Source organism: Hordeum vulgare, chromosome 7H (genome assembly GCF_904849725.1).
Source record: "Hordeum vulgare subsp. vulgare chromosome 7H, MorexV3_pseudomolecules_assembly, whole genome shotgun sequence".
NCBI lineage: Eukaryota > Viridiplantae > Streptophyta > Magnoliopsida > Poales > Poaceae > Hordeum > Hordeum vulgare.
This window is the reverse complement of record NC_058524.1, coordinates 324,553,167-324,625,255: the sequence shown is the minus strand read 5'-3', so window position 1 is coordinate 324,625,255 and position 72,089 is coordinate 324,553,167.

Genomic DNA, 72,089 nt, shown 5'->3' with positions numbered 1-72,089 from the left:
CAGGAGTGTTTGAACAACCCAATAGAGCAAGGCAAGCCATGATACCCATGTTATGTAGTATTTCCATAGCATTGCATATTTTCATACATTATGCTCATCTATTTGCTATAGGATAAATTCATAGTAAATGATTCAAAATAATTAGTTGCTCGTTGTTATAAACCACTATATTGGAATGACTTAGTGGGTGATCTAGAGTCACATGTCCGGGCTTAACCGTGCACCCACATTTGACGGTATGGGACGGTCGTGACTTGGGCTGATAGTGTGCTCTTTCACTGGTACCTTCAAAGAGGGAGGGTTATGCACGCGCGCTACCCTTATCAGGTAGGCGGTGATAACCTTGTGAGCCAAGTTGAGTTGTTTTGGGCCCGTTCCCATTTGGGACAGTTTAGTTTGGCCACGACGGTGGCATGTGTCATGAGGACACATGAGCCACCCAGGGAAGGACTGCGGGGAGGATGAATGTCGGTGGTACGATGGGAGAGTCACGGATCATGCAGGTTTCCTTGGAGCAATGTTTGTCCACCCGAATGGGATCACGAGGTCAGTGCTCCATGATGTGGGTAAAGTGTGCAACCTCTGCAGAGTGTCAAATCTATTCGAATAGACGCGTCCACGGTATTGGACAACCCGTCCAGACCTAAGTAGGTGGTCAACCATATCATTGTTAGTAATGATGGAAGAACACTTCGCATGATAGTAAATGCTCGATGAGTATTCTGGGTGTTGTGAGACAACCCAGATAAGAGTAAGTTGTTAACTGGTACAGTTAGTAATATTGCTTTAATAGTTGCCATACGGATTGCCATGCTATTGTTTGATGCATTACTTTGTTGTTGTGAGATTGCGAGTACATTCAAAGTACTCACCTGGCGTATCATGCCACATGCAAGAGAAGCCGAGGACGGAGGTCCTGATGGTCCGTACTAGGATGTGTCCGCATCAGTGTCCCCGTGGATTGAGTTGCCGCTATGTTCTGCTACGTCGTACAAGTACTTAGTAGTTTCGAGGCCCCTCTATGTTTCATAAATAATGTATATACTGTCGCATCACCGAGGGTGGCTTTGGCCTCGCTATCTTTGTAAGATATGTACTTGTAACCGTATGTTATCAACAAAGTCAGTTCAGTTCTGTTCCAAGTTGTTGTGTGTTTCCAGAAGACATGATCTTTGGGCTGGAAACACTGGCAATTCAGTTCTCTGAGATGGGGTGCCACAATCCTTGGTATCAAAGCCATGCTGACTGTAGGACACCCTAGTTAGCCCGCGTTAGCACGACAAGTAGTATAGGGTCTTGGGTATGTATTTGCTTGCTGCATTTCGATTTATGAATATGATTGGTGCATGGCATGCATCATGATTGGTACTTGCTGAGTCTGTGTACGAGTACCATGCAGAGGCTTACCTGGTTGCAAGCTTGGACATTGGTAGCTACTCTCTCTCTACTAACGACGGAACGGCTTCTATTTTGGGTTTGGCAATCCAGTTTGCCATGATGGAGGCTCTCAATGAGTTGCGCTTCCACGAAGTCGAGATGCACACTCATCCAGCTTTTTTCCACTATCCCACCCCGGCGCCTTCGTTAGGGCGAGTCAATTTTGCTCCTGTTGACCCAGCATGTGACCGTGCGACTGTTGTGCTGTCTCGCTACCTGAATGCCAGCTATCGTACCATTGTATCCCTGGCTCAGGAGTTGCACCATGTCAAGACGGCACTTGTTGCTGCGACTGCAGTGCCACCTTCACCTTCACGTTCACCTATCCCTCCACCTATATATCCACCAGTTCCACCCCCACCTGGATTTGATATTCCTTCTAGCTCTTTAGTGCCTCCTGGCTCTTTTTCTGGCAGCCGCCGTGAGACTCCCTATGAGTGGGCCTCACTCCTAGCCACTCCTGGTGCTCCGATGTTGAGGCGTCGTGCTCCTTCTTCCTTGGAAAGAGGACCGTCCTAGCAGCGTTGTCGTGTTTCCTTTGATCCGGAGGCTGAGATCCATATCATCACTTCCGACTCCGACTCAGGATCAGGTGACGAGGAGTCTTCAGGCTATCAGTGTTCGTGCCATCCGCACCACTAGAGTAGAGGTTGGAGTTGCTGATCATGCATCTTTGCATATGGCAACTGCCGTATGAGTAGTCTAGTCACGATATTCCCCAACTAGCTTGCCATGAATAATGTTGGGTCATCTTTTATAATTATGTTGTTTGCTTATTCGCTTTTCTCGTATACACTCTTTCGTTGTTTGTTGACTATGCTTCCCTTATGCATGTTGCCCATCGATTCGGTATTTTGCAATGGGAACGAATTTAGGATGAAGAGACGTTGTAGCCAAGGCGGCAATGGAACCCCCATCCGTCGATCCGCCAGACAAGCAGGACAACAACCAGAAGACATACCACCTCCACCGCCCCAAGCACCGACTACTGGTTAGATTATGAGGATGTTTGAGGAAAAGAGGAACTAGGATCTTATGGAAGTCCTGAGAAGCATGCAGGCTATGGTGGGTCAGAACCACAACCAGAATGGGACACGTTCCAAGTTGTCTGCTTCGAGCGCACTAAGCCACCCAACTTTGGTCATGCTCTGGATCCTATAGAAGCTGACGATTGGCCGAGGACCATTGAAAAGAAGCTAGAGATAGCCCGTTGTGATGAAACAAATAAGGTTCCTTTTGCCACTCACTACTTAGAAGGGCCAGCAGCTATATGGTGGGATAACACAATGGCAACATGGCCTGTGGAGAAGAGATTAGTTGGGAAAATTTCAAGGAGGCATTCCGCAAATATCATATACCTACTAGCATAATGAAGGTGAAGCAATGAGAATTCCTTGCTCTTACACAAGGAAGTATGTCAGTAGCCGAGTATCTGAACAAGTTCAACAATCTGGCACGATATTCTACCCACGATGTATCCACTGAGGAAAGGAAGATAAACCGGTTCCTAGGAGGACTGAATCACACTCTCCGTTGTCAGCTCTCTATGCTGGATTTTACGGACTTTCATACCCTAGTGAACAAGGCTTTCATAGCCGAACGGGAGCATAAGACCGGGTATGATGACCACAAGAGGAACTTTGAACAAAACAAGGACAACAAGGAATAGATTCCACAGAAGCAACGTCCATGGCAGTCAGGTCCATTTGCATACAAGACTACCTGGAGCAATGGCAACAACAACAATAAGACAGTGAGCCAAAACAAAACCTTCAGCAAACAGCCAGTCCTAGAGGATTGCCGCCGCAACAACACTTACTTCACTTGCGGCCAAAGTGGACACTGCTCCAAGCAGTGCCCCGCCAAGAACGGGAAGCCATCCTATGACGTCAAGCCTGTCACACCCTATTTTTGCTACCACTTTCTATGTAATGCAAAAATCTGAGCTTGTTAAAACTTTTTACAAAACTAATGATGTTAGTGCCATGCTTGTCATTGAATGACTTGTGTGATGATCATGTGATGATACAACCCCATTTGACAATAGTAAAACCCTACTTTGAGTTGCACTACTTTCCCTTGATGGCAAGATTGGTTTCTACGCAAAGTTGGTGATCTGAGTTTAACTTATTTGACTATTTCAAAACCACAAGATAATTATTTTCCTAATTAAATTACATGTCCATTTCTGAGGCCAGAATTGGTATTCCTACTTGGAAAAATACTTTTCTGCCTTAGAAAAAACTGATTAAATTTGGAGATGATTAGAATGACATATATTTTCCATGCATAAGATATTAAACCCCTATTTATATTCCAATTGTTTGAGTAAAACGCTGAAAACCATTTATGTCTGTTTTGACCTTTTGAATTATTTGCAAAGGAAATATTCTCAATAAAATCCTAGAAAATTCCAGTGGTATCCCTAAGCCATATTTGGTGTCCACATAAAGTATCACGTTCATCCAAGGTGATTAAGGACCCCAAATAATGCAAAAACTCTTTTTGTCCAGATTGGAGTTAGAGCAACTGTACATAGCAAAGTTTGTCCTATGATGCTGAAACTTTCCAGGAGTGCCTAATACCTCAAATGAGGTTTCCACACCAGAAATGGGATTTGTGTGACTTAGTTTGCCCAGACTCTCTTTGGAAGGGACAGATCTGGTCAAATAGTGGTGTTTTCAAGTTTACCTAGCTAAACTTGTCCAATGGAGCTCAAACTTGGTGAAAACCCATGTTTTAGCACCAAACCAAAACTTTATAAGTTGCAGCACCAGTGGTGTGGTGCAACCCCCTCAAACCACTGTCGGGCACCTTCTGACAGATGGGAAAAAGCCCTCTTACCATAGCTAAACCCAACCCCTTTGCTCCAAACTCATAGATTAGGTGGCCAGTATCAATGCCCAACCCTAGTCAACTAGCCCCTCACTGGTTCAAAGTGGAAATGCCAAAAAACCCAATCTAAGCTTCAGTTGAAAGCTGACATCACCAATATTCCTTGTCTCCCTTGACCAGCCAAAGCTCCCACGAGACCCAAATGGCTAGCCTCACTCCCACAAGTGACAGGACATGCTAGACATGTCCAAAGTGCCTCAGAGCGCACCAACAGGCTGTGGCATGCCAAAACTGTGCTCTGGGTGCGCTATAGGAAGCCACTGAGGTTGGAGCGACGCTCTTGGCCAGTTCTAGCCTCCCCTGAGGTGTCCAACATCTTCCCTGACAACACCTCTGCGTCGAGCAAACATCAGGGCCCTTCCTCTCCCGTGCTAGATCTCGTGCGACGCGTGCCAGCGCGCACCGGAACCAACCAAGGTTGCGCGACCACGGATGCTCGACTCCTCTTTCTCTCTCTGTGTGTTGCACATGGTTCTGGCAATCCAAAACCACGTCCTGAGACCGTGGTTTCGACCCCAGCTACTCCCTGCACCCGCATGTGCGCCACGGTGAGTCACCGGCGCTCCCGAATCGGCTCACCATCGTGGGCTTATTTATAGCCCTCGCCCTTGCTCCTGCACCCCTCAGGCAGCTTCACAACGACCACTAGCACTTCCCTAGCCACCCGAGCAAACCAGCAGAGCTCCGGTGCTCGAGATCAAGCAAGGCCTCTCCGCCGTGGAGCCCCGGTCGATCTCCGGCTACACGACGGCTCATGCGTCCCTCGACACACCAAACTGATCCCCTCGACCCCAGGAAGCTTTCTCCCAACTTCCCCGAGCATTTCCGTGCCCCTAGCTAACTCCTCGACCACCTCCCGAAACTCCTCCGACGCGGCCTCCTCGTCGTCGGCGAACCCTTGCCCCTCGTCGTTGTTCTGACCACCAGCAGGTAGGCGGCGTCATGCCAAGCCCATTTCTGTCCTCGTTTAGGCTTGAGAACGTCGGCAGCCTCGCTGGCGTGCTCCTCGTCCTCTCTGGACAGAGGTAGGAGACGACCCCGACAAGTGTGCCCCACGTGTTGATGGCCCAGCTCCCTCCCCCGCGCTGCTCGCAGCCCCTGACCGCAGGGCCCCGCATATCAATTTCAAACCTAACGGCGTGCGCGCCTGGGCAGGCTGTAGGCTGGCCTCGGGCCGGCCCAGTTCCAGGCCCAGCCAGGCCAGGAACTTAGCACGTTTTTCTTTTATTTTTTAATGTCTGATTTCTAAGATTTTTATAAAAACATTTAACTAGTGTAAAAATATAATTTTTCCACTGTTATTCTTCTAAAAATATGTAGTATTTAATAAGATCTTCAGATGAATTTTTCAAACAACTATTCTGTTTTGCAATAATAAAAAGGACTAAATTGGAATAGTTTTGCTTTTGGTTGGTTGATTTAAAAAATGTTCCTTCATTGGAAACAGAGGCAAATATTTTTCAAAATAACAACTTAGATCTATGAGTAATAAAGAACATTTTTAAAATAGCTTTGTTATCTGTTTTTGAGTGAGCTATTTCTTATTTATTCTCTTGACGACGATAGAAAATCCGTGTGACGAGGGAATCATAGCGGAAGACCTCAAAGACCCCGGATACCTAGCTAACCAAGGCAAGCAGCCCTTTGACCATAACTGAGCATATGTTATATTGCATGTTAAGATAGAAAGTATTTCCGTTGCATATGATCATAAGTGCTGGTAAATCACTAAGGTGATGAAGTGGGACAAGATAGGCATGGATTTTGTTGTCGGCTTACCAAGGTCTAGCAGAGGCCATGACTCTATATGGGTCATTGTCGACCATCTGACCAAGGTGGCCAATTTCATTCCAGTCAACACCACTTATGATCGGAACAAGCATGCTAGTCTCTATATTGATCGTATTGTAAGCCTTCATGGAGTTCCCAAGGAGATTGTATCTCACCGAGGCACGCAGTTCACCTCAAGATTTTGGAAGAAGTTGCAAGAAGCCCACGGAACCAAGCTCTCTTTCAGCACCGCTTTCCACCCGCAAACGGGCGGACAAACAGAAAGAGTGAATCAGATACTCGAAGATATGCTCCGCGCTTGCGTCTTGGCACATGGTGCCTAATTTGAAGACTATCTGCCGTTCGCTGAGTTTTCATACAACAATAGCTACCAATCCAGTCTCCAAATGATCCCATTTGAAGTGTTGTACGGACGAAAGTGAGGCACCCTGCTCAATTGGTCCGAAACTGGTGAAGGGCTGATTTTTGCGCCAGAAGTTTTGCACAAGGCAGAAGAGAAGGTGCAACTTGTCCGAGAAAATCTAAAGGCAGCCAAGTCGCGACAAAAGAGCTATGCGGATTCTCGCCGTAGGGATGTGGAGTTCATTCCCGGAGACCAGGTGTACCTCCGTGTCACACCTCTCAAGGCAACCAAGCATTTCCACGTTAAAGGGAACTAGCTCCAAGGTTCATTTGACCTTTTAAGATCACGACAAGGCGTGGAGAAGTTGCTTATCAGTTGGATCTACCTCCGGAACTTTCGAGTGTGCACAACGTCTTCTACGTGTCACAACTTCGGAAGTGTCTTCAAGTGCCAAACCGTTTCGATCCCTACAAGAACATTGACCACCAGGCCATTGACCTTCAGCCAGATCTCACCTATCGCGAGAAGCCGATCCGCATTCTGGATGTAGCAGAGTATTGCACCAAAAGTCGCACCATCAAGTATTTCAAGGTTTAGTGGAGCAACCACACCGAAGCCGAAGCAACATGGGAGCGTGAAGACTATCTCTAGTCTGAGTTTCGAGACCTTTTTAGTACCTAGCTTAGAATCTCGGGGACGCGATTCTTGTAAGGGGGATAGGTCTGTCACACCCTGTTTTTGCTACCACTTTCTGTGTAATGCAAAAATGTGAGCTTGTTAAAACTTTTTTCAAAACTAATGATGTGAGTGCCATGCTTTTCATTGAATGATTTGTGTGATGATCATGTGATGATAAAACCCCATTTCACAATATTGAATTATTTTCAAAACCTTCTTCTTGTTTCTGATCAGGGTAAAACCATACTTTGAATTGCACTACTTGCCCTTGATGGCAAGATTGGTTTCTACCCAAAGATGGTGATATGATTTTAACTTATTTTAGTATTTCAAAACCAGAAGATAATTATTTTTAGAATTATTTTCCTAATTAAATTTCATGTCCATTTCTGAGGCCACAATTGGTATTCCTACTTGGAAAAATACTTTTCTACCTTAGAAAAATCTGATTAAATTTGGAGATGATCACAAGGACATATATTTTCCATGCATAAGACTTTAAACCCCTGTTTATATTAAAATTATTTGAGTAAAATCGTGAAAACCATTTCTGTCTATTTTGACCTTTTGAAATATTTCCAAAGGAAATATTCTCAATAAAATCCTAGAAAATTCCAGTGGTATCCCTAAGCCATATTTGGTGTCCACATAAAGTATCACTTTGATCCAAGGTGATTATGGGCCCCAAATAACTCAAACACCCCTTCTATCATGATTGGAATTAGAGCAACTCTACATAGCAAAATTTGTCCTATGATGTTGAAACTTTGCAGTAGTGCCTAATACCTCAAATGAGGGTTCCACACCAAAAATGGGATTTGTGGGAGTTAGTTTGCACACACTCTCTTTGGAAGGGACATATCTGGTCAAATAGTGGTGTTCTCAATTTTACAAAGCTAAACTTGTCCAATGGAGCTCAAACTTGGTGAAAACCCATGTTTTACCACCAAACCGAAACCTTTTAAGTTGTAGCACCAGTGGTGGGGGTGCAACCCCCTCAAACCACTATCGAGCACCTTCTCACAGATGGGAAAAAGCCCTCTTAGCCACTGCTAAACCTAACTCCTTTGCTCCAAACTCATAGATTAGGTGGCCAGTATCAATGCCCAACCCTAGTCAACTGGCCGCTCACTGTTTTAAAGTGGAAATGCCAAAAACCTCAATCTAAGCTTCGGTTCAAAGCTGACAGCACCAGTAGTCCTTGTCTCACTTGACCCGCCGAAGCTCCCACGAGACCCAAACGACTAGCCTCACTCCCAGCCAGTGTGAGGACATGCTAGACACGTCCAAAGTGCCTCAGAGCGCACCAGCATGCCGTGGCATGCCAAAACTGCACTCTGGGCGTGCTACTGGAAGACACCGAGGTGGGGGGATGCTCTCGGCCAGTTCCAGCCTCCCCCGAGGTGTCCAACATCTTCCCCGACAACCCCTCTGCGTCGAGTAACCATCAGGGCCCCTCCTCTCCCGCGCTAGAGCTCGTGCGACGCATGCCCACGTGCACCAGAACCGGCCAAGGTTGCGCGGCCACGGATGCTCAAATCCTCTCTCTCTCCCTCTCTTGTAGATGGTTCTGGCAGTCCGAAACCACGTTCTGAGACCCCAGTTTCAACCCTAGCTCCTCCCTGCACCCCCATGCGTGCCATGGTGAGTCACCGGCGCTCCCGAATCGGCTCACCATCACGGGCCTATTTATAGCCCTCCCCCTCGCTCCTGCACCACTCGGACAACTTCACCACGACCACTAGCACCTCCCTAGCCAGCCCACCAAACGAGCAGAGCCCCGGTGCTCGAGATCAACTGAGGCCCCTCCGCCTCGGAGCTGTGGTCGATCTCCGGCTACACGATGGCTCCTACGTCCCTCGACCCACCAAACTGATCCCCTCGACCCCAGGAAGCTTTCCCCAACTTCCCCGAGCATTTCCTTGCCCCTAAGTGCCTCCTTGACCACCTCCTAAACTCCTCGGCCGAGGCCTCCTCATCGCCTATGAACCCTTGTCTCGACGTCATTGTTCCGACCACCAGCAGGTAGGCGGTGTCATGCCGAGCCCATTTATGTCCTCGTTGGGGCTTGAGAACGTCGGTAGCCTTGCCGGCGTGCTCCTCCTCCACTCTAGCCAGAGGTAGGAGACGACCCCAACAGGTGTGCCCCAACTGTCGGTGGCCGAGCTATCTCCCCTGCACTACCCGCAGCCGCTGACCGTAGGGCCCCGCACGTCAGGTTCAAACCTGACGGCGCACGTGCCTGGGCAGACTGTTGGCTAGCCTCTGGCCGACCCACTTCCAGGCCGAGCCAGGCCAGGGACTTAGCCCATTTTTATTTTATTTTTTAAAATCTGATTTCTAAGATTTTTATAAAAACATTTAACTAGTGTAAAAATATAATTTTTCCACTGTTATTCTTCTAAAAATATGTAGTATTTAATAAGACCTTGAGATCAATTTTTCAAACAACTATTCTGTTTTGCAATAATAAAAAGGACTAAATTGGAATAGTTTTTGCTTCTGTTTGGTTGATTTTAAAAATGTTCCTTCATTGGAAACAGAGGCAAATATTTTTCAAAATAACTACTTAGATATATCAGTAATAAAGAAAAAATTTAACATAACTTTGTGATCTGTTTTTGAGTGAGCTATTTCTTATTTATTCTCTTGACGACGATAGAAAATCCGTGTGACGAGGGAATCGGAGCGAAAGACCTCGAAGACCCTGGATACCTAGCTGACCAAGGCAAGCAGCCGTTTGACCATGACTGAGCATATGTTATATTTCATGTTAAGATAGCAAGTATTTCCGATGCATATGACCATAAGTGTCGGTAAATCACTATGGTGAAATGGCTCCTTCGGAGCACATGCATTGAGCTTGATCCTACCCCTTTTTAGGATCATGCTATTATCATGTTGACCAGTAATGCTAGAATAATTAGCATGAGCATGTTGTTGGTATAAAACAAAGATATATGAAAACCCCGTTGGGTGCCACTAATGCCCGAGGGTGATGATGAGTTAGGTGGCCACTTTTTGTGAAGTGGTGCACTGGGTATTTTGAGTGAGTATGGTTTCAGAAATGGGATTAGATTTTTGATGTGTCGACCGTCCCAACCTTACCAGTACGACCACGTTACCCCTTATGGGACGGGGCGATGTTGATCACTTTGCTCGGTGCTAGCAAAGAGCCACATTACTAGTGGCGGGAGTGATGTGTGGTCACTCTCGTGATGGGGTCGTGCCAGGTAGGACGACTATGCCATTTTATGAGTTTCAAGCACACCGTTGGTCCCCGCATGGTTGATACTGTCCAGAGTCGGTGCTCGTAAGACGTACAACATGTGGGCTGGGTTCCAATCGAGTGGACCTCTTTGTCTAGTATCGTGAGGGGAAAGGCATTGATCGGGTACTTACCTCAGGTATGTTATATACCGCGAGTCGTGGATGACACGGAAGTTTCCTGGATCTCGTGGGTCCAGCGAACTACCTCTGCAGACTGTAAACTATTCGAATAGCCGTGTCCACGGTAAAGGACAGTTGGGTAATCCTGCGTAAACTACGTCCATTCGTTAACTTGATGCATATTCATGGTCATTCCACCAAAGATGCATGTTATTGTTATCCTTCACTTTCAATGTTCATATCATGGGCTGTTTGCGAGTACATTCCAAAGTACTCATTGGCTTTCCATTGGTTATATTATTGACCAGACATGGAAGTACTGGAGTTTGGAGATGAGTCCGTCTTCGGAGACTCCCCTGCGAACTAGGACGCTTCCTAGTCAGAATGCATGTCGGTGTAGGCTTGATGGCATGGGCACCCGCTTAGCCCCTATGATTTCGACTATTAGTTGTATCAGTATGAACTTCACCATTCGGTCATGTGATGTAATAATTCTGTACTCGGATGTAAGACTCTTATTATTCAATATCTGTGTGTTCGGTGAGCATTGATCTCTTGGATCACTGAGCAAGATCATTCGGTGATCTCGACTTGTAAGTTGGGGTCCCCTCAAAGCCGCAGGTCAACACCATTGGACGTCGCCCTAACGCCAACTTTAGCCAAGGACGCGTCTATCATGTCTCCCTCGAGGAAGCCTGCGAATCTCTAGAAGTCGTCCTCGGTATGTTCTCTATTAACGACACACCCACAGTAATATTATTTGATTATGGGGCTTCCCACTTGTTTATTTCATGGAGTTTTGCCACCTTGCACAAGTTCTCTCCTTCAATTTTGAATAAGATCATGGTAGTACAATCCCCTGGCTCCCTGCTCACAACAAATCTCATATACATAGATCTAGAAATTTTGATACATGGAGTTAAGTTTCCAGCTGCACTCATTGCTATTGAATACTCGGGCTTGGATGTAATACTCGGGATGGACTGATTGACACCCCATGAGGTGTGCATTAACTGTTCTACAAGAACCGTGACACTGGTTAACCCAGCAGGACAAACAGTTAAATTTCTGTCCCACAAGATGATGTCAAGGAAAGGAATGGAATACCAGGCTAACGTCACGGATATGAACTTGATTCTGGTGGTATGCGAATTTCCGGATGTATTCCTCGAGGAATCAGAAGGAATGCCACTCGACTGGGAATTGGAGTTTGCAATCGAAGTAGTTTCCGGTACTACCCCAATCTACAAAAATACTACCGTATGCGAAGTCCGGAATTGGTAGAGCTAAAGAAACAGTTGGACGAATTGTTCTAGAAAGGATATATTCGTACAAGCATCTCACCATGGGGATCACCCGTACTATTTGTCAAGAAGAAGGATGGAAGTTTGCGAATGTGCGTAGACTATCACCAACTCAATGAGGTCACTATCAAAAATCAAGTACCCGCTCCCTCGAATTGATGATTTATTCGACCAGTTGAATGGAGCACGGGTATTCTCCAAGATTGACCTCAGAACTAGGTATCATCAGCTGAAAATCAGAACAGAAGATATACCAAAGACAGCATTCACCACCTGCTATGGCATGTATGAGTTCACGGTCATGTCATTCAGATTAACAAATGCTCCATCCTATTTCATGAGCATGATGAACAAGGTTTTTATGGATTTCTTGGAAAAATTTGTGGTGGTGTTCATTGATGATATCCTGATTTATTACAAGGATGAAGAAGAGCACAAGCAACACCTCCATGCTATATTGGAAAGGTTGAGAACCCACCGGTTGTATGCCAAGTTCAGCAAATGAGAATTTTGGCTTGAAGCCTACACCGACAGGCATTCTGACTCCGAAGCATCCTAGTTCGCAGGGGTGTCTCGAAGACTTACTTATCTCCAAACTCCGGTCCTTCCATGTCTGGTCAATAACATAACCAGTGGCAAGCCAATGAGTACTTTGTATGTACTTGCAAACAGCCCATGATATAATCAACGAAAGTGAAGGATAACAATATCTTGCATTTCTAGTGTAACTCATCTGGGTGGAATGACCATGAATATGCATCAAGTTAAAGAATTATTCTTGAATAATAGGTTACAGATATCAATATATCTGCCGAGGTTCAGATTTTCCAAGTCACCGAACTTAGTCATATCATTCCTATCATAGCAACACCTTTCTCATCACCACACACACGCACACACAACTCACACACACTTGGTTGATGCGGAAATACCGGGACGTAGTTTAAGCAGGATTACCCAACTGTCGTTGACCGTGGACACGGCTATTCGAATAGTGTGCGTGAGGTAGTACGCTGGACCCACGAGATCCGGGAAACATCCATGTCATCCACGACTCGCGGTATATCACATACCCGAGGTAAGTACCCGATCAATGCCTTTCCCCTGACGATAATAGACAAAGAGGTCCACTCGATTGGTACCCAGCCCACATGTTGTACGTCCTACGAGCACCAACTCTGGACTGTACCAACCATGCGGGGACCAACAGTGTGCCTGGAACTCATAAAAATGGCATAGTCGTCCTACCCGGCACGACCCCATCACAACCACACATCACTCCCGCCACTAGTAATGTGGCTCTTTGCTAGCACCTACCAGAGTAATTAACATAGCCCCGTCCCATAAGGCGTAGCGTGGTCGTACTGGTAAGGTTAGGATGGTGGACACATCATAAATCTAATCCCATTTCTGAAACCTTACTCACACAAATACCGGGTGCATCACTTCACCAAAAGTGACCACCTAGCTCATCATCACCCTCGGGCATTAGTGGCACCCGATGGGGTTTTCATAAACTCTTTCTTTATGACAACATCATGCTCATGATAATACTAGTGCTATCTTTACTTGTCAACATGGTATTAGCATGACCCTCAAGGGGTAGAGTCAAGCTCAATGCAAAACACTCCGGAGGAGCCTTCGGTAAAATCATATCAAATGATTACCGACACTTATGATCATATGCAATGGGAATACTTGCTATCTTAACATGCAAAGTAACATATGCTTAGTCATGGTCAAAGGGTGGCTTGCCTTGGTCAGCTAAGTATCCGGGGTCTTCGAGGTTTTCCGCTCCGATTCCCTCGTCACACGGATTTTCTATCGTTGGTAAAACAATAAATAAGAAATGGCTCACACAGAAACAGATCACAAAGTCATTTTAGAAATGTACCCTATTACTAATAGATCTAAGATATCATTGAAAAAATATTTGCCTTAGAGGGATCAACTGGTTACCATGGTAATCTTAGAGGGATCAACTGCCAATCCACTTGCTGTCATGGTATGACCCAGGAATCCAACTTCGTTTAGCCAAAACTGACCTTTGCTGAACTTGGCATACAGTTGGTGCTCTCGAAGCTTTTCCAATTCTAACCTCAAGTCTTGCTCATGCTCTTCTTCACACTTGGAAAACATTAATATGTCGTCAATGAATACGACGACAAACTTTTCCACATATTCCATGAAGACCTTATTCATAAGGTACATGAAGTAAGCTGGGGCATTCGTCAATCCAAAGGACATGACAGTGCATTCGTATAGACCGTACCGGGCACAAATGTCGTCTTCGGGATGTCTTCGGGTCGAATCTTTAGTTCGTAATATCCATATCGGAGGTCGATCTTGGATAATACCAACAGCACCATTTAGCTCGTCGAACAAGTCTTCAATCTTGGGGAGTGGATACTTGTTCTTGATCGTGATCTCATTGAGAGAACGTTAATCGACGCAAAGTCGGATTGTCCCATCCTTTTTGGACACGAAGAGAATAGGTGATCCCCAAGGTGACGCACTCGGACGAATAAACCCTTTCCTGAGTTGCTTATCCAGTTGCTTCTTCAACTCTGCTAGCTCTTCGGAGCCCATCTTGTAAGGCTTCTTATAGATAGGCCTTGACCCGGGCATGAGTTCGATGATGAACTCGATGTCTCGGTCAGGAGGCATCCCCGGTAGCTAATCAGGAAAGACATCCGGGTATTCACAGACTATTGGCACTCGCTCGAGTCCTTCCTCTGATAGGCTGTTAACTCGTGACACTCGAGTGGATACTCGCTCACAGACATACTTGACTTTGACCCCTTGGTCACTTCTCATGGTAATGGCCCTGTTAGCACAGTCCAAGATACTCTGATGCTTGGCCAACCAGTCCATATCGAGGATTACTTCTAGGCCTTGAGACTTAAGCACAATGTGAAGTAGACCCGGGGGCCATTGTGTTCACTAGAGGCTTCTCTCATGATAGCAAATATTACGGTGGGTGAACGAATTAGTGTCGAGCAATTGATAGAACCGCGCAAAGTCATGACGATATATAAGGCAATGATCATACATATAGGCATCACGTCTGAGACAAGTAGAGCGATACTTTCTGCATCTACTACCATTACTCCACACATCAACCGCTATCCAGCATGCATCTACTGTATTGAGTTCATAACGAACAGAGTAACGCCTTAAGCAATATGACATGTTGTAGAGGGATAAATTCATGTAATAGATATAAACCCCATCTGTTTACCCTTGTTGGCAACAACACAATGCGTGACTCGCTACCCCTTCTATCACTCGGTGAGGTCACCACACGGTATGATCCCAAAACCAAGCACTTCTCCCATTGCAAGGATTATAGAGCAAGTTGGCCAAACGAAACCCACAACTCAAAGAGAATTACAAGGATATGGAATCATACAAATAAGAGATCAGAGGAAACTGAAATAAGATTCATAGATAATCTGATCATAAATCCACAATTCATCGGATCTCTACAAACACACCGCAAATGAAGATTGCATCGGATAGATATCCATGAAGATCATGGAGAACTTTGTATTGAAGATCCAAGAGAGAGAAGAATCCATCTAGATATGGACCCGAATGTCTGTGGTGAACTTCTCACGCATCATCGGAGAGGCAATGGTGTTGATGAAGAAGCCCTCCGTGTCCGAATCCCCCCTCCGGGAAGGCACCAGAGCGTGCCCCAGATGGGATCTTGCGGAGAGAGAAGCTTGCGGGGGCGGAAAAGTATTTCCGTGGCTCGCTCTCGTGGTTTCAAATTTTTAGGGAATCTATAGGCGGAAGAGGTAGGGCAAAGGAGCCACGGGGGGCCCACAAGCCTGCTAGGCGCCCCCAAGTCGCGGCTAGGGGGCTTGTGGCCTCCCCCGAGACCCTTTTCCTTGGTTCTCAAGTTCCTTGCGTATCTTTTGTTCCGGAAAAAATCTTTCCGGAGGTTTTTTTCCGTTTGGACTCTGTTTAATATTCTCCCCTGAAAAAGGTCGAAAACACGGAAAAACAGGAACTGGCACTTGGCACTGAGTTAATAGGTTAGTCCCAAAAAATATATAAAATTCATACAAAACATCCAAAGTTTACGAGATAATAGCATTGAACGATCAAAAATTATAGATACGTTGGAGACGTATTAGTGACCACACGGCTGGACCAAGCGTTTTAAGTGGAGGTTCCCTCGCTTCTTCCCACGTCCCTTCACAGGAGGCGTACTCCTCAGAGCACACCGTCAACATCGCGAGCCCAACTGCGCGTGTGAGCTGCTGGGCTGACCAAACTGGTTATCCGTCGAACAGTGCGCTGTATAGCCCATTTCGGTAATTCTTTTTTTACTTTATTTCTTTTATAGAGAGAGACTATATAATTCATAAATAATTCATTTCAACTCCAAGTTTGATGATTAAAATTCCTATAGATTCCTAAAATAACGTGCTATCCAAATATGTGCATTGCACATTTTTTTAGTGACATTTTCTGTTGTGTTAATATTCAAATCCAATTTTGAATACTTCAAACCCCCTCTTTGCTAATTCCTAGAGAGTCCAAATAAAGTTGAAATGGAGTGACTCAAATTTCGAGAGACTTCAAAAATAATAACATATATTTCTAGCCTTAGTTATCATTTTTATCATGCATAAATTGTGTTAGACAAAATACACACACCCATTTCCATATAATTCATCTTATAAAATCTATAGGGATATCATCCCAACTCCAAATCCAAAGAAAACGCTTACAGAAGTCTTCTAAAATCATGCCCTATAACATGAATGCCCCCGCTAATTTTTCATAAGATATTTTTCTGATGACTTCTTGTTGGTCCTATAATCGCTCCATTTCCACCGTTCAAAAATCTCCGGTGATCCAAATCCATTAGAGCAAACATTAGGTATTTTTCATAGGACCAGAGGCGTCCTAGAAAAATAAAGTTCCTATTTATAGAGTACTTTATTTTTCTACTTGTTGTGTGGATTATCATTGTTATTTTCGACAAAAGTTGACGAGTTAGACGAAGTGCTGGGAGTTGGACTAGAAGCTCGTTTAGTCATCAAGGACTTCGCTAAAACAGGAAAGTTGCCCTTTGACCATGACTATGAAACTAATTTTATGCATCTCATATGGAACTTTGTTTCATTGCATCTGAATCATGTTGAACCGGTGACCATATTGGTGAGTTGTCTCTAATGTTTTCTCGTTGATAGTTGCACTAAGCATGACCCTACCTTCCTATGAGGTTTGTGAGGGTGGTAAGTACTTAGGATGCTAAGGTAGTTTCTATGCAAGTGGTATTTCAAAGACTATTTAGAAAACCCTGTCGTGTACCACTGATGCCTGAGCGAAATGGTGTTGAGTTAGGTAACCACTTGAAAAAGAAGTGGCATACCAAGGCAAGTGGCGTGTGTGATTTTGAAAATAGATTAGATTTATGATTTGCTGACTGTCCCAACTTACATCTGCGACGATGATACCCCTTTATGGGACGGGGATTTGTTGTCTACTTTGGTTAGTGCTAGCAAAGAGCCCGCGTTACTAGTGGCGGGAGTGGCGTGTTCACTCTCAATACGGGGTCGTCCTTTTAGGGATAGCATGGGCTGTTTTTACAGACATCAGGCACATCGTTGCGTGCCCTCACTACTAGGGAAAATCTTACTAGTAGTGCCGACTTGTGGGTTAGGAGTAGTGTGGTTGCCCGCACTACTACTATGGCGCTACAGCTAACTTTTAGCAATAGCGTGTTTCTTACCCTGTGCTACTTCTACTTACACGTACCAGTAGCTCGCCTCTACCCATCGCTACTTCTAGTTTTCTGTAGCGCGTCCCTCGGAATGACGCTACTGGTAAGGCAAAAATGCTGGTAATCTAAAGCATTGAAACTATATGAAAAAAGGAATGTCTCATCATCATTATCAAAGTGGTACAACATAGTCTCATCATATCATCATTATCAAATAATGTTGATCTCGTCATCTCAAAATAACGATACAAGTTAATTGTCAAATGTTTCTTATCCCAAACATGTTTCATTATCTATCTAAACTATGACATGTGAAATAAGAACGATCACGATGACCAAAAGCAGGATTATGTAGTAGTTTTTGCAGCACGGATTCTGAATACTCTATTGCACTATGAATCTCAAGTAACTAGATTGGGCTTCCATTCTTATATCAAACCCTTTCCGGCTTTTGCCCGAGAAGCTATACACTTGGTCCGGACACTATGGCCGCTCATCATACACACTTGGAACATGCCCTACATACACGGCATACCGCTTCCTTGCAATGGTTGATCTATATACCTACCAAAGAAGCACATATATCATCAAACAAAATCAACGATAATATGTAGCATAAGATACATCAGCCTGCGGAGAGAAACTGTTCTGAAATAGAAGCAACGCACAGTAAACATAGTTAACAAAATTCATCGTACCGAAACTAACTAACTATAGTGCGGCACCATTTACATCTAACAGTATCATCGTACTCAAACATTCAAAGGTTCGTCATACAGATAGTAACAACTAACTAAACAGACACATTGTCTTCAATAAGTGCACTCTTCCCATCTGTTCATATCCGGGAGGGCGCAGCCAAGCTTAGTGAAAGTTGTCATGTCCTGGCTTTGTAGGGTTATGCTGGTTCGGACGTCTGCTCACGATATTGGGCCACTATAGAACATCCCATTCTCTTTGAGGACACCTTTCATGATGATGGACACAATTTCCTGCTGGATTGAGTAGAAATCATTTCTAAGTCGATTATCCAACATGGCTCCAAAGGCTTCGACCCATTTGTGGATATGGTTATTGGATGAATATTTCATGCAAAGTGATTGCACATCCCTTCTGTACTCCATCATTAGATGCATGACATAGAATCCATTTTATCACTTCTTGTTGGTTGCTGGATGCACCATAAGTCAGTCTTATGGCCGAAACACAACCTGGCCTTTTTTTTTGACTTGGATGTAGCCACCACGCATGTTGAATCCTGGGAGAGTTTTGTCTAGAACATACTTTATGTGTTTGTAATCTTTCTTCTCTATGTTCTTCGATGGGTCCAAATATAGAGCGCAGAAGAAATGCAGGTAAAGAATAATCAGAACGGCACGACACCCCCCGCTACACATAATACACGATCAAGTTCACCTCCATGCGTGCAAAGTAATCATTGAGATGCACGAAAGGATGTATGTGTTGTAGTGGCTATCCACGGATGACTTACCCGGGATGATAAGGTAGGAGAATCGTGTGTTTGTCCTTATCGATGAGCAAGAACTCTTCGATGTACTCCCTCGCATATTGGCGGTTGGCATGTTGGTTGACAAGAAGTCCTCATGCTTGTAGTATGGTTCTAAAACCGCAAGACCTGTGATTTGCTCTCTCCTGACGATTTAGTTCATGTTCAGGGCATAAAGGCGGACGAACATAAAATCGAGTCTCCTTATTTTAGAATCTGGAAGATGTAATCAAATTGCATGAAGAAGAGGTTCGCGGGGCATGTGCGGTATAAAGTGGGTATCCTCGATCATCCGAGGCGAGGAGGCTTCTCTCTGTCGACAACACATTGTCATGGTGTCTCATGAGATCCCTTGTTATGGCAGCTAGCGCATCCGCCGGTACCATTGGCTTTCCTGCAACATGGATTAATGGTGCATGTTTTATCGATACACTATCAACCCTGGTCTGCAGAGGAGGATGACTGCTAGAAGCAACATTGGCGGCTTTATTGCATTTTCTTGACGGTATCTTCCTCTTCTTCTTCTTGGTGGGCTCAGTTGCTGGTGGGTCTATGTTACCCTCCCTGAGCAGCACTCCTAGTGTTGTCAGGCTCAGCTTTGAATGCATTTGCCTAATAAGTAGTTGAGCTTGGGTGGAACCGGCATCAGGAGGCATGTCGTGCGAGGATTCATATCATTGACTCATTGTTCTGCACTCCCGAGGATGTTCTGGCTCTGTTACACCATGCATCTCATATTCATATCATTGACTCATTGTTAATTAGTTGTCAAAGGTGGTGTTGAGATACTGGAGAGTGGCATCCTCCTCCATGTCATGATCCATATCGACTTCCATTAGGCCGATGACATCATCCGCCAGAACGATTGGCCCTCCTTCCTCGTGTCTCTTGATATCACCCACTAGCACAGATGATGGTTGTAGTTGTTTAGGTGGGGTTGTCGTCATACCTTCCTGAAGTCACATTGGTGTGCTCCCGGCCACCTCGACACGAAGAAGATTCTTCGACCACAGGATCGGCCAATTTTTGCATTGCCCAAGATGCGTGGGCGTCTCATCATCCTCCCCACCGGTTTGTATGGGACGAGGAAACCCCTCGTATCCCGCTTTCACACTCACCACAAAGACCCTTAAGGCCTTATTTGGCATCTGTCGGTGGTGGAACAATCGATCATTGGGCTTCACAATAGTACCCTTCCCCACATCCACCAACCCGCCCTTCATGTGGTAAAGGAGGGTGCACAGACTGAAGTCGACCTACGAAGGCATGTACGTGTGTGGCATTAGAGATCCAAAAAGAACGGGAACTGAAGATTGCTGTGAGGGCATCGATCTCAGCCAATGTCGATGGTCCGACATTCAAGCCAGAGATAGAGCTAGGACTGCTGTGAGAGATGGGTGCTGGAGCAGGTGCAGGTGCGGTTGCCAGAGCAGGTACGAGTGTGGGTGCGGTGTTCATTGAGTTGCTCTGGGTGAAGCTGGGTACGGGAAAATTAGTTTTTGTCGCGTTTGGATTTTTTTGCATCCAGTTCGCCACACTTGGAATCAAACTTGTAAAGGCAGCTTTTATATCATTTCTATTGCAGCTAACACTTCCCGGATTGCCTCATCTTTTGTATCAACTCTTGTTTTGTTGATCGCCCGCGCCACCTTCCCATTGATAGTCACTTGGCTGAACTTCTTTCTTTCTCTTTTGGCCTCGGGGTTCTGGTTATAATAGTACTTCCATGTGGCGCCGTCTCCAGCGCCGTTCACACATCCATATTGCGGCTGCTGGCCCGTCGGGGGTCGCATCATTATGTTCATGGCCCGGTTGAAAGGAGTGTCCCACTTGTACTTCACCGACGACAGAGTTGATGAGTCGCTTTCTGAAAGTGCGTTATATCGACTAGAGGGGGGGTGAATAGGCAAGTTTTAAAATTTCATCGCTGAGGAATTTCTTGTGAGGGAATTCCTCAATGATGAATTAAGTGCAACGGAAATAGCACAGGATCAGATCTGCAAAAACTACTATAGCAGATTACTAAGTGAAGATTGTGAGAATCAGTTTGCACAGTGAGCAGGTATAAAAAACGCGGGTGAGGATTTGCTCGAGTGAAGAATTTGAGGTTGAGAAAATTCAGAGAAAGCCTTCGTACAAATTCTTCAAACAACATAGATGAAATTCTTCAACATACAATTTTGAGGAAATGAAAGAGTTGAAGAAATAGAACCCGTATCACGATGAAGACATTTGTTGATGACCCAGTTCCAACTGTTGTGACAGTCGTACGGTTGGTTTGCAGCGGCTTGGTATTGAAACCAAAGGACACACAGTCCCGGGACACACGGTCCCTACCGTATTCTCATTGAGCTAAGGACACACAATCCTCGCCCAACACTCGTGGTAAGTCTGCAGGGCAGACTTCCAAACCCTCACAAACTCGGTCACCCGGCGATCCACAATTGACTGCTGGATGCTCTAGACAATGACGCCTAACTCTTTGGAGGATGCATAGTCCTCAAAGGTAAAAGGCTTTGGTTCCACACAGGAACAAATTCTTCAGTGATGCTCAATCACTTGGTTTTGGTTTTTGGTTTTATGTTTGGGGTATTTCCTCACTTGATGATTTACTTTTGAAGACTTTGAGGAATTTGGGTTGCTCTAAATGACAGGTGTCAGTTTCTCTCGGAGCAGCCAACCAGTTAGTGGTTGTGGGGCGGCTATTTATAACCTGGGAGCATCCCGACATGATTTGACATAAATGCCCTTAAATAATGTGACCGTTGGTGTGGATAAGATTAGTGAGGTGGCGCATGTCGCGGCAAAGGTCAAAACTTTCAACTATGAAAGTCCTCATGTTTCTCTTATTCCTCATTGATGCTTTCGTAGGTCTAGGCTTGGGTTGAGCATCATGAGGAAATTCATTCTGTAGTATTACTTCGACCCCCTTTAATAGTATGGTGCTCCAATGATTTAAGAATAAAGAAAATGAAATAGATAGAGAAATCTTCACGCTTGAAAGACTTCACACAGTTTTTCTTCAAGAACCACCGAATTCCTCATCTTCAATATCTTCATGAGAATATCAATTTCATCACAATTTCTTCATGATCAAAGTCTTCAGGGTGAGACGAAAATATTCAGCCGAAGACATACATTTTTAGGGGTCGATATTCATCGTATAACTCAAACTCCTCAGCGGCTTATAGAGCCTGTGTACACTTACAAACACATTAGGTCCTTAACCGATAAGTCTTCAAACCACCAAAATCACTAAGGGCACTAGATTCACTTACAATCTCCCCCTGTTTGGTGGTTCATGACAATTAGGTTGATGACATGGGGATAAAAATATGAAGTGTAAATACTGAGTTTGAGGAATTTGAAATCAATATACCGAGAGACTCCCCCTGAGATGTGCATATTTTGAGAATTTGCTTTGTACAACTGATGCACATTGATGATTTATATCATGGAGATCTCCCCATGTATCTTGTAAATCATGCATACATTTGACATATGATATGAGGAATTTGAAAATGCATGATGAAAGATGGTGTCTGACTCATTTCAGCATGCCTGCATTAATATACTTTGAGGAATAAGCATGCGAGGAAAAACGTTCAAAAGAGTCACAACACCATCGGGCTTAAGTTACAACTCATTACATCAAAACACTTCAGAGGAACCAAGAGTTTGTAACTTAATAAAGTTTATAAGCCCCAAAATAGATTTTGCTCGAAGACTAACGCTCAGATTTCTCCCCCTTTGTCATCAAGTGACAAAAAGGGACAAAACTAAGGACTAACTCCCTTTGAACAAATTCACTTCTTGGCTGATGAAGAGGCGTGAGGATTCTTGGAGTAATGCGGAATGAAGAAAAAGAAGTATCCTCCAAGTCAGGAACTGGAATTGGCTTGAATTTCTTCTGGGGAGGCCACGACTAGTCGAAGTCTTGAGTAAACTCCAATTACTCAAGTTCCTCTTGAGTCTTCAGATGAGCCAAGGTGGCCTAGGTTCGATCAAACACCTCATGAAGATAATAGTGATGTTTCTTCACTTCGCTCCAAGTTTCATTTAGAGTTTTCACAATGGCACTAAATTGACGTTTAACCCATTTGTGATTGCGATCAACCTTCTGATGAAGACTGAGGAGTAGCTCTCTGTTATTCATCACTCTAGGGGTAGTTGGGCTTGGTGGATCTTGGGTAGCAGTGTCATCATAGGAAGAATATGACCCTGCTTGACGAAATTGGCCATCAAGGGGCCGATTTCCTTCATCAATCACAGATTTGCCTTTGCCTTCAACAGGATCAAATTATTTCTTGATGACTCTGATTGGTGGCAGATATCCGATGTCATTCGGAAAATCAGCATGGTAGTTGATGCCTGACCTGTTTCTGATGAATCTCATGATCCACGGTGCATAAATCTTCATTTCAAAAGTCGATAGTGCATTATCAGCAAAAGTCCTCAAGAAGATATCATGAAGATTCATTGGTATGCCATGGATGACATTGAAAAGGATATTCTTCATGATGCCTACGATATCTTCTTCATCATCGTGCCCGTTGATAGGAGAAATGACATTGGACAGGATTCTGTAGACTGTTCTTGGTTCATACTTCTAGTCTTGTACCAGAAAGCAAGTCCTCGGAGGTTGGTCCTTGGCCAATGGCTTCATGAGGACTTCCATCAGTCTGTTGGGCAACTCACGTTCATCATACATCAACACTGCATCCTCTAAGGGAATTGAGATTGGAAGAGCTCGAAGCAATTTAGTGGCAGGCGCTTTGTAGTGCGTGTGCTAAGTCATCCAATCTGAAACCCAAGTGTTGACATCCTTTGGGTCGCCAAAATGTGCAGAGTGGCGTAGAACTGAAGAATGATGTCATTGTTCCAGTCGCCTATGTTAGTGCAGAAAGGCAGTAATCTAGCTACGTGAAGAACGTTGAGGACTGCAGTAAAGTAAGGTATTTCCTCGATATCACAGTGAGGAATATGTTTGTGTTGAAATGTCTTGTTTGTTCCACATAGCACTAAAGCATACTAGTTGAGTTGGTTCCTTGTCCGAAACTTCTCGTGCCTGAAGCGAAGCTTATCATATGGATTCTTGCCAGTAAAGTACATGCGTTCTTCATAGAATGGCTCCATTTGAAACATTGGCCTTTTGGAGAAAGGTTGATTCTGCTGTGGTTGAAGATTATGCTGTTGTTCTTAAGGAGGAGCCACTATCATTGTTGTTTCTGTGTTTACCACAACAATAGCAGTTTCAGTGTTTGGGGCAGGAGCATTTTCTTCGTTTTGAGCATTTTCTTCATTTTGAGCATTTCCTTCAGTTTGAGGATTTTCCTCAACTTGAGGAATTTGCTTGTTGGAGGAGGCAGTTGCAGTATTTGTCGCTACATTTTCTTTAGCTGATGCAGCTGATTCTTGAGGAGATTCCTCACGAATGGTTTTCTCATCAGAACCTATGAGGATTTCTGTTGCTGCAGGAGTCAGATGAATTTGAGTTGACCACGGTGAGAGAGGATGAGTCTCTTCCCAGAAGTCATCATGAATCACTAGAGTGCAGCATTCTATTTCTTCTCAAAGGCAATTCCTTCTTTCATCGGGTTCCTGTTCAAAATTTACTTTTTGAGCACATCGCAAAGGGTTTGATGCCCTTTCGGACTTTTGTACATGCCTCTCACATACCATTCCTTCAGCCCTGCATTTTCGTCAGTAGAATTTGTGGTTTCCTCGGGTGAAGAATTTGATACCACAGGAGCAGTTTAAGAATTTGTAACGATAGAAGGATTTGATGATTTTTGTGAAGAATTAGAAGTTTTACGTTCGATGCATTTGAGACATGGTGGAACAAATTCAACCTGAGCGGCACTGATCTGTTGAGCAAGTAATGGATCGTTTTCCATTCGAAGATCATCATGAGATGTCCTCAACTTCTCAAGATCCAGTTTCCTTTGAAGAAATTCATAGGAATGTTTCTCATGATCAGCCAAGGGTGTGCCATAACGATACTGAAGACTGTCAAATCTAGACTGAAGACTTTTCACATCTTCAGTGAGGATTTGAGTACGGTTCATTTCATCATTCAACAGGTCATCGCTTCTGTCCAATAGGTTTAGAAGCTTTTCAATGGCACTTTGTTGTTTAGTTGCAATGTTGGCAAGTTTAGTGTAACTGGGTTTTTTATCATTAGGTTCACAGTCACTTGAGTGAGAGGTGGAAGTGTCATTAGTTACCTTTGAACCTTTTCCCACGAAGCAATAGGCTGGAGCGAAGTCATCAGCACAGTCATCAGTGTAGATAGCGTTGTCATTTTCTTCAAGGTTGAAGATTGACTTGCTGAAGAATGTGGTACCTGGTGCAAGACTAGCCACACCAGACTCTGAGTCTTCTTCAGAACCTTCCTCTTCATCACATTCCTCAGCTTCTTCCTTAGAATCCATTTCCTTGCCAATGAGTGCCCGAGCCTTTCTCAAACTAGTCTCCTTGTGCGATGAGGAGTTTGAGGATGACGATTTTGAAGATTTCTTATTTTTCTTCGAGTCATCAGAACTTTCATCCTTGTATTTCTTATTCTTTGATTCCTTCACCCAGCAAGGACAATCAGCAATATAGTGACCAGATTTCTTGCATTTGTGGCAGGTTCTTTTCTTGTAGTCCTCAGATGAAGATTTTGATTTCCTCGTATCTCTTCTTGAAGATTTACCAAACTGGCCACACCGTGTAAACATCTGGAATTTCCTCACGGGCATTGCAAGCTCCTGTCCGAGTTCTTCAGGATCACCAATGCTGCAATTTGATTCTTCTTCTTCAGATGAGAAAATTGCTTTGGCCTTCCGTGCATGAGGTCTTGAGTAGCTTGGTCCATACAAATCTCTCTTTTCTTCCTGTTGGAATTCATGAGTATTGAGTCTTTCGAGTATATCAGCACGATCGAGCATCTTATACTCTCCTCTTTCTTGAATCGTCAGAACCAGTGTATCAAATGATGGATCCAGAGAGCTTAGCAGTTTATTCACAACTTCATGGTCAGTGATGCCTCGAGCTTACTGTGCTTGCAGTTCATTTGAGATGTCAGTGAGGCGATCAGAGGTATCTTGGCAGCTTTCATTGTCAAACCTCTTGAAGAGATTCAAGAGATTGCGAAGAACATTAACACAAGTGTCACGCTGAGTTGAAATTCCTTCATTGACTTTCGACAGCCTATCCCAGATAAGCTTAGTTGTGCCCAAAGCAATCACTCTGCCATACTGACCTTTGCTCAAATGGCCACTCATGATATTCTTTGCTTGAAAATCAAGTTGCTTGAATTTCTTCACATCAGCGGCAGAGATAGTAGCAGCGATGGAGGGAATACCATGTTCCACAATGTACCTTAGATTTTTGTCAATAGCCTGAAGATGCATCTGCATCTTGGTCTTCCAGTAGGGAATTCCTTTCCTTCGAAGGTAGGACATCATGGAGTAACCTTGATCATACCTGTAGTCGATATAACTAAAACTCCAGGTGGTTAAACCAAAATCAAAAAGAACAAGGGAGTAGCTTGCTCTGATACCAATTGAAAGTGCGTTATATCGACTAGAGCGGGTGAATAGGCACTTTTTAGAATTTCATCGCTGAGGAAATTTTTTGTGAGGGAATTCCTCAATGATGAATTAAGTGCACCGGAAATAGCGTAGGATCAGATGTGCAAACACTACTACAACAGATTACTAAATGAAGATTGTGAGAATCGGTTTGCACAGTGAGCAGGTACAAAGAACGCGGGTGAAGATTAGCTCGAGTGAAGAATTTGAGGTTGAGAAAATTCACAGAAAGTTTTCAGACAAATTCTTCGAACAGCACAGATGAAAGTCTTCAACATACAATTATGGAGAAATGAAAGAGTTGAAGAAATAGAAACCGTATCACGATGAAGACAGTTGTTGATGACCCATTTCCAACTGTTGTGACATTCGTACGTCTGGTTTGGAGCGGCTTGGCATTGAAACCAAAGGACACATAGTCCAGGGTCACACATTCCCTATTGTATTCTCCTTGAGCTAAGGACACACAATCCTCGCCCAACACTCGTGGTAAGTCTTCAGGGCAGACTTCCAATCCCTCACAAACTCGGTCACCCGACAATCCACAATTGACTGGTGGATGCTTTAGACCATGACGCCTAACCGTCTAGAGGATGCACAGTCCTCAAAGGTAAAAGGCTTCACTTCCAAAAAGGAACAAATTCTTCAGTGATGCTCAATCACTTGGTTTTGGTTTGTGGTTTGATGTTTGGGGTATTTCCTCACTTGATGATTTACTCTCGAAGACTCTGAGGAATTTGGGTTGCTCTAAATGACAAGTGTTAGTTTATGTCGGAGCATCCAACCAGCTAGTGGTTGGGGGGGGGCTATTTATAGCCTAGGAGCATCCCGGCATGATTTGACATGGTGTGGATAAGATTAGTGAGGTGGCGCATGTCGCGGCAATGCCCTTAAATAATGTGACCGTTGGTGTGGATAAGATTAGTGAGGTGGCGCATGTCGCGGCAACGGTCGAACTTTCAACTCTGAAAGTCCTCATGTCTCTCATATTGCTCACTTGAGGCTTTTGTAGGTTTAGGCTTGGCTTGAGCATCATGAGGAAATTCATTCCATAGTATTTCTTCGACCCCCTTTAAAAGTATGGTATTCCTATGACTCAAGAATAAATAAAATGAAACAAAAAGAGTAAATATTCACGCTTCAAAGTCTTTACACTGTTTTTCTTCAGGAAGCACCGAATTCTTCATCTTCAATATCTTCATGTGGAATATCAATTTCATCGCAATTTCTTCGCGATCAAAGTCTTCAGGGTGAGACGAAAATCTTCAGCCGAAGTCATACATTTTTAGGGGTCGATATTCATCGTATAACTCAAACTTCTGAGCGATTTCTAGAGCATGTGTACACTTTGAAACACATTAGTTCCTTAACCTATAAGTCTTGAAACCTACAAGATCACTAAGGACAATAGATGCACTTACACTTTCAGCCGCAATCTTGTGTTTCTCTCTCTACAAAATGGAGCGTTCCTCGAGAATCGGGCGCTGATGAAGTCATGCTCCTGCTGGTCGGTGAACTCAGCCAAGGGGTGTGGGATCCCCACTTGTTCATGTTATGCGTCCACCTTAGCCCTCACAGGACTCTTTCCCGTGTCACCATGACTTCCAAGGCGGTGGTTCCCCTTGTTCTTTGCTTGCAGCTGCTTGCCTCTCTCCGACGTGGTCTTGGCAGCTTCTTCATTGCAAGTCTCCTTAAACTTTTCAAAGTCCTCTAGTGTAATGGTCGGATTATTTGTAGCCATTTCAGTGTAGATTTCATGGTCTACTTCAATCGCCTTTTTCACCCTACTTTTCCAAGAGCTCATCGAGTTGCTGAAATTCCCTAGGGCTTTGTTGTTGATTATTTTTCATGGCAGCATCTTTCCATGGGTCGACATCGTCATTCCGAACAGTCAAAGGAATCTTGCATGCAACCTAGTTAGGAGCAGCTGCTGCAAATGTTCATTCTTCCGTATTTTTTTGGTGTGGTTGTTAGGAGTACGCCGTAGGATGCGTGCTAGTTGGTTGTCGTAACACACTCATGCACCGCCGTTACCACTAGTCTTTCGGTGCAGATCTCATTTGGGCGTCGTGCCCACTTTGCCTTCTTTCCTTCGTGAGATCCCACCTTCCGTGTTGTCGTTAGCAACATCATTACGGTCCATCTCAGTGTTGGTGTTGGTGGCATGATTATCGGCGCTAGCGCCACCACCGTCGTTGTCCGTCATGACAAGAGGGTTCTGACACCCTTGTTTCTCCTGATCCACCAGAAAGTCGAGGTAGGCGTGTGCTCGTCCTTCTTGGGTGTGAGAACATCGGGCCTCGTCATTATGGGTTGACATGTTTCCTAGGGTTCAATGTCGTAGTTGTTTAATTATCGATCTTATATATAATAAAGGGAATAATGACAAAAACATTGACCTTTGTTTTGCCTCAAATGTCGTTTCATTCCTATCGCAGCAAATCTCGAGCACTCGATATGTCCAACTTTCTAGCACAAGTCATGCCCAAAGTAACGGAAAATTTCGAAATGACCTATGCTAGATTGTGCACATATAGACCGCCGAAAATTTGCCGGAATAGAAATGAATCAAAATTTATGGCAAAACATAGGTCACTAGAGATAGATTCCCTGCAAAGAACCAATTTCCAGCACAACAACAACAGCACAACAATAATAATGCTCACTGCCATTCTATAGAATGTGTCCAAACAACATTCTATAGCAGCACAACAACCACATGCACATGTCATCACTCTCCTCTAGCATCTGCATGGAGAGAGCTATATATAGTGTTGGTTTTGGGATGCTCACTATCTACCTGTCGAGGATGCGGGTGTGGTGTCAATGATCTTATTCTTGCGGCGTCGTCGAGCGGCCTGTCGGTCATCTACCTGTGCGTGAAGAATTCACAAGATGAATTATTGTAGACACACAAAATGAATTGTAAACCTACAATCTGCCTAATAAAATGCTCATTTTCATTTTATTTACTGTATCAACAAACTAAACACTGATTTTCATTTACTCTAGCAACAAAATCCAAATGGACAACAACTCCAAATGGACTGCAATGGATTGCAACTCCAAATGAACTTGAGTGAACCAAACTTTCGTTGCATTTCATTTTAACAACAAGCATTTGAACACTCTAACAACATGCATATTAATAGCATAAGATGGTCGTCATCGGGGTAGGGGTTTAGGGCGGGTGCAGCGTTGGCGGCGGGTAGCACAGCGTGGGATTGAGAGAGAGTGAGAGATAGAGGAGGAGTGGGGAGCATTGGGCACGGCTATATCCAATTTAGCTATAGCACTGCTCTAGAAAACGCGCTAAGCTAAGTTAGTTATAGGGCTGCCCGAGCTAACAAGCGCTACTCCTAACTTATTTTTTTATTTTAAAATTATGTGGCCAATTAGGTGTAGCACTTGTTCTCCCAAAAAGCGCTACTCATAATTTTTTTATTTCCATTTATTATCTTTCATTTTTTAATTCTATTTCTTATCTTTCATTTTCATTTCTCTTTTTCTCATCTTTCATTTTCATTTTCATTTGTGGTTCTTTCCATTTCTTTTTCTTTCATTTGCATTTTTCGTTTCTTTATCTTTCATTTGCACTTGTATAATTTGTACCAGGGTCTGGCTAAGCTTTGGTCTGTTGGAGCAATAACACCGTAATCCCCGGATAATAATTAGTCTATATATATTACATCATTTGACCGCTAATGGTGTTTGTTTGAAATATGCCCTAGAGGCAATAGTAAAGTGGTTATTATTATATTTCCTAATTCATGAGAATTGTCTATTATTCATGCCACAAATGCATTAACCGGAAACCGTAATACATGTGTGAATATATAGATCACAATGTGTCCCTAGTGAGCTTCTAGTTGGCTAGCTCGTTGATCAATAGACGATCATGGTTCTTGATCATGGACATTGGATGTCATTGATAACGGGATCACATCATTGGGGAATGATGTGATGGACAAGACCCAATCCTAAGCATAGCACTAGACCGTGTTGTTCATCTGCTAAAGCTTTTCTAATGTCAAGTATCATTCCCTTAGACCATGAGATTGTGCAACTCCTGGATACCGTAGGAGTGCTTTGGGTGTACCAAACGTCACAATGTAACTAGGTGATTATAAAGGTGCACTACAGGTATCTCCAAAAGTTTGTGTTGGGTTGTACGAATCGAGACTGGGATTTGTCACTCAGTGTGACAGAGAGGTACCTCTGGGCCCACTTGGTAATCCATCATTATATTGAGCTCAGTGTGACTAAGGAGTTAGACATGGGATGTTGTGTTATGGAATGAGTAAGAGACTTGCGGGTAACGAGATTGAACAAGGTATAGGGATACTGATGACCGAATCTCGGGCAAGTATCATACCGGTGGATAAAGGGAATTGCATACGGGATTAATTGAATCCACGACATCGTGGTTCATCCGATGAGATCATCGTGGAACATGTGGGAACCAACATGGATATCCAGACCTCTGTGTTGGTTATTGACCGGAGATGTGTCTCGATCATGTCTGCATGCTTCCCAAACCCGTAAGGTCTACACACTTAAGGTTCATGGACACTAGGGTTATAGGGGAATAGTGTAGGTGGTTACCGAAGGTTGTTCAGAGTCCCGGATGAGATCCCAGACATGACGAGGAGTTCCAAAATGGTTCGGAGGTAACAATTTTGATATAGGAAGGGAGGATTTGGTTGCCGGAAGTGTTTCGGGCGACACCGGTAATGTATTGGGAGCACTGGAAGACTTCCGGGGGTCCAGCGGGAAGGGCCACCAGCCCCAAGTTGCTACATGTGCCAAAAGAGGATGGGAACCATTCCCTTGGTGGGCTGGTGAGCCACCACTAAAGTCCCAAGGAGGAGCAAGGGGTGGAGGAGGCAAAACCCTAGGCGTGGGGAGGCCACCTTGGGCCTCAAGGCCGACCATAGGGCACCTCCACCTTGGCCGCCGCCCCATGGGCCATATAGGGATGCACACCCTTAGCGTGGGAAATCCTAAAGGTGGGCACGGTCCTCCCTCTCCTCCTATATATAGTGAGGGTTTTGGGGCCGTTTTGAGACACAATTGCCTTGCTCCATGGCACAACCCTACTCCTCCGCCTCCTCGTCCTCCGTAGTGCTTGGTGAATCCCTGTCGGAGTGCCATGTAGCTCCACCGTCACCACGTCGTCGTGTTGCCGGAGCTTTCCCTCAACCTCTCCTCCCTCCTTTCTAGATCAAGGTGTTGGAGACTTCACCGGGCTCGACGTGTGTTGAAGGCGGCGGCGCCGTTGTTCAGCGCATAGATCGGAATCCACCACGATCTGAATCGTTGCAAGTACGTCTCCATCAACCGCGTTGTAGCAACCCTTCCGCTTAGCGATATATAAAGGTATGAAGATAACCTATCCCTCTGCTCGTTGATGGCTTCCCCATAGATAGATCCTTGCATGACGTAGGATTTTTTTGAAATCATTACGTTCCCCAACAGTGGCATCTGAGCCAAGGTTATACGCATAGATTCTATGCACGAGTAGAACACAAAAGTTGTGGGCGCTGATTTTGTCAATTGCTTTCCGTCACTATTCTTATCTTGATTTGGCGTCATCGTGGGATGAAGCCACCCAAACCGACTTTACACGGGCTCTTACGTGAGACTGGTTCCATCCACCGACATGCGCTTGTTGCATAAGGTGGCTAGTGGGTGTCTGTCTCTCCCACATTAGTTGGTTCGGATTCGGTGAAGAGGGTGCTTATGAAGGGTAAATAGCATGGCATATCAATGGTGTGTCTGTCACGTAGGTAAGAAGCGTTCTTGCTAGAAACCCTAACCAGTCACGTATAAGTTGCAACAACAACTAGAAGATGTCTAACTTGTTTTTGCAGGGTATGCTATGTGATTTAATATAGACAAAAGGATGTGATGTTACATATGTGATGTATGGAATTGATCATGTTCTTGTAATAGGATTCACGACTTGCACGTGGATGAACATGACAACCAGCAGGAGTCATAGGAGCTGTCTTAATTTCTTGTATGAGATGCAACACCATGTGATTACTTCACTTTATTGCTAAACGTTAGCTATAGTAGTAGAAGTAATATTTGGCTTGACGACTTCACAGAGACACAATGATGGAGATCATGGTGTCATGCCGGTGACAATGATGACCATGGTGCCCCGAAGATGGAGATCGAAGGAGCAAGATGATATTGGCCATATCATGTCACTATATGATTGCATGTGATGTTTATCATGTTTTTCATCTTACTGCTTAGAACGATGGTAGAAAATACAAGATGATCCCTCAATAAATTTTCAAGATATGTATTCCCCAAAGTGTGCACCGTTGCGAAGGATCGTTGTCTCGAAGCACCACGTGATGATCGGGTGTGATAGATTCTAACGTTCGCATACAACGGGTGTAAGCCAGTTTACACACGCAAAACACTTAGGTTGAGTTGACGAGCCTATCATGTACAGACATGGACTCGACAACAGCAGACCCAAAGGTCGAACATGAGTCGTATGGTTGATACGATCAGCATGGAGATGCTCACCATTGATAACTAGTTGGTCTCACGTGATGATCAGACACGAACTTGTCGACGTGGATCATGTAACAATTGGAGGACTATAGGGATGTCAATCTAAGTGGGAGTTCATTAGTAATTTGATTACATGAACTTAATTATCATGAAATTAATCTAAAATTGTCTTGACAAATATTGTAGGTGCAATTGCAATACAGGGTACATGCCACTTCTCGGCACATGAACCGTATAAAGTGGGTATCCTGGATCATCCGAGGTGAGGAGGCTTCTCTCTGTCGACAACACATTGTCATGGAGTCTCGTGAGATCCCCTGTTATGGCAACTAGCGCATCCGTCGGTACCATTGGCTTTCCCACAACATGGAATAATGGCGCATGTTTCATTGATACACTCTGGTCTACGGAGGCGGATGACTCCTACAAGAAACATTGGCGGCTTTATTGCATTTTCTTGGCGTTATCTTCCTCTTCTTCTTCTTGGTGGGCTCTGGTGCTAGTGGGTGTATCTTACCCTCCCTGAGCACCACTCCTAGTGTTGTCGAGCTCAGCTTTGAACGGGTTTGGCTAATAAGTAGTTGAGCTTGGGTGGAACCGTCATCTCGAGGCATGTCGTGCGAGGATTGCATGAACAAAGACTTCTTGCACTCCCGAGGATGTTCTCGCTCTGGTACACCATGCATCTCATATTCAAATGATTGAATCATTGTTAAGTCATTGTCAAAGGTGGTGTTCAAATATTGGAGAGGGTCATGCTCCTCCATGTCATGATCCATATCCTATTCCATGGGGACGATGACATCATTAGCCGGAACGGTTGGCCCTCATTCCTAGTGTCTCTTGATATCACCCAGTAGCACAGATGATGGTTGTAGTTGTGTAGCTGGGGTTGTCGTCATAACTTCCTGAAGTCCCGTTGGTGTGCCCCCGGCCATCTCGACATGAAGAAGATTCTTCGGCAACAGGATCAGCCAATTTTTGCATTGGCCAAGATGTGTGGGCGTCTCGTCATCCTCTCCACCGGTTTGTATGGGACGAGGAAAACCGTCGTAGCACACTTTCACACTCACCACACAGGCCCTGAAGGCGTTATTTGGCATGTGCTGACGGTGGAACAATCGATCCTCAGGCTTCACAGTAGTACCCTTCCCCACATCCACCAACCCGCCCTTCATGTGGTAAAGGAGGGTGCACAGAGTGAAGTCGGCCTACGAAGACATGTACGTGTGTGCCATTAGAGATCCAAAAAGAACGGGAACCGAAGATTACCGTGAGGGCATCGATCTCAGCCAATGTCGATGGTCCGACATTCAAACCAGAGACGGATCTAGGGCTGCTGTGAAGTTGGGCATGGGAAAATCAGTTTGTGTCGCGTTTGGATTTTTTTTCCATCAAGCTCGTAAAGTCAGCTGCTATATAGTTTCTATTGACACCTACCACTTCCGGGATTGCCTCAGCTTTGGTATCAACTCTTGTTTTGTTGATCGCCCGTGCCACCTTCCCATCGATAGTCACTTGGCTGAACTTCTTTCTTTGTCTTTTGGCCTCGGGGTCCTTGTTATAATTGTACTTTCATGTGGCGCCGTCTCCAGCGTCGTGCACACGTCCATATTGCGGCCGCTGGCCCGGCGGGTGTGGGCGTGTGGCATCATTATGAACATGGCCCGATTCAAAGGAGCGTCCCACTTGTACTTCACCGACGACTTAGTCGATGAGTAGCTTTTAGCCGCAATCTTGTATTGCTCTCTCTACAACATGGAGCATCCCTTGAGAATGGAGCCCTGATAAAGTCGTGCTCCTTTTGGTCGGTGAACTTAGCCATGGGGTGTGGGATCCCCGGACGTTCAAGTTATGCGTCCTCCTTAGCCCACACGGGCCTCTTTCCCTTGTAACCATGACTTCCAAGGCGGTGGTTCCCCATGTTCTTTGCCTACAGCTGCTTGCCTCTCTCTGGCCTGCCTTGGCAGCTTCTTCATTGCAAGTCTTCTTAAACTTTTCAAAGTCTTCTAGTGTAATGGTCAGATTGTTCGCAATAATCTCGGTGTAGGTTTCATGGTCTACTTTAATCTCCTTTTTCACCCTTTTTTCCAAGCGCTCAATGCGTTGCTGAACTTCCCTATGGCTTTGTTGTTGATTATTTTTCATGGGTCGACATCGTCATTCCGACCAGGAAAAGGAAACTTACGTGCAACCAAGTTAGGAGCAGCTGTTGCAAATATTCATTCTGTCGTATTTTTGTGGTGTTGATGTTAGCAGTATCCCGTAGGATGCATGCTAGTTGGTTGCCGTAACACACCGCCACTACCCGCGACTCTATTGGTTCGAACTTGCCGACGTGCACTGCCGTTACCACCAGTATTCCGGTGCCGAGCTCATTTGGGTGTCATGCCCTCTTTGCCTTCTTTCCTTCACTGGCTTGTGAGATCCCACCTTCCGTGTTGTTGTTAACAACATCATCAGGGTTCGTCCCAGTGTTGGTGTTGGTGGCATGAGTGTCGGCATTGGCGCCACCACCATCGCCGTCTGTCATGATAAGATGGTCCTGACACCCTTGTTTCTCCTTCTTGGGTGTGAGAACATCGGGCCTCGTCATTGTGGGTTGACATGTTTCGTAGGGTTCAATGTCGTAGTCATTTAATTATCGAGCTTTATATAATAAAGTAAATAATGACAAAAAAGTGACCTTTGTTTTGCCGCAATGTCATTTCATTCCTGTTACAAGAAATCTCGAGCACTCGATATGTCCAACTTTCTAGCATAAGTCATGCCGAAAGTAACGGAAAATTTCGAAATGATCTATGGTAGAAAGTGCACATATAGAGCGCCGAAAATTTGCCGGAATAGAAATCAATCAACATTTCTGGAAAAACATAAGTCACTCGGAGAGATATTCCCTGCAAACAACCAATTTCCAGCACAATAACAATAGCACAAGAATAATAATGCTCACTACCATTCTATAGAATGTGCCCAAACAACATTCGATAGCAGCACAACAACCACATGCACATGTCATCACTCTCCTCTAGCATCTGCATGGAGATAGCTATATATAGTCTTGGTTTTGGATGCTCAGTATCTACCTGTCGAGGATGCAGGTGTGGTGTCAATGATCTTATTCTCGCGGCTTCGTCGAGCGGGGTGTTGGAATCTACATGTGCGTCAAGAATTCACAAGATCGATTATTGTAGACACACAAAATGAAGTGTAGACCTACAATTTGCCGAATAAAATGCTCATTTTCATTTTATTTTCTATATAAGAAAACAAAACACCGACTTTTATTTACTCTAGCAACAAAATCCAAATGGACAACAACTTCAAATGGACTCCAATGGATTGCAACTCCAAATGGACTCTAGACGCTGCATTTCATTTTAACAACAAGTATTTGAACACTCTAACAACATGCATTTTAATAGAAATATGAACACTATAACAACACATATTTAAAAACTCTATCAAGATTCAAACATTGGAGAAGAGGGAGGGAATAGTGGGTGGCGAACCTCGGGGTTGTGGTCGGTGTCGCCGGGGCAGAGCGGGCGGCGTTGGGGTTGAGGTGGTCGGCGTCCGGATCGGGGTTGAGGGGTCTGACCGGCATCAGGGTGGCCGAGGAAGAGGGGGTCGGTGTCGCGATTGCCAGGGCATAGGGCCGGGCCATGGTCGTTATCAGTGTGGACGGGGCAAAGGGCAGACTGGGGTTAATGTCGAGGGGTGGGGGTGGGGTGCAGAAGATGGCCATCATCAGGGTCGGGATTGAGTGCGGTGCGGCATTGGTGGGGTGTAGCACAACGTGGGATAGGGAGAGAGTAAGAGATAGTGGAAGGAGTGGGGAGAATTGGGCAGGGCTATAGCCAATTTAGCTATAGCACCGCTCTAGAAAATGCGCTAAGCTAAGTTAGTTATAACGCTGCCCTAGCCAACAAGCGCAACTGCTAACTTATATTTTTACTTTAAAATTATGTGGCCAGTTTGCTGTAGCACTTGTTCTCCCGAAAAGCGCTACTCATAAGTTTTTTATTTCTATTTATAATCTTTCATTTCTTTATTTCTATTTTTCTCATCTATCATTTCATTTTTATTTTTGATTTTTTTCTTTTCGTTTTTCATTCAATTGCATGTTTATTTTTATTATCATTCATTTGCATTTGTATATTTTTACCAGGGTATATCTAGTCTTTGGTCTGTTGGAGCAATGACACCGTACCATCCGGATAATAATTAGTGTATATATATTACATCATTTGACCGCTAATGGTGTTTATTGGAAATATGCCCTAGAGGCAATAATAAAGTGGTTATTATTATATTTCCTAGTTCATGATAATTATATATTATTCATGCTACAATTGTATTAACCGGAAACCATAATAGATGTGTGAATATATAGATCACAATGTGTCCCTAGTGAGCCTCTAGTTCGCTAGCTCGTTGATCAGTAGATGATCATGGTTTCCTGCTCATGGACATTGGATTTCATTGATAACGGGATCACATCATTGGGGAATGATGTGATGGACAAGACCCAATCCTAAGCATAGCACTAGATCGTGTTGTTCGTTTGGTAAAGCTTTTATAATGTCAACTATCATTTACTTAGACAATGAGATTGTGCAACTCCCGGATGCCGCAGGAGTGCTTTGGGTGTATTAGACGTCACAACGTAACTGAGTGATTATAAAGGTGCACTAAAGGTATCTCCGAAAGTGTCTATTGGGTTGTACGAGACGAGACTGGGATTTGTCACTCCGTGTGACAGAGAGCTATCTCTGGGCACACTCGGTATTCCATTATTATATTGAGCTCAGTTTGACTACGGGGTTAGCCACGGGACAATGTGTTATGGAACGAGTAATGAGACTTGCTGGTAATGAGATTGAACAAGGTATAGGGATACCGAGGATTGAACCTCAGGCAAATATCATACCCATGGACAAAGGGAATTGCATACGGGATTGATCGAATCCCCGACATCGTGGTTCATCCAATGAGATCATCGTGGAACATGTGAGAACCAGCATGGATATCCAGACCGTGTTGTTGGTTATTGACCGGAGATGTCTCTCGGTCATGTCTGCATGCTTCCCAAACTCGTAGGGTCTACACACTTAAGGTTCCATGACACTAGGGTTATAGGGGAATAGTGTACATGGTTACCGAAGGTTGTTCGGAGTCCCGGATGAGATCTCGGACGTCACGAGGAGTTCCGTAATAGTCCGGAGGTAAAGATTCATATATAGGAAGTGAGCATTTGGTCGCCGGAAGTGTTTCGGGCGACACCTCTAATGTATCGGGACCACCGGAAGGGTTCCGGGGGTCCACCGGGAAGGGCCACCAACCCCAAGTTGCTACATGGGCCAAAAGTGGATGGGAACCAGCCCCTAGGTGGTCTGGTGCGCCACCACTAAGGGCCCAAGGAGTATCAAGGGGTGGAGGAGGCAAAACCCTAGGCGTGGGAGGCCAGCTTGGTCCTCGAGGCCCACCCTAGGGCGCCTCCACCTTGGCCGCCTCCCCAAGGGCCATCTAGGGATGCCGCACCCTTAGGGTGGGAAATCCTAAAGATGGGCACCCTCCTCCCTCTCCTCCTATATATAGTGAGGGTTTTGGGGTTGTTTTGAGACACAATTGCCTCTCTCCATGTTGCAGCCCTACTCCTACACCTCCTCGTCCTCCGTAGTGCTTGGTGAAGCCCTGTCGGAATGACACGTAGCTCCACCGTAACCACGTAGTCGTGCTGCCGGAGCTCTCCCTCAACCTCTCCTCCCTCCTTTCTGGATGAAGGCGTTGGAGACGTGACCGGGTTGCACATCTGTTGAACGCGGAGGCGCTGTTGTTCGGCGCATATATTGGAATCCACCGCCATCTGAATCGTTGCGAGAACGTCTCCATCAACCGTGTTCTAGCAACGCTTCCGCTTAGCAATATTAAAAGGTATGAAGATGTCCTTCCCCTTTGCATGTTGCTGGTTTCCCTATAGATAGATCCTTGCATGACGTAGATTTTTTTTGAAATTACTACGTTCCCCAACAGTGGCATCCGAGCCAAGGTTCTATGCGTAGATTCTATGCACGAGTAGAACACAAAATTTGTGGGCACTGATTTTTTCAATTGATTGTCGTTACTAGTCTTATCTTCATTCGGCGGCATAATGGGATGAAGTGTCCCAGACCGACTTTACATGTACTCTTACGTAATCTGGTTCCACCGACTGACACGCACTTGTTGCATTAGGTTGCTAGCAGGTGTCTGTCTCTCCCACTTTAGTCGGATCGGATTCATTGAAGAGGGTCCTTATGAAGGGTAACTAGCATTGGCATATCAACGTTGTGGCTGTCATGTAGGTAAGAAGCATTCTTGCCAGAAACCCTAACCAGCCATGTAAAACTAGCAACAACAATTAGAGGACGTCTAAGTTGTTTTTGCAGGGTATGCTATGTGATATAATCTGGCCAAAAGGATGTGATGTTACATATGTGATGTATGAGATTGAACATGTTCTTGTAATAGGATTCACGACTAGCATGTCGAGGAGTATGACACCGGCAGGATCCATAGGAGTTGTCTTAATTTATTGTATGAGATGCAACTCCATGTGATTACTTAACTTTATTGCTACAAGTTAGCTATAGTAGTAGAATTGATAGTTGGCGTGACGACTTCAGAGAGACACAATGATGGAGATCATGGTGTCATGCCGGTGATAATGATAATCATGGTGCCCCGAAGATGGAGATCAAAGGAGCAAGACGATATTGGCCATATCATATCACTATATGATTGCATGTGATGTTTATCATGTTTTTCATCTTATTTCTTAGAAGGACGACAGCAAAGATAAGATGATCCCTCATTAAAATTTCGAGATATGTATTCCCCTAAGTGTGCACCGTTGCGAAGGATAGTTGTTTCGAAGCAGCATGTGATGATCTGGTGTGATAGATTCTAACGTTCGCATACAACGGGTGTAAACACTTAGGTTGACTTGACGAGCCTAGCATGTACAGACATCACCTCGAATACGGGAGACCGAAATGTAAAACATGAGTCGTATGGTTGATACGATCAGCATGGAGATGCTCACCATTGATGACTAGTCCGTCTCACGTGATGATCGGACACGGACTAGTTGACGTGGATCATGCAACACTTGGATGACTAGAGGGATGTCGATCTAAGTGGGAGTTCATTAGTAATTTTATTAGATGAACTTAATTATCATGAACATAGTCTAAAATTGTATTTACAAATATTGTAGATCCAATGGCAAACGCAAATGTCTCATTCAACTTCAACGCGTTCCTAGAGAAAACCAAGTTGAAAGATGATGGGAGCAACTATGCGGATTGGGCTCGTAACTTAAAGCTCATCCTCACTTCTTCCAAGAACGCATATGTCCTTAATGCACCGCTAGGTGATCCACCCATTCCCACGGTGACCCAGTATGTTAGGAACGCCGGGTAGTCGCGGAGTGATGATTACTCTCTAGCAGTTCAGAACCGGGCCTCCAAAGGCTTTTTGAGCAACACGGAGCATATGAGATGTTCGACGAGCTGAAACTTGTTTTTCAAGCTCATTCCCGGGTCAAGAGATATGAAGTCTTTGACAAGTTCTTTAGTTGTAAGATGGAGCTGAGTAGTTCTGTCAGTGAGAACATACTTTGAATGTCTGGGTTCCACAACCGCTTGACTCAGCTGGGAGTTGAACTTCCGGATGATGCGGTCATTGACAGAATCCTCGAGTCGCTTCCACCTAGCTATAAAGGCTTTGTGATTAGTTACAACATGCAAGGGATGGAAAGTACTATTCCCGAGATGTATTCAATGTTGAAATCTGCGGAGGTAGAAATCAATAAAGAACATCAAGTGTTGATGGTCAATAAGACCACCAGTTTCAAGAAGGGCAAGGGTAAGAAGAACTTAAAGAAGGACGGCAAAACAGTTGCCGCTCCCGGTTAACCAGTTGTCGAGAAGAAGCCAAAGAAAGGACACAAGCCAGATACAGAGTGCTATTTCTGCAAGGGAACTGGTCACTAGAAGCGGAATTTCCCTAAGTACTTAGCGGACAAGAAGGTCGGCAACGTAAAAGGAACTACTTCGTTTATGGGTATTGAAACTGACCCGATAATTGGTACCGACCCGCCTATTCCGCAGGAACCTTCTGATGACAAGAATGTAGAAGTGGTCGTCATTTGGTCGAGTTATACTACTCCTGGTCCTTGTTATGTACTAGCAAAGCTTGTCACAAAGGATATTGCCCAATGTGACAAAGGAAAAGATAAACTGGAGTCTATAAATTATGATACTTTCAGTATTGAGGAATTTCACGCAGGTTATCTTGAGTGTCTTTCTGCAAGTAGGCAAATGGATGTTGGCCTTGTAAACACTATGAAAGTAAAGTATGAGGTATGTTGTGTATTCCATATACATATACATACATACATACATACATACATACATACATATATATATATGTAGGGATTGACTATTCGTCTATTCTTCACCCCCTCTATTTTCAAATCAATGCATCGTAATTTTATGTTTCATATTTTTTTATTTCATAGGTAAAAAGAGACCGTAGGAAAATATATAGTCACTATAATAAAAATTGTATGTCACGTAAAATTACAAACAAAAAAATATAGTGTAAAATATACATGAAATGCGATTTTTCTTGTCTTATGACCTATATTTTTTATTTTTTATATCAAATTTTATGTAATGAATCAATAGAAATGTAACTATTGGTATTCCGAATGTAATTTTTTTATGAAACGGTCGTAAGATTACCTGGGTGAAGAATAACTTATTCTACATCGTGGGTGATGAATAGACTTTCTATGTATATATATATGTATATATATATATACATATACATATATATGTATGTATGTATATGTGTGTATATATATAAATTATGTTCATATACTATATATAAAAATTTAAAAGGTGACTTACATGTAAAAATTTCAAATTAACCCATAGTTTTTATTATATTTGTGAAACACATATATATTTATACGTAAAAAAGAGCATACACAAAATACGATACATACTACTAAAAAATTGTATATATACTACCTAACATTATTAGGTAGTACATACTACACGTGCATACTCTCCGATTTGATAGATACTACATATTACATACAAAATGCAAGTGATGGAACTACCACCGGTGGTAGATAAAATTGGTCCCATCTATTCAGTTAATATTAGCAGAATAGTAATTCTGCTGACACTTCCCAACTACACGCTGAATGATAGTGCACTGCATCCCTTTCAAAAGAAGAACTCCAATGTCATAAAAAAACTGCACACATTTGTTTGACACCGTTTTGGCTCCAGTTTTAGATCAATTTGTTGGACCAAGGCGTATAATATACCATTGGATTTCTATGGAAAATTCCCAACTTCGTCATGTTGAACACTTCTCGCGATTCCTCGCGGTTTGAGAGCAGTTTTGAAAATATATCATCGAGCCACATCTTTTTCATATATATTCAGTTCAATAATTCCTTACGGTTCGAGAGTAATTTGAAATTTACTAAAAAAATGGAATTCTGGTTTTCAAAAATTTCGAATTTTTCTAACGTTTTTCGCTACACTTTTTAAACCAATTGTTGCATCGAGGCGTATGATACATCGTTCAAAAACTGTGGAATAGGCACACCTTTCATACGTTGGTCATTTTATGAGATTACTTATGGTTTTAAATGAATTTTCAAAACGGCCCGTTATTTACGAGTTGCAACGAGCGTATTTTCGTATTTTTTTTCAAATCGCTCGTCGGAACGAAGCAATTGAAACGGCGTTGGAAAGATATTGACGAGGTGAAACTTTTTCATGTACAACAACCCCCCTAATTCACTATAGTTTAACTAATTCACTAAAGTTTTAGAGCGGTTTTGAATTTACCGAAATTCAGACACTCTATTTTTTGTGACACGAAAATCGACGTGTGAACCGCATTGGATAGAAGAGAACAATGTTTTTTTACTAGAAATCGCACTACATTCGACGGACAAGTGCACTGCATATTTTTTCTTTTATTGGACGTGAATTTTTCAAGTCAAGTAAGCGTAGTGCACTTCATGTCGGAGGTAAGTGAACCACATCGCTATAGAGAAGTGAACCTGGTTTCCTTTTTTATCGTTTCGGTAACATTTTTCTGCACTCCACATTGGTAGTAAGTGAACCCCAAGACTTCGAGAAGTGATCATCGACACTGGCAAATATTAACGCCATGACTTTTTGTTGTCTTTTTCCAAACTTATAATTTTCTATATGCATATGTGGCAGCCCAAGACCAACGCTCCAGAAGATTCCCCTCTTTTCCGTTGTCGCTGTGTTATTATTTTGTTTGCCGCTTTCATCATCGCATCATGCGCATCATCTAGATTGCATCGTCATCCCGTTGCCGCCAGTTTTCAAAACTTGCATACGCTATTAGTTGCCGGTTCTCTTTGTGTTCGTCGTTGATCGTGTTAGGCCCGACCACACTTGCACGCGCCCTTGGCATCGTCAAAACCTTGTTTCTAAAAGTGTGTATAAAACTTTCTCTAATTGGGTTGAAACTAGGCGTGTGGTCTTATTTTAGTTGTGGTAGGCCGCTTGCCAAATTTCGTCGCAATTCGGATCCATCTGGTAGCCGAACGCTCAACCATAGCGGCACCGTCTTCTGTTATTCGTCGGACGTGTTTCGGTGTTTTAAATCGCGTTGCCATGCCGTGCTATTTCCCTCTCATCTCCGCCTAAGACACTCTACACGGACTAACCTAATCTTAGGGAATTTCCGGAGATTCCGATCAAGATTGGAGGGTCCAAAAATGCCCCAGTTGGCAAACCCTAGCCCCAATTGCCTATAAATGGACACCCCAATGTTCAGATGGCCTTTTCCCACCTCTGCATCGAAATATGTGCCCCACCAAACCCTAGCGGCCACTGACTCTCTCTCCTCGTCCCTCCAGCCATCGGGCCCTCCCGAGCCCGCAACCGGCCCGCCCGAGCCCATCTGGGCCCGAGGCAACCGCAGCCCCGTGCTCCTCGTGCCCGTGCTCCAGATTGGGAAGGAGCCCCGATCCAGAGCCCTCGCCTGCGCCAGTCCTGCCCACCAGCTGGTCGCCCGGCCCCTCGCCGGAGCTTGTAGCCGCCGTCTGCTGGACGCCGTAAACCAGATCCTGCCGGCTATGCCTCGTCGCCAGGCTGCCTCGCTGCCTCGCTGCAGCTCCCGAGCACCGCCGCCATCACTTGCCGCTGCCACTGCCTCGGCCCCACCGTCAAGGCTCGTCTCCACCTCGGGAAGTCCCCATGCCAGATCCGTCGTCTCGCCGTTCCCTCGCCAGAGTTGCTGTGCCGCCGCCATGGTTGTCCCGTGCGAGCGCATGGGCTACTCGACCATGTGTCGTTGGCTGCTCGGTCCCGTGGGCTGGAGCCATCGTCGAGTGGGCCGCCTCCAAGCACGCATCCTAGTGATACGTCTCCGTCGTATCTATTAGTTTTGATTGTTTCATGCCAATATTCTATAACTTTCATATACTTTTGGCAACTTTTTATACTATTTTTGGGACTAACATATTGATCCAGTGCCCAGTGCCTGTTCCTGTTTGTTGCATGTTTTTTGTTTCACAGATTATCCATACCAAACGAAGTCCAAACGCAATAAAAAACCTACGGGTATTTTTTGGAATATTTATGATTTTTGGGAAGAAGAATCAACGCGAAACGATGCCCGAGGGGGTCACAAGCCCCCTAGTCGAGGCCTGGGGGTGGGACCTCTCCTGGCAGGCTTGTGACCAATCCCTAAGGCGGTTGGGGCCCTTCTTTTGCCGCAAGAACTATAATATCCGGAGGAAATCGTGTTAAAAGTTTAGCCCAATCGGAGTTACGAATCTACGGGAATGTAAGAAACGGTGAAACGCCAAAATCTGGGAGCACAGAAACAGAAGGACACAGAGAGAGAGATCCAATATCGGAGGGGCTGTCACCCCTCCGCCGCCATGGAGACCATGGACCAGAGGGAAACCCTTCTCCCATCTAGGGAGGAGGTCAAGGAAGAAGAAGAAGTAGGGGGCTCTCTCCCCCTCTCTCCCGGTGGCTCCAGAACACCGCCCGGGACATCATCATGTGACGGCGATCTGCACCAACACCTCTATCATCTTCACCAACACCTCCATCACCTTCCCCCATCTATATTCAGCGGTCCACTCTCCCGCAATCCGCTGTACCCTTTGCTTGAACACGGTGCTTTATGCTTCATATTATTATCCAATGATGTGTTTCCATCCTATGATGTTTGAGTAGATTTACGTTGTCCTATCGGTGATTGATACATTGCTATGGTTGGTTTAATTTGCTTGTGGTTATGTTGCTGTCCTTTGGTGCCCATAATATGAGCGCGCACATAGATCACACCATAGGGTTAGTAGTATGTTGATAGGACTATGTATTAGAGGGCAAGGGTGTCAGAAGATTCAGCCTAGCATAGAAACTGATGCATACGAGATTGAAGGGGGGCCGATATATCTTATTGCTATGGTTGGGTTTTACCTTAATGAAAGTTAGTAGTTGCGGATGCTTGCTAATAGTTCCAATCATAAGTGCATAGAATTCCAAGTAAGGGATGACATGCTAGCAGTGGCTTCTCCCACATAAAACTTGCTATCGGTCTAGTAACGTAGTCAATTGCTTAGGGACAATTCCGCAACTCTTACCACCACTTTTCCACACTCGTTAAACTAATGTAATTGTTTCTTTATCTAACCAGCCCCTAGTTCTTGGTTACGTGTTCTTTCTTTTCTTTTAAACCTATCCTATCACTTTTACAAAATACTTCTAGTTTCATACTTGTTCTAGGTAAAGCGAACGTATAGTGTGTGTAGAGTTGTATCAGTGGTCGATAGAACTTGAGGGAATATTTGTCCTACCTTTAGCTCCTCGTTGGGTTTGACACTCTTACTTATCAAGAAAGCCTACAATTGATCCCCTATACTTGTGCGTTATCAAGACCTTTTTCTGGCGCCGTCGCCGGGGAGCAATAGCATGGGGTGAATATTCTCGTGTGTGCTTGTTTGCTTTATCACTAAGTAGATTTATTTGCTATTCTAAGTTGTTCTCTATCTTTAGTTATGGATATGGAACACGAAATACCAAAAAAATTAGGTGTACTTGCTACTCATGGAGATGGGGAACCTCCTAAAACCCTCGATGCTCGTTATGTGGAAAATATTATGCACTTCTTTAATAATCCTGAGAAAACCCCATTAAATTATATAATGGGATACATGTTGGATCAACGTGAATACTTTAGGGATTCTCGCTTGACTCAAAAAGGGAAACTATTACGGGATCAAATTCATTTGTTGAAATGGTATGCTTGGGAGCTATTCTCGACATATGATATTACTTGTTCCTCTAGGATGAAGGCCCAACACCTTCCCTTTTCTTGTAAATTTAATGCTAATGAAACCTTGGCTTCTTATGCTAATGGTATATATGATTACTATGATGTGGAGCAAATAGAAGAGTTTGTTGCTTTTATGGGTGCTTATGAAATTGAAGCTCTATTTAAAAGGAGTGATGATAATGAGGATGCTGCTTACCGATCTAAAAATTTGGTTATGCTTCGTTATTGTTATACTAATTATGAATATAATGCCCATATTTATCGATTTATGGATAAATTCTACGTTGTCCAAGAAGAGACTAATATTTTGCACGAAACTATGGAAGAAGAAAATGTTGAAACTGTGAGCTAATTAGATGAAAAAGATGACGAGGAGAGCGAAGAACAAAAGGAGGAAGAGCGGACTAGCTACCCATGCCCAACTTCTAATGAGAGTAACTCTTCAACTTATACATTTCTTAATTTCCCTTCGTTCTTACCGAAGGATGAATGCAATGTTGATTGCTACGATCCCTTGGATTCGTTTGAAATATCCCTTTTTGATGAACTTGTTGCTTGCTATGCTTGTGGCCATGGTGCCAATATGAATGATGCTTATGAAGATGAACTTGCTATAGTTCCTTATGTTAAACATGAAATTGTTTCTGCCGCACCCACTTATGATAGTCCTATTATCTTTTTAACTCTCCCAACTACACTATATCAGAGAAGTTTGCTCTTATTAGGGATTACATAGATGGGTTGCCTTCTACTCTTACACATGATGATTTCGATGAATATAATATGCATGTGCTTGCTGCTCCTACTTGCAACTATTATGAGAGAGGAACTACATCTCCACCTCTCTATGTTTCCAATACGATAAAATTGCACGAAACTGCTTATGCTATGTATTGGCCTTTACTTGATGTGCATGAATTGTTCTTTTATGACATGCCAATGCATAGGAAGAGAGTTAGACTTCGTCATTGCATGATATATGTTACCTTGTGCTCACTACTAAATTACAGATCATTGTTAATTAAAATTGGCTTTGATATACCTTGGGATCCGGGTGAATCCATTACATGAGCACTTTATGCTTAGGTTAATGGCTTTAAAGAAGGCACTCCGTGGGAGACAACCGGGAAGTTTTAGAGAGTCATTTATTTCTGTTTAGTGCTTTTATTTAGTTTAAAAACAAAAAAATATAGAGGGGAACCTAAAACATTTTCAAAAAGAGAAGCGAAATGTGCAAATGCTTGGAGCGTCTTTTGTGTTTATTTTTCCTGTTTCTTTTATGCACCATGATGGTATGAGATAGTCCTTGGTTGATTTATAGAATGCTATTTGCACTTCACTTATATCTTTTGAGTATCGCTTTATAGAATGCTTCATGTGCTTCACTTATATCATTTGAAGTTTGGATTGCATGTTTCCCTACACATAGAAAACCGCCATTTGAAGAATGCTCTTTTGCTTCACTTATATTTGTTAGAGCGGGGCATATCTTTTGTAGAAAGAATTATACTATCATGCTTCACCTATACCTATTTAGAGAGTTAACAGGAGTTGGTCATTCACATGGTTGGTCATAAAATCCTACATAAAACTTTTAGATCACTGTATATGATATGTTTGATTCCTTGCAATAGTTTTGCGACATGAAGATGTGATATTAGAGTCATGCTAGTGAGTAATTGTGCATTCATAGAAATACTTGTGTTAAGGTTTGTGATTGCCGTAGCATGCACGTATGGGGAACCGTTACGTGACGAGGTCGGAGCATGATTTATTTATTGATTGTTATCCTTTGTGTGGAGGTCGGGATCACACGATGGTTAACTCCTACCAACCCTTCCCCTAGGATCATGCGTGTAGTACCTTGTCTCAATGAATAATAGACTTTTGCAATAAGTATGTGAGTTCTTTATGACTAATGTTGAGTCCATAGATTATACGCAGTCTCACCCTTCCACCATAGCTAGCCTCTATAGTACCGCGCAACTTTCGCCAGTGCATTACACCCACCATATACCCATCCTCAAAACAGCCACCATACCTACCTATTATGGCATTTCCATAGCCATTCCAAGATATATTTCCATGCTACTTCCATCGTTCCGTTTATTATGACACGCACCATCATTGTCATATTGCTTTGCATGATCGTAAGATAGCTAGCATGATGTTTTTATGGCTTGTCCTTTTTTTATGGCATTGCTACGCTAGATCATTGCACATCCCGGTACACGCCGGAGGCATTCATATCGAGTCATATTTTGTTCTAATTATCGAGTTGTAAGTAAATAAAAGTGTGATGATCATCATTATTAGAGCATTGTCCCATGTGAAGAAGTAATAAAAGAGGCCAATGAAGCCCAAATAAAAAAAACATGCCAACGAAGTCTTGAGTAAATTCCAATTCCTCAAGTTCCTCTTGAGTCTTCAGATGAGCCAAGGTGGCCTAGGTTCGATCAAACACCTCATGAAGATAATAGTGATGTTTCTTCACTTCGCTCCAAGTTTCGTTTAGAGTTTTCACAATGGCACTGAATTGACGTTTAACCCATTTGTGATTGCGATCAACCTTCTGATGAAGACTGAGGAGTAGCTCTCTGTTATTCATCACTCTAGGGGTAGTTGGGCTTGGTGGATCTTGGGTAGCAGTGTCATCATATGAAGAATATGACCCTTCTTGACGAAATTGGCCATCAAGGGGCCGATTTCCTTCCTCAATCACAGATTTGCCTTTGCCTTCAACAGGCTCAAATTATTTCTTGATGACTCTGATTGGCGGCAGATATCCAATGTCATTCGGAAAATCAGCATGGTAGTTGATGCCTGACCTGTTTCTGATGAATCTCATGATCCACGGTGCATAAATCTTCATTTCAAAAGTCGATAGTGCAAAAGTCCTCAAGAAGAAATCATGAAGATTCATTGGTATGCCATGGATGACATTGAAAAGGATATTCTTCATGATGCCTACGATATCTTCTTCATCATCGTGCCCGTTGATAGGAGAAATGACATTGGATAGGATTCTGTAGACTGTTCTTGGTTCATACTTCTAGTCTTGTATCAGAAAGCGAGTCCTCCGAGGTTGGGCCTTGGCCAAAGGCTTCATGAGGACTTCCATCAGTCTGTTGGGCAACTCACGTTCATCATACATCAACACTGCATCCTCCAAGGGAATTGAGATTGGAAGAGCTCGAAGCAATTTAGTGGCAGGCGCTTTGTAGTGCGTGTGCTAAGTCATCCAATCTGAAACCCAAGTGTTCACATCCTTTGGGTCGCCAAAGATGTGCAGAGTGGCGTAGAACTGAAGCATGATGTGATTGTTCCAGTCGCCTATGTTAGTGCAGAAAGGCAGTAATCTAGCTTCGTGAAGAACGTTGAGGACTGGAGTAAAGCAAGGTATTTCCTCGATATCACAGTGAGGAATATGTTTGTGTTGAAATGTCTTGTTTCTTCCACACAGCACTAAAGCATAATAGTTGAGTTGGTTCCTTGTCCAAAACTTCTTGTGCCTGATGCGAAGCTTATCATATGGATTCTTGCCAGTAAAGTACATGCGTTCTTCATAGAATGCCTCCTTTCGAAACTTTGGCATTTTGGAGAAAGGTTGATTCTGCTGTGGTTGAAGATTATGCTGTTGTTCTTAAGGAGGAGCCACTATCATTGTTGTTTCTGTGTTTACCACAACAATAGCAGTTTCAGTGTTTGGGGCAAGAGCATTTTCTTCATTTTGAGCATTTTCTTCATTTTGAGAATTTCCTTTAGTTTGAGGATTTTCCTCAGCTTGAGGAATTTGCTTGTTGGAGGAGGCAGTTGCAGTATTTGTCGCTACATTTTCTTTAGCTGATGCAGCTGATTCTTGAGCAGATTCCTCACGAAAGGTTTTCTCATCAGAACCTGTGAGGATTTCTGTTGCAGCAGGAGTTAGATGAATTTGAATTGACCTCGGTGAGAGAGGATGAGTCTCTTCCCAGAAGTCATCATGAATCACTGGAGTGCTGCACTCAGTTTCATCAACACCTACTCTCTCTTCAGAGGTCTTTGGAGGAATGGTGGACTAAGGAAAATCGTCCACATCAGCATTCAATTTCTTCTCAAAGGCAATTCCTTCTTTCATCGGGTTCCTGTTCAAAATCTACTTTTTGAGCACATCACAAAGGGTTTGATGCCCTTTCAGACTTTTGTACATGCCTCTCACGTACCATTCCTTCAGCCCTGCATTTTCATCAGTAGAATTTGTGGTTTCCTCAGGTGAAGAATTTGATACCACAGGAGCAGTTTAAGAATTTGTAACGACAGAAGCATTTGATGATTTTTGTGAAGAATTAGAAGTTTCATGTTCGATGCATTTGAGACATGGTGGAATAAATTCAACCTGAGCGGCACTGATCCGTTGACCAAGTAATGAATCGTTTTCCATTTGAAGATCATCATGAGATGTCCTAAACTTCTCAAGATCAAGTTTCCTTCGAAGAAATTCATAGGAAAGTTTCTCATGATCAGCCAAGAGTGTGCCATAACGATATTGAAGACTGTCAAATCTAGACTGAAGGCTTTTCACATCTTCAGTGAGGATTTGAGTACGGTTCATTTCATCATTCAACAGGTCATCGCTTCTGTCCAGCAGTTTTAGAAGCTTTTCAATGCACTTTGTTGTTTAGTTGCAATGTTGGCAAGTTTAGTGTAACTGGGTTTTTTATCATTAGGTTCATAGTCACTTGAGTCAGAGGTGGAAGTGTCATTAGTTACCGTTGAACCTTTTGCCACGAAGCAATAGGCTGGAGCGAAGTCATCAGCAGAGTCATTAGTGTACATAGCGTTGTCATTTTCTTCAAGGTTGAAGATTGACTTGCTGACGAATGTGGTAGCCGGTGCAAGACTAGCCACACCAGACTCTGAGTCTTCTTCAGAACCTTCCTCTTCATCACATTCCTCAGCTTCTTCTTCAGAATCCATTTCCTTGCCAATGAGTGGCCGAGCCTTTCTCAAACTAGTTTTCTTGTGCGATGAGGACTTTGAGGATGAGGATTTTGAAGATTTCTTCTTTTTCTTCGAGTCATCAGAAATTTCATCTTTGTATTTCTTATTCTTTGATTCCTTCACCCAGCAAGGACAATCAGCAATATAGTGACCAGATTTCTTGCATTTGTGGCAGGTTCTTTTCTTGTAGTCCTCAGATGAAGATTTTGATTTCCTCATATCTCTTCTTGAAGATTTACCAAACTGGCCACGCCTTGTAAACATCTGGAATTTCCTCACGAGCATTGCAAGCTCCTGTCCAAGTTCTTTAGGATCACCAATGTTGCAATCTGATTCTTCTTCTTTGGCCTTCAGCACATGAGGTCTTGAGTAGCTTGGTCCATACAAATCTCTCTTTTCTTCCTGTTGGAGTTCATGAGTATTGAGTCTTTCGAGTGTATCAGCAGGATAAGCATCTTATACTCTCCTCTTTCTTGAATCGTCAGAACCAGTGTATCAAATGATGGATCCAGAGATCTTAGCAGTTTCTTCACAACTTCATGGTCAGTGATGCCGCGAGCTTACAGTGCTTGCAATTCATTTGAGATGTCAGTGACGCGATCAAAGGTATCTTGGCAGCTTTCATTGTCAAACCTCTTGAAGAGATTCAAGAGATTGCGAAGAACATTAACACGAGTGTCATGCTGAGTTGAAATTCCTTCATTTACTTTCGACAGCCTATCCCAAATAAGCTTAGTTATGACCAAAGCAATCACTCTGCCATACTGACCTTTGCTCAAATGGCCACTCATGATATTCTTCGCTTGAAAATCACGTTGCTTGAATTTCTTCATATCAGCGGCAGAGACAGTAGCAGCGATGGAGGGAATACCATGTTCCACAATGTACCAAAGATCTTTGTCAATAGCCTAAAGATGCATCTGCATCTTGTTCTTCTAGTAGGGAAGTCCTTTCCTTCGAAGGTAGGATATCCTGCAGTAAGCTTGATCATACCTGCAGTCGATATAACTAAAACTCCAGGTGGTTAAACCGAAATCACAAAGAAAAAGGGAGTAACTTGCTCTGATACCAATTGAAAGTGCGTTATATCGACTAGAGGGGGTGAATAGGCACTTTTTAGAATTTCATCGCTGAGGAAATTCTTTGTGAGGGAATTCCTCAATGATGAATTAAGTGCAGCGGAAATAGCATAGGATCAGATGTGCAAAAACTACTACAACAGATTACTAAGTGAAGATTGTGAGAATCGGTTTGCACAGTGAGCAGGTACAAAGAACGCGGGTGAAGATTAGCTCGAGTGAAGAATTTGAGGTTGAGAAAATTCACAGAAAGTCTTCAGACAAATTCTTCAAACATCACAGATGAAAGTCTTCAACATACAATTATGAGGAAATGAAAGAGTTGAAGAAATAGAACCCGTATCACGATGAAGACAGTTGTTGATGACCCATTTACAACTGCTGTGACATTCGTACGTCTGGTTTGGAGTGGCTTGGCATTGAAACCAAAGGACACACAGTCCAGGGTCACACATTCCCTATTGTATTATCCTTGAGCTAAGGACACACAGTCCTCGCCCTACACTCGTGGTAAGTCTTCAGGGCAGACTTCCAATCCCTCACAAACTCAGTCAACCGGCAATCCACAATTGACTGGTGGATGCTGTAGACCATGACGCCTAACCATCTAGAGGATGCACAGTCCTCAAAGGTAAAAGGCTTCACTTCCACACAGGAACAAATTCTTCAGTGATGCTCAATCACTTGGTTTTGGTTTGTGGTTTGATGTTTGGGGTATTTCCTCACTTGATGATTTACTCTCGAAGACTCTAAGGAATTTGGGTTGCTCTTAATGACAAGTGTTAGTTTCTGTCGAGCAGCCAACCAGCTAGTGGTTGTGGGGGGGCTATTTATAGCCTAGGAGCATCCCGACATGATTTGACATAAATGCCCTTAAATAATGTGACCGTTGGTGTGGATAAGATTAGTGAGGTGGCGCATATCGCGGCAACGGTCGAACTTTCAACTATGAAAGTCCTCATGTCTCTCATATTGCACACTTGAGGCTTTTGTAGGTTTAGGCTTGGCTTGAGCATCATGAGGAAATTCATTCCATATACTTCGACCCCCTTTAAAAGTATGGTATTCATATGAATCAAGAATAAATAAAATGAAACAAAAAGAGTAAATGTTCACGCTTCAAAGTCTTTACACTGTTTTTCTTCAGGAAGCACGGAATTCCTCATCTTCAATATCTTCATGTGGAATATCAATTTCATCGCAATTTCTTCACGAGCAAAGTCTTCAGGGTGAGACGAAAATCTTGAGCCGAAGTCATACATTTTTAGGGGTCGATTTTCATCGTATAACTCAAACTTCTTAGCGACTTCTAGAGCATGTGTACACTTACAAACACATTAGTTCCTTTACCTATAAGTCTTGAAACATACAAGTTCAATCAGGACAATAAATGCACTTACACTTTCAGCCGCAATCTTGTGTTTCTCTCTCTACAAAATGGAGTGTCCCTCGAGAATCGAGCGCTGATGAAGTCGTGCTCCTGCTGGTCGGTGAACTCAGCCAAGGGGTGTGGGATCCCCAGACATTCATGTTATGCGTCCTCCTTAGCCCACACAGGACTCTTTCCCGTGTCACCATGACTTCCATGGCGGTGGTTCCCCTTGTTTTTTGCCTGCAGTTGCTTGCCTCTCTCCGACGTGGCCTTGGCAGCTTCTTCATTGCAAGTCTCCTTAAACATTTCAAAGTCCTCTAGTGTAATGGTCGGATTGTTTGCAGCAATTTCAGTGTAGATTTCATGGTCTACTTCAATCGCCTTTTTCAGCCTAGTTTTCCAAGCGCTCATCGAGTTGCTGAAATTCCCTAGGGCTTTGTTGTTGATTATTTTTCATGGCAGCATCTTTCCATGGGTCGGCATCGTCATTCCGACCAGGAAAAGGAATCTTGCATGCAACCTAGTTAGGAGCAGCTGCTGCAAATGTACATTCTTCCGTATTTTTTTGGTTTTGTTGTTAGGAGTATCCCGTAGGATGCGTGCTAGTTGGTTGCCGTAACACACTCCCACTTTCGGCGACTGTATTGGCTCGAACTCACCGACGTGCACCGCCATTACCAGTAGTCTTTCGGTGCCGATCTCATTTGGGCGTCGTGCCCTCTTTCCCTTCTTTCCTTCACTAGCTTGTGAGATCCCACCTTCCGTGTTGTCGTTGGCAACATCATCAGGGTCCATCTCAGTGTTGGTGTTGGTGGCATGAGTATCGGCGCTGGCGCCACCACCATCGTTGTCCGTCATGACAAGAGGGTTCTGACACCCTTGTTTCTCCTGATCCACCAGAAAGTCAAGGTAGGCATGTGCTCGTCCTTCTTGGTTGTGAGAACATCGGGCCTCGTCATTGTGGGTTGACATGTTTCCTAGGGTTCAATGTCGTAGTTGTTTAATTATCGATCTTATATATAATAAAGTGAATTATGACAAAAACATTGACCTTTGTTTTGCCTCAATGTCATTTCATTCCTATCGCATCAAATCTCGAGCACTCGATATGTCCAACTTTCTAGCACAAGTCATGCCCAAAGTAACGGAAAATTTCGAAATGACCTATGCTAGAAAGTGCACATATAGGTCGCCGAAAATTTGCCGGAATAGAAATGAATCAAAATTTATGGAAAAACATAGGTCACTCGAGAGAGATTCCCTGCAAACAACCAATTTCCAGCACAACAACAGCAGCACAGCAATAATAATGCTCACTACCATTCTATAGAATGTGTCCAAACAACATTCTATAGCAGCACAACAACAACATGCACATGTCATCACTCTCCTCTAGCATCTGCATGGAGAGAGCTATATATAGTGTTGGTTTTGGGATGCTCACTATCTACCTGTCGAGGATGCGGGTTTGGTGTCAATGATCTTATTCTTGCGGCATCGTCGAGCGGCCTGTCGGTCATCTACCTGTGCGTGAAGAATTCACAAGATCAATTATTGTAGACACACAAATTCAATTGTAAACCTACAATCTGCCAAATAAAATGCTCATTTTCATTTTATTTACTGTATCAACAAACTAAACACTGATTTTCATTTACTCTGGCAACAAAATCCAAATGGACGACAACTCCAAATGGACTCCAATGGATTGCAACTCCAAATGAACTTGAGTGAACCAAATTTTTGCAACATTTCATTTCAACAACAAGCATTTGAACACTCTAACAACAAGCATATTAATAGCAATATGAAAACTCTAACAACATGCTTTTGAACACTCTAACATCACGCAAACAATAGAGAAGAGGGAGGGAAGAGTGGGTGGATAAGCTAGGGTTCAGGTTGATGTCGCCGGGGAAGAGGGGGCGGCGTTGGCGTTGAGGTGCTTGGCGTCTAGATCGGGGTTGAGGTGTCCGGCCGGCGTCAGGGTGGCCGAGGCAGAGGGGGTCGGCATCAGGATTTCCAGGGCATAGGGCCGGGCCAAGGTCGTTGTCGGTGTGGCTGGGGCAAAGGGGCGGGCTGGGTTTGATGTCGTGGGGTGGGGGTGGGGGTGCATAAGATGGTCGTCATTGGGGTAGGGGTTTAGGGTGGGTGCCACGTTGGCGGCGGGTAGCACGGCGTGGGATCGAGAGAGAGTGAGAGATAGAGGAGGAGTGGGGAGCATTGGGTAGGGCTATAGCCAATTTAGCTATAACACTGCTCTTGAAAACGCGCTAAGCTAAGTTAGTTATAGTGCCGCGCGATCTAACAAGCGCTACTCCTAACTTATTTTTTTATTTTAAAATTATGTGGCCAATTAGCTGTAGCACTTGTTCTACCGAAAAGCGCTACTCATAATTTTTTTATTTCCATTTATTATCTTTCATTTTTTATTTCTATTTCTTTTCTTTAATTTTCATTTCTCTTTTTCTCATCTTTCATTTTCATTTTCAATTTTGGTTATTTCCATTTCTTTTTCTTTCATTTTCATTTTTCTTTTTATTATCTTTCATTTGCATTTGTATAATTTGTACCAGGGTCTGGCTAGGCTTTGGTCTGTTGGAGCAATAACACCGTAATCTCCGGATAATAATTAGTCTATATATATTACATCATTTGACCGCTAATGGTGTTTGTTGGAAATATGCCCTCGAGGCAATAGTAAAGTGGTTATTATTATATTTCCTAGTTCATGATAATTGTCTATTATTCATGCCACAATTGCATTAACCGGAAACCGTAATACATGTGTGAATATATAGATCACAATGTGTCCCTAGTGAGCTTCTAGTTGGCTAGCTCGTTGATCAATCGACGATCGTGGTTCCTGATCAGGGACATTGGAAGTCATTGATAACGGGATCACATCATTGGGGAATGATGTGATGGACAAGACCCAATCCTAAGCATAGCACTAGATCGTGTTGTTCGTCTGCTAAAGCTTTTGTAATGTCAAGTATCATTTCCTTAGACCATGAGATTGTGCAACTCCTGGATACTTTAGGAGTGCTTTGGGTGTATCAAACGTCACAATGTAACTAGGTGATTATAAAGGTGCACTACAGGTATCTCCAAAACTGTGTGTTGGGTTGTACGAATCGAGACTGGGATTTGTCACTCCGTGTGACACAGAGGTACCTCTGGGCCCACTTGGTAATCCATCATTATATTGAGCTCAGTGTGACTAAGGAGTTAGACATGGGATGTTGTGTTACGGAACGAGTAAAGAGACTTGCGGGTAACGAGGTTGAACAAGGTATAGGGATACCGATGATCGAATCTCGGGCAACTATCATACCGGTGGATAAAGGGAATTTCATACGGGATTAATCGAATCCACGACATCGTGGTTCATCCGATGAGATCATCGTGGAACATGTGGGAACCAACATGGATATCCAGACCCCTCTGTTGGTTATTGAACGGAGATGTGTCTCGGTCATGTCTGCATGCTTCCCGAACCCGTAAGGTCTACACACTTAAGGTGCAATGACACTAGGGTTATAGGGGAATAATGTAGGTGGTTACCGAAGGTTGTCCGGAGTCCGGTATGAGATCCCGGACATCACGAGGAGTTCCAAAATGGTTCGTAGGTAAAGATTTATATATAGGAAGGGAGGATTTGGTCGCCGGAAATGTTTCGGGCGACACCGGTAATGTATTGAGAGCAACGGAAGGGTTCCGGGGGTCCAGCGGGAAGGGCCACCAGCCCCAAGTTGCTACATGCGCGAAAAGAGGATAGGAACCATTCCCTAGGTGGGCTGGTGAGCCACCAGTAAAGTCCCAAGGAGCAGCAAGGGGTGGAGGAGGCAAAACCCTAGGCGTGGGGAGGCCACCTTAGGCCTCAAGGCCGACCCTAGGGCACCTCCACCTTGGCCGCCACCCCATGGGCCATATAGGGCTGCACACCCTTAGCGTGGGAAATCCTAAAGGTGGGCACTGTCCTCCCTCTCCTCCTATATATAGTGAGGGTTTTGGGGCCGTTTTGAGACACAATTGCCTCGCTCCATGGCGCAACCCTACTCCTCCGCCTCCTCATCCTCCGTAGTGCTTGGTGAATCCCTGTCGGAGTGCCATGTAGCTCCACCGTCACCACGTCGTCGTGTTGCCGGAGCTCTCCCTCAACCTCTCGTCCCTCCTTTCTAGATCAAGGTGTTGGAGACTTCACCGGGCTCCACGTGTGTTGAAGGCGGCGGCACCGTTGTTCAGCGCATAGATCGGAATCCACCATGATCTGAATCGCTTCAAGTACGTCTCCATCAACTGCGCTGTAGCAACGCTTCCGCTTAGCGATATACAAAGGTATGAAGATACCCTACCCCTCTGCTCGTTGATGGCTTCCCCATAGATAGATCCTTGCATGACGTAGGATTTTTTGAAATTATTACGTTCCCCAACAGTGGCATCTGAGCCAAGGTTATACGCGTAGATTCTATGCACGAGTAGAACACAAAAGTTGTGGGCGCTGATTTTGTCAATTGCTTGTCGTTACTAGTCTTATCTTGATTTGGCGTCATCGTGGGATGAAGCCACCCGAACCGACTTTACACGGACTCTTACGTGAGACTGGTTCCATCCACCGACATGCACTTGTTGCATAAGGTGGGTAGAGGGTGTCTGTATCTCCCACATTAGTCGGATCGGATTCGATGAAGAGGGTCCTTATGAAGGGTAAATAGCATGGCATATCAACGGTGTGGCTGTCACGTAGGTAAGAAGCGTTCTTGCTAGAAACCCTAACCAGCCACGTATAAGTTGCAACAACAACTAGAAGACGTCTAACTTGTTTTTGCAGGGTATGCTATGTGATTTAATATGGCCAAAAGGATGTGATGTTACATATGTGATGTATGAGATTGATCATGTTCTTGTAATAGGATTCACGACTTGCACGTCGATGAACATGACAACCAGCAGGAGCCATAGGAGCTGTCTTAATTTATTGTATGAGATGCAACGCCATGTGATTACTTTACTTTATTGCTAAACGTTAGCTATAGTAGTAGAAGTAATATTTGGCTTGACGACTTCACAGAGACACAATGATGGAGATCATGGTGTCATGCCGGTGACAATGATGACCATGGTGCCCTGAAGATGGAGATCGAAGGAGCAAGATGATATTGGCCATATCATATCACTATATGATTGCATGATGTTTATCATGTTTTTCATCTTATTGCTTAGAACGATGGTAGAAAATAAAAGATGATACCTCATTAAATTTTCAAGATATGTATTCCCCTAAGTGTGCACCGTTGCAAAGGATCGTTGTCTCGAAGCACCACGTGATGATCGGGTGTGATAGATTCTAACGTTCGCATACAACGGGTGTAAGCCAGTTTACACACGCATAACACTTAGGTTGACTTGACGAGCCTATCATGTACAGACATGGACTCGACAACGGGAGACCCAAAGATCGAACATGAGTCGTATGGTTGATACGATCAGCATGGAGATGCTCGCCATTGATAACTATTTGGTCTTACGTGATGATCAGACACGGACTTGTCGACGTGGATCATGTAACACTTGGATGACTATAGGGATGCCGATCTAAGTGGGAGTTCATTCATAATTTAATTATCATGAACTTAGTCTAAAATTGTCTTGACAAATATTGTAGGTGCAATTGCAATACAGGGTACATGCTACTTCTCGGCACATGAACCGTATAAAGTGGGTATCCTGGATCATCCGAGGCGAGGAGGCTTCTCTCTATCGACAACACATTGTCATGGAGTCTCATGAGATCCCCTGTTATGGAAACTAGCGCATCCGCCGGTACCATTGGCTTTCCCACAACATGGATTAATGGCGCATGTTTCATCGATAGACTCTGGTCTACGGAGGCGGATGACTTCTACAAGAAACATTGGCGGCTTTATTGCATTTTATTGGCGTTATCTTCCTCTTCTTCTTCTTGGTGGGCTCTGGTGCTAGTGGGTGTATCTTACCCTCCCTGAGCACCACTCCTAGTGTTGTCGGGCTCAACTTTGAACGGGTTTGCCTAATAAGTAGTTGAGCTTGGGTGGAACTGGCATCTCGAGGCATGTCGTGCGAGGATTGCATGAACGAAGACTTCTTGCACTCCCGAGGATGTTCTGTCTCTGGTACACCATGCATCTCATATTCATAGGATTGAATCATTGTTAAGTCGTTGGCCTTCTCCTTCTTCTTCTTCTTCTTTCTTTTCATTTTGCCTATTTCTTCTCCTCTTCTCCTCTTGTTGGAGCTAAATTACCTAATTATGTCTTTTTTGAGCTAAATGGGCTAATTATCCCATTTTAGAGGAAAACAAGCTAAGTATATAATATTAATGAGCTAACCAAGGTTCTTATGCCATTTTGAGGTTATTATGGTATTTTGGAGCTAAATGGACTAATTATGTCATCGTTGGGGAAATTAAAGCAATTTCAAGGATAATATGAAAGAGGAGAAGAAAGAGGAGGAGGAGGAGAAGAAGAAGAAATCAAGGAGGAGGAGGAGAAGGACTAGAAGGTCCTTGGCCTTCTCCTCCTCCTCCTCCTCCTCCTCCTCATTCTCCTTCTCCTTCTTCTCTTCTTCTTCTTCTTCTATCTTTTCATTTTGCCTATTTATTCTCCTCTTCTCCTCTTGTTGGAGCTAAATTATCTAATTATGTCTTTTTTGAGCTAAATGTTCCAATTATGTCATTTTAGAGGAAAACAAGCTAATTATATAATATTAATGAGCTAACCAAGGTTCTTGTGCCATTTTGAGCTTATTGTGGTATTTTGGAGCTAAATGGGCTAATTATGTCATTGTTGGGTTAATTAAAGCAAGGATAATATGAAAGAGGAGAAGAAAGAGGAGGGGGAGGAGAATAAGAAGAAATCAAGAAGAAGGAGGAAGAGGAGGACAAGGAGAAGGAGGAGGAGGAGAAGGCCAAGGACTGTATTAGGTTGCCGTCATGTCGAAGGGATTAAAACCATCCGTGGTGGTGCAGACTCAAGGATTCCTTGGATCTACCGCTTTATCCTGATGCAATCCATCGAAATGTTTCCACGCTTCCCCATCTGATGTGTGTACCATCATCTTATTCCCATCCGCATCTAGTTCGGTTCTTTTGCCCAATTTGTGCCATGTCATCTGTCTGGCTGTCTCTTCGACCATGAAAAGACGTTGAAGTCTTGGTATGATTGGCATATACCAAAGAACACTAACTGCGATTTTGGTGTGCCTCTTCTCACCCATACCGTTGTCTACCAGAAGATACCTGCAAGACTCGCAATTGGGACAATAGTCCAAGTGTGCATACTCCTTCCTAAATAAGACACATCCTTTCTCACATGCATCTATCTTCTCATAGAGCATCTTAAGTACACGAAGTATTTTGTCCGACTGGTACAGGTTTGCAGGCATGACATGGCCTTTGGGTAGGAAACATCCAAATAGTGTCATCATCGCGTCGTAGCATTCTCTTCCCAAGTTGAACTGAGCCTTCAGAGCCATTACTTGTGCAATTGCATCCAGCTGACAGAGCTCAGTGTGCTCATGGAGAGCACGTTTTGAAGACTCCCACATTTCATAAAAGGCCTTTGCAGATTCCTCCATCTCATCTTCCGAATCCCAAGCATCATCAAAGTCTTGCACCATGTCTTCGATCACAGTACCATGCTCGTCCGTGCGACGGCGGACCACCTCAGCTCTTGTGCGTTGTATAGACTCACCATGAAATGTCCACACCGTATAATTAGGCTTAAAACCCCTCCTCTGCAGGTGTTTAATCATTACAGCCTCTGTCGTCTTTTTATAGTTGTCGCATCCAGGACAGGGGCAATAGTTTCTTTCCTGGCCATTTGCGAATGCGGCTTTCACAAATTCCTTTGTTTTTAAATACCATTCTTTCGTCATCTCTTTCTGACTAGGCTGACCGGTATACATCCACGCACGATCACTCATCTTGCGTAGCTACTAAAGACAGAAGAAATATATTTATATATAATTTAGCATTTATATTCATCGGTTAATCAGGTTCGCCATTTTTATTACGTCCGGGCAACCTACACACTAATAGGTAAAGATAGGTCCTAATCCCACCCGAGTATGTGTAGATTGGGTTCGTTTTCCCATGCACTGCTCTGGATCCAACGCAAAATTTCGGCAGCACCTCCCCGCTGTTCTCCTGATACACGTCTCCGCAATAAATAGAGAGGATGTGCATCCGGAGAACAACAGGGAGGCACTGACGAAATTTCGCATCGGATCCAGAGCACAGCATACGGGAAAATGAACCCAATCTACACATACTCGGGCTGTCCATGGATAATGTTGGAAAATTCGAAAGGATGGCGGTTATAAATATGCAAAGACTTGCATATTTATAGATGTCGCCCTTTCGAACGGGAAACGCATACTGGTCACGCATACTGATAAATTAATTGAATTACCTAAATCTAGAAAGTTTCATCTGGAAACCGAGCCACGGTAAATGAAGGGGGGCGGGGAGGACATGAAATTTGTACTGACCCACGAATGCAGGGGCGGAGCTCGTACAACGCACGGGCAGGTCTTCGCACAGCAGACCTCACAGCGACGAGACAACTATCGCATGTAAATCGTTTGATCAACACAAATATTCCGATTATGTCATTTTAGAGGAAAACAAGCTAAGTATATAATATTCATGAGCTAACCAAGGTTCTTGTGCCATTTTGAGCTTATTATGGTATTTTGGAGCTAAATGGGCTAATTATGTCACTGTTGGGTTAATTAAAGCAAGGATAATATGAAAGCGGAGAAGAAAGAGGAGGAGGAGGAGGAGAAGAAGAAGAAATCAAGAAGAAGGAGGAGGAGGAGGAGAAGGATAGAAGGTCCTTGGCCTTCTCCTCCTCCTCCTCCTCCTCCTCCTCCTTCTCCTTCTTCTCTTCTTCTTCTTCTTCTTCTTTCTTTTCATTTTGCCTATTTCTTCTCCTCTTCTCCTCTTGTTGGAGCTAAATTACCTAATTATGTCTTTTTTGAGCTAAATGGGCTAATTATCCCATTTTAGAGGAAAACAAGCTAAGTATATGATATTAATGAGCTAACCAAGGTTCTTATGCCATTTTGAGCTTATTATGGTGTTTTGGAGCTAAATGGACTAATTATGTCATTGTTTGTGAAATTAAAGCAATTGCAAGGATAATATGAAAGAGGAGAAGAAAGAGGAGGAGGAGGAGAAGAAGAAGAAATCAAGGAGGAGGAGGAGGAGGAGGAGAAGGACTAGAAGGTCCTTGGCCTTCTCCTCCTCCTCCTCTTCTTCTTCTTCTCTTCTTCTTCTTCTTCTATCTTTTCATTTTGCCTATTTCTTCTCCTCTTCTCCTCTTGTTGGAGCTAAATTATCTAATTATGTCTTTTTTGAGATAAATGTTCGAATTAGGTCATTTTAGAGGAAAACAAGCTAAGTATATAATATTAATGAGCTAACCAAGGTTCTTGTGCCATTTTGAGCTTATTATGGTATTTTGGAGCTAAATGGACTAATTAATTCCAAAAAACTAAATACCAAACATGTGATCTTCTTTTTGTCTTCTCCTCCTCCTATTCTTCTTCTTCTTCTTCCTATTCTTCTTATTCTTCTTCTCCTCCTCCTCCTCCTCCTCTTCTCCTCTTCTCCTCCTCCTCCTCTTCTTCTTCTTCCTATTCTTCTTCTCCTCTTCTCCTTCTCCTTCTCCTCTTCTTCTCCTCCTCCTATTCTTCCTCTTCTTGTTCTCCTCCTCCTCCTCCTCTTCTCCTCTTCTCCTCCTCCTCCTCTTCTTATTCTTCCTATTCTTTCTAGTAAGCTAACTAACTAACTAACCTAACTAACCAAGCTAACTAAACCTATCGCTAAACCTAGATAGCACTAAACCGCAAAAAAAAAAACAGAATCTACCACTAAGTAACTAAAAAATAATCTATCTACCACTAGATAACAAAACAAAATCTACCACTAAACTACCTACTAAATCTACTAATTAACTAACTAAATCTACCAACTAACTAAACTACCACTAAAACTACTAATTAACTAACCTACCAACTAAACTATATATGCCACAACAACTACAATAACAACAACAACTACAATAACAAGAACAACTACTACAACAACAATAAAAAATCATGCCGGTAGTTATAATCTAATTCCAAAGAACTAAATACCAAAAAATAAAAAATCAAGGGGGCGGCGGTGGATGGGCTTACCGGCAGCGGGGCTGCGGGGGCGGCGTCGAGGCCTGCGGGGCAGTGGCTGGGCCGGCGGCGCCGGCGGTGGGGCTGCGAGGGCGGCACCACGGGTGCCGGGGGTGGGGCAGTGGGGACGCAACAGGGGCACCGCGGGGCGCCGACGTTGGGGCTTGAGGGGCGGCACCAGGGGCCGCCGGGGGGGGGGGGGGGGGGTTGTGGGGCTTCGGGGCGGCACGAGGGGCACCGGGGCGGCGTCGGGGATGGCCGGGCGACAGTGGTGGCGGCGTTGGGCGTCGGGGGAGGCGAGAGAGAGGGAGGGGCCGTTTGAGAGAGAGAGAGGGCCGCGGTGGGGGCGGGACAGCCGTTACTAATTCAAGACCTTTGTTGTCTGCTGGCACACGGCAAAGGGGTCTATACTCTTTGTCGTCTGCCTCTGGCATCTTTGCCGTCAGCCAGCAGACGGCAAAGAAGGGAGTAGGTTGACCTAAGGTTCCCCCGGCGAGATGAGCTTCTTTGCCGTCTGCTGGCGCCTTCTTTGCCGTCTGCCGCAGACGGCAAAGACCTGACTGCTGGTAAATACCTTCTTTGCCATCAGCTAGTTCTTTGCCGTCAGTTTTGCTGAAGCTGATGGCAAAGTGTGTCTTTGCCGTCTGCTAGCTGACGGCAAAGAATAGGCAGACGGCAAAATCTCTGATTCCAGTAGTGTTATGCACGTCTAATCCTAGAGGGCATACAAGCTTCTTTGCTTCGTACGTGCTGGCGGGCAATTCGTTCTTTCTTGGAAGCATCTTCTTCATCAGTACCAGCAACTTTTTGAATGACGAGTCAGTCACACCGGTCTCTGACTTCCACTTCAGCAATTCCAGTGTGCTACCCAGCTTCTTCTCGCCATCTTCACAAGTTCGGTACAACAATTTGTTGTGGTCCCGTAACATCTGCTCAAACTGAAACCTCTCCTTTTCTGTGTCGCAACCTCGCCGTGCATCAGAAATGACCCGGCCAAGATCATCAGCGGGCTCATCTGGTTCCCGTTCTTCATCCTGATCTTCTTCTTCATTGTCTTCCATTGCAGTATCAGCATACTCAGGGAACATAGATCGGTAGTTGTCATCATCGTTCTCTTCTTCTTCATCGTCGTCTTCCATCATAACCCCTCTTTCTCCATGCTTGGTCCAAACATTATAGCCCGATATAAAACCGGACCGAAGTAGGTGGCTCTGAATGACTCTTGAGGAAGTGTAATCCTTCTCATTCCGACATTCAACACATGGACGAAACATATAGCCACCACCATGCTTGTTCGCATCGGCTGCATCTCGAAAAGAATGCACGCCTTCTCTGTAAGCGGCTGTGTGTCGATCACCGTACATCCATGGATGGCTCATCTGTGTGATACGACAGTATATCAAGTACAATCACGATCCTAAAAATTAGTACCGCACGGTCTAAACGAGGAAATATAGTTGCTAACCTTTTAGAATAAGTAGAAATAAAGAGGAAGAGGTTTAAGCGTGGCTCAGGCATCTCATATCGTAGTTGTGTTCGGTGAACTGAAGCGGCATCGCTCTAACACACATTTCAACAAACACCTCTAGTGCATAAAAAAAAGTGGAGAGCAAGCACCCACCCACAATCCTCCATCCAAGAAAAATGCAAGGAAGAGGGGAGAGGGGGGCTGTGCTATATATAGGCAAAGGACTTTAGTCCCGGCTTGAGACACAAACCGGGACTAAAGGTGGCGCACATGCGGGCTGCCCACCGTGTAGCCCTTTAGTCCCGGTTTGGGACACGAACCGGGACTAAATGCTCCTTACGGGCCGGGACTAAAGCCTGGAGGGAGGCATTGAGAATTGGGGCGACGTGGCCGGGCCTTTAGTCCTGGCCCAGAGGCAGGCCGGGACTAAAGGGTCCAGGCCAAAGGCCCGTTTTCCACTAGTGGGAATAGCTACCCGTGCCCACCTTCTAATGAGAGTAACTCTTCAACTTATACATTGTTTAATTTCCCTTCATTCTTACCGAAGGACGAATGCTATGTTGATTGCTACGATCCCTTGGATTCGTTTGAAATATCCCTTTTTGTTGAACTTGATGCTTGCTATGCTTGTGGCCATGATGCCAATATGAATGATGCTTATGAAGATGAACTTCCTATAGTTCCATATGTTAAACATGAAATTGTTTCTATCGCACCCACTTATGATAGTCCTATTATCTTTTTAACTCTTCCAACTACACTATATCGGAGAAGTTTGCTCTTATTAGGGATTACATAGATGGCTTGCCTTCTACTCTTACACATGATGATTTTGATGAATATAATATGCATGTGCTTGCTGCTCCTACTTGTGATTATTACGAGAGAGGAACTACATCTCCACCACTCTATGTTTCCAATACGATAAAATTGCACGAAACTGCTTATGCTATGTATTGGCCTTTACTTGATGTGCATGAATTGTTCTTTTATGACATGCCAATGCATAGGATGAGAGTTAGACTTCGTCATTGCATGATATATGTTACCTTGTGCTCACTACTAAATTACAGATCATTGTTAATTAAAATTGGCTTTGATATACCTTGGGATCCGGGTGAATCCATTACATGAGCACTTTATGCCTAGCTTAATGGTTTAAAGAAGGCGCTGCCTGGGAGACAACCCGGAAGTTTTGAGAGTCATTTATTTCTGGTGAGTGCTTTTATTTAGTTTAAAAACAAAAAAATATAGAGGGGAACTTAAAACTTTTTCAAAAAGAGAAGCGATTGAAAGGTGATGCATTGCGGAAATGAGGGTCGACCTTGAGCACTTGTGTTCATGCTCATGTAAACAATGTAGAATTTTTCATGGAGGTTTATCGCAAAAATAATTATCCCCTTGTACAATTCCATTGTATTATGAAAATAATGTGCCAAGTAAAGCCTTTATGATTAGTTTGGGTGATAGTTGTTTGATCATGCTGAAAAAGACAGAAACTTTGTGCTCACGAAATTATTTTTAATTCCTATCCAGAAAGAGATTTAGAGTTGATTCTCTTTGCTTCTGATTGATATGAAAATTTCCCTAATTGTCATAAATTTTCAGAATATTTGGAGAATCAGAAGTATGGTATAAGTTATGATTACTACAGACTGTTCTGTTTTTGACAGATTCTGTTTTCTATGCATTGTTCTCTTATTTTGATTAATCTATGGGTAGTATCGGGGGGTATGAACCATGGTGAAGTTGGATTATAGTAAATATAATGCTAATATTAATTTGGAATGAGTTCACAACAGTACTTAAAGTGGTGATTTACTTTATTATACTAACGGATCTCACGAAGGTTTTGTTCAGTTTTGTGTGATTGAAGTTTTCAAGTTTTGGGTGAGACCACGATGGATGAAAGAATAAGGAGAGGCAAGAGCCTAAGCTTGGGGATGACCGAGGAACCCAAAGGTAATATTCAAGGAAGACTCAAGAGTCTAATCTTGGGGATACCCCAGAAGGCATCCCCTCTTTCGTCTACAATATATCGGTAATTTTACTCGGAAGTATATTTTTATTCGTCACATGATATGTGCAAATGCTTGGAGCGTCTTTTGTGTTTATTTTTCCTTTTTCTTTTATGCACCATGATGGTATGAGATAGTCCTTGGTTGATTTATAGAATGCTCTATGAACTTCACTTATATCTTTTGAGTATCGCTTTATAGAATGCTTCATGTGCTTCACTTATATCATTTGAAGTTTGGATTGCCTGTTTCCCTACACATAGAAAACCGCCATTTGAAGAATGCTCTTTTGCTTCACTTATATTTGTTAGAGCGGGGCATATCTTTTGTAGAAAGAATTATACTATCATGCTTCACCTATACCTATTTAGAGAGTTAACAGGAGTTGGTCATTCACATGGTTGGTCGTAAAATCCTACATAAAACTTTTAGATCATTGAATATGATATGTTTGATTCCTTGCAATAGTTTTGCGACATGAAGATGTGATATTAGAGTCATGCTAGTGAGTAATTGTGCATTTGTAGAAATACTTGTGTTAAGGTTTGTGATTCCCGTAGCATGCACGTATGGTGAACCGTTATGTGACGAGGTCGGAGCATGATTTATTTATTGATTGTTATCCTTTGTGTGGAGGTCAGGATCACGTGATGGTTAACTCCTACCAACCCTTTCCCTAGGAGCATGCGTGTAGTACCTTGTTTCAATGAATAATAGACTTTTGCAATAAGTATGTGAGTTCTTTATGACTAATGTTGAGTCCATGGATTATACGCAGTCTCACCCTTCCACCATTGCTAGCCTCTATAGTACCGCGCAACTTTCGCCGGTGCATTACACCCACCATATACCCATCCTCAAAACAGCCACCATACTTACCTATTATGTCATTTCCATAGCCATTCCAAGATATATTGCCATGCTACTTCCATCGTTCCGTTTATTATGACACGCACCATCATTGTCATATTGCTTTGCATGATCGTAAGATAGCTAGCATGATGTTTTCATGTCTTGTCCGTTTTTTGATGTCATTGCTACGCTAGATCATTGCATATGCCGGTACACCGCCGGAGGCATTCATATAGAGTCATATTTTGTTCTAATTATCGAGTTGTAAGTAAATAAAAGTGTGATGATCATCATTATTAGAGCATTGTCACATGTGAAGAAGTAATAAAAGAGGCCAATGAAGCCCAAATAAAAAAAGATGCCAACGAAGACCACCAAAAAAAGGGGAAAATGAGAGAAAAGAGAGTAGGGACAATGCTACGAGCCTTTACCACACTTGTGCTTCAGAGTAGCACCATGATCTTCATGATAGAGAGTCTCCTATGTTGTCACTTTCATATACTAGTGGGAAATTTTCATTATAGAACTTGGCTTGTATATTGCAATGATGTGCTTCCTCAAATTGCCCTAGGTCTTCGTGAGCAAGCGAGTTGGATGCACACCCACTAGTTTATTTTTGAACTTTCATAAACTTATAGCTCTTGTGCATCTGTTGCATGGCAATCCCTACTCACTCACATTGATATCTATTGATGGGCATCTCCATAGCCCGTTGATACGCCTAGTTGATGTGAGACTGTCTACTCCTTTTTGTCTTCTCCACAAACACCATATTCTTTTCCACCTATAGTGCTATGTCCATGGTTCATGCTCATGTATTGCGTGAAAGTTGAAAAAGTTTGAGAACACTAAAGAATGAAACAATTGCTTGGCTAAAACCGGGGTTGTGCATGATTTAAATACGTTGTGTGGGGAAGATGGAGCATAGCCAGACTATATGATTTTGTAGGGATAACTTTCTTTGACCATGATATTTTGAGAAGACATGATTGCTTTGTTAGTATGCTTGAAATATTATTGTCTTTATGTCAAATGATAGACTATTGCTTCCAATCACTCGTGTTTTAGTATTCATGCCATGACTATATTATATGATCAAGATTATGCTAGGTAGCATTCCACATAAAAAATTATCTTTTTTATCATTTACCTACTCGAGGACGAGCAGGCATTAAGCTTGGGGATGCTGATACGTCTCCGTCGTATCTATAATTTTTTATTGTTTCATGCCAATATTCTACAACTTTCATATACTTTTGGCAACTTTTTATACTATTTTTGGGACTAACATATTGATCCAGTGCCCATTGCCAGTTCCTGTTTGTTGCATGTTTTATGTTTCACAGATTATCCATACCAAACGAACTCCAAACGCGATAAAAAAACCTACGGGGAATTGTTTTGGAATATTTATGATTTTTGGGAAGAAGAATCAACGCGAAATGATGCCCGAGGGGGTCACAAGCCCCCTAGCCGTGGCCTGGGGGTGGGGGCGCGCCTGGCAGGCTTGTGACCAATCCCTAAGGCGGTTGGAGCCCTTCATTCGCCTCAAGAAAGTTAATATCCAGAATAAAATCGTGTTTAAATTTCAGCCCAATCAGATTTTCGGATCTCCGGGAATTTTAGAAACGGTGAAAGGGCAGAATCTAGGAGAGCAGAAACAGAAGAACACAGAGAGAGAGAGATCCAATCTCGGAGGTGCTCTCGCCCTTCCGCCTCCATGGAGACCATAGACCAGAGGGAAAACCCTTCTCCCATCTAGGGAGGAGGTCAAGGAAGAAGAAGAAGAAGAAGAAGGGGGGCTCTCTCCCCCTCTCTCCTGGCGGCGCCGGAACGCCGCCCGGGACATCATCGTGTGACGGCGACCTACACCAACACCTCCGTCATCTTCACCAACATCTCCATCACTTTCCCCATCTATATTCAGCGGTCCACTTTCCCGCAACCCGCTGTACCCTCTACTTGAACATGGTGCTTTATGCTTCATATTATTATCCAATGATGTGTTGCCATCCTATGATGTCTGAGTAGATTTTCGTTGTCCTATCGGTGATTGATGAATTGCTATGATTGGTTTAATTTGCTTGTGGTTATGTTGCTGTCCTTTGGTGCCCATCATATGATCATGCGCGTGGATCACACCATAGAGTTAGTAGTATGTTGATAGGACTATATATTGGAGGGCAAGGGTGAGAGAAGCTTCAGCCTAGCATAGAAATTGATGCATACAGGATTGAAGGGGGACCAATATATCTTATTGCTATGGTTGGGTTTTACCTTAATGAACGTTAGTAGTTGCGGATGCTTGCTAATAGTTCCAATCATAAGTGCATAGAATTCCAAGTAAGGGATGACATGCTAGCAGTGGCCTCTCCCACATAAAACTTGCTATCGGTCTAGTAACGTAGTCAATTGCTTAGGGACAATTCCGGAACTTCTACCACCACTTTTCCACACTCGTTAAACTAACGTAATTGTTTCCTTATCTAATCAGCCCCTAGTTCTTATTTACGTGTTCTTTCTTTTCTTGCTAACCTATCCTATCACTCTTACAAAGTACTTCTAGTTTCATATTTGTTTTAGATAAAGCAAACGTAAAGTGCGCGTAGAGTTGTATCGGTGGTCGATAGAACTTGAGGGAATATTTGTCCTACCTTTAGCTCCTCGTTGGGTTCGACACTCTTACTTATCGAGAAAGGCTACAATTAATCCCCTGTACTTGTGGGTTATCTCCTAGTCACCCCGCCTCGCCTAGGTCGCGTGTCCACCGCATGGGCCCAGCCCGCGAAGGTGAGCCCCCAAGACCTCCTATATTGCGCCCCGGGCGGGATTTAATTATCGTGCGCCCATGCCCTGTTAGGCCTCGTAGACCAGATTCGGCATGAGTACATTTTTTCTATTAACCGGAGATTTAATTTATTTCAGAGATATAGATAATTTCAAATGCCCGTAGATATTTAACCGTGCGTCAGATCGCAACGTATTATATATGTAACTCATGTAGAATTTCACGTAGATTGTGGTTTTTCAACTTGCATGCATGTTTGTGGTAGTTTGACTCGCTGTTTGCCTATATTTGCATGCTGTCCTAATATGTTATATATCCCGTATTTATTTTTGCGCGTGTACGGATCGTTCAAACCCCATAGATAAAAGGTTCGTGTTGTTTGTAACCCTTTTCCATGTTTTTTTGAATAGTTGTTTGCATGTTTTTTCATGTAGGTTTCGTCGCTAGTTTGCTATGTCGTGTGTAGGACATATTCTCGCATATACGTGTGGTGCTAGTTTATTTTCTCGGGCCCCACATATTATATATGTTTTCGGGGTAGAACAATCCATAGAATTTAATTGTTCATTTAGTTTTAGCTTTTGAGCAAGTTAGCGTGCAATATTTTGCCATGATGCCCTTTTGATTATTTTGTGGGATTTATTCCGTGTGTGATATGAATTAGTTTTGAACTAGAGATGTGCCATTGGATGTGTAGCCTAGCCTCTA